At 33.8% G+C, this 69034-nt stretch overlaps 9 protein-coding genes across 11 annotated transcripts in view; 4 read left to right on the top strand and 5 right to left on the bottom strand.

Moving 5' to 3' along the window:
• The window catches only part of LOC114729392 (probable thimet oligopeptidase), a 13609-nt gene extending 675 nt beyond the window's left edge, over nt 1-12934 (bottom strand). The window contains exons 1-21 of one of the 2 annotated variants that reach the window (XM_028916390.1): nt 12793-12934; nt 10831-11015; nt 10557-10678; nt 9818-9981; nt 9458-9548; nt 9105-9284; nt 8376-8456; nt 7676-7756; nt 6677-6769; nt 5599-5679; nt 5368-5530; nt 5092-5212; nt 4921-4993; nt 4321-4428; nt 3659-3756; nt 3505-3550; nt 3005-3101; nt 2333-2406; nt 2137-2241; nt 1972-2058; nt 1484-1818 (exon numbers count right to left, since the gene is read on the bottom strand). In XM_028916390.1, the coding sequence (XP_028772223.1) occupies nt 1708-1818; nt 1972-2058; nt 2137-2241; nt 2333-2406; nt 3005-3101; nt 3505-3550; nt 3659-3756; nt 4321-4428; nt 4921-4993; nt 5092-5212; nt 5368-5530; nt 5599-5679; nt 6677-6769; nt 7676-7756; nt 8376-8456; nt 9105-9284; nt 9458-9548; nt 9818-9981; nt 10557-10678; nt 10831-10987 (2133 nt within the window). In that variant the 5' untranslated portion in view covers nt 10988-11015; nt 12793-12934 and the 3' untranslated portion in view covers nt 1484-1707. Of the gene's footprint in view, nt 1-1483; nt 1819-1971; nt 2059-2136; nt 2242-2332; nt 2407-3004; nt 3102-3504; nt 3551-3658; nt 3757-4320; nt 4429-4920; nt 4994-5091; nt 5213-5367; nt 5531-5598; nt 5680-6676; nt 6770-7675; nt 7757-8375; nt 8457-9104; nt 9285-9457; nt 9549-9817; nt 9982-10556; nt 10679-10830; nt 11040-12792 lie in introns of those variants that run through there. The other variant, XM_028916389.1, reaches the window with a different exon arrangement.
• A 5204-nt stretch (nt 12935-18138) lies between these two features.
• LOC114729396 (signal recognition particle subunit SRP72-like) lies at nt 18139-22805 on the top strand. Its single transcript, XM_028916395.1, has 6 exons — nt 18139-18410; nt 18510-18655; nt 19913-20265; nt 20875-20971; nt 21070-21351; nt 21521-22805. Exons 1-6 carry the CDS (start codon nt 18269-18271, stop codon nt 22514-22516), a joined length of 2016 nt encoding a protein of 671 aa, XP_028772228.1. The 5' UTR covers nt 18139-18268; the 3' UTR covers nt 22517-22805.
• Nucleotides 22806-26317: 3512 nt separating this feature from the next.
• LOC114729390 (trihelix transcription factor GT-1-like) lies at nt 26318-31008 on the top strand. 2 transcript variants are annotated; one of them, XM_028916387.1, is made up of 5 exons: nt 26318-27093; nt 28439-28477; nt 29457-29594; nt 29845-30072; nt 30530-31008. In XM_028916387.1, the coding sequence occupies exons 1-5, from the start codon at nt 26553-26555 to the stop codon at nt 30730-30732; spliced, it is 1149 nt and encodes a 382-aa protein (XP_028772220.1). In that variant the 5' UTR covers nt 26318-26552; the 3' UTR covers nt 30733-31008. The 2 variants fall into 2 exon arrangements, with proteins under 2 accessions (XP_028772220.1, XP_028772221.1); XM_028916388.1 differs by having other exon boundaries at nt 26319-27093; nt 29848-30072.
• Nucleotides 31009-31741: 733 nt separating this feature from the next.
• On the bottom strand, nt 31742-33850 carry LOC114729398 (mitotic spindle checkpoint protein MAD2). Its single transcript, XM_028916397.1, has 7 exons — nt 33761-33850; nt 33650-33665; nt 33400-33530; nt 32706-32826; nt 32370-32473; nt 32119-32240; nt 31742-32030 (listed from the first exon to the last, which is right to left on the bottom strand). Exons 1-7 carry the CDS (start codon nt 33831-33833, stop codon nt 31974-31976), a joined length of 624 nt encoding a protein of 207 aa, XP_028772230.1. The 5' UTR covers nt 33834-33850; the 3' UTR covers nt 31742-31973.
• A 2611-nt stretch (nt 33851-36461) lies between these two features.
• Nucleotides 36462-38021, bottom strand: LOC114729389 (uncharacterized). The gene is made up of 3 exons (XM_028916386.1): nt 37881-38021; nt 37366-37454; nt 36462-36794 (listed from the first exon to the last, which is right to left on the bottom strand). Exons 1-3 carry the CDS (start codon nt 37908-37910, stop codon nt 36647-36649), a joined length of 267 nt encoding a protein of 88 aa, XP_028772219.1. The 5' UTR covers nt 37911-38021; the 3' UTR covers nt 36462-36646.
• A 6048-nt stretch (nt 38022-44069) lies between these two features.
• On the top strand, nt 44070-47982 carry LOC114729388 (lysine histidine transporter 1). The gene is made up of 7 exons (XM_028916385.1): nt 44070-44212; nt 45091-45474; nt 46269-46662; nt 46798-46903; nt 47196-47287; nt 47697-47765; nt 47884-47982. The coding sequence occupies exons 1-7, from the start codon at nt 44160-44162 to the stop codon at nt 47980-47982; spliced, it is 1197 nt and encodes a 398-aa protein (XP_028772218.1). The 5' UTR covers nt 44070-44159.
• An 893-nt stretch (nt 47983-48875) lies between these two features.
• LOC114729397 (3-oxoacyl-[acyl-carrier-protein] reductase 4) lies at nt 48876-52253 on the bottom strand. Its single transcript, XM_028916396.1, has 11 exons — nt 51938-52253; nt 51622-51764; nt 51163-51216; nt 50459-50539; nt 50344-50389; nt 50172-50266; nt 50062-50094; nt 49720-49854; nt 49539-49632; nt 49333-49415; nt 48876-49132 (listed from the first exon to the last, which is right to left on the bottom strand). The coding sequence occupies exons 1-11, from the start codon at nt 52125-52127 to the stop codon at nt 49100-49102; spliced, it is 987 nt and encodes a 328-aa protein (XP_028772229.1). The 5' UTR covers nt 52128-52253; the 3' UTR covers nt 48876-49099.
• A 3092-nt stretch (nt 52254-55345) lies between these two features.
• LOC114729395 (protein Iojap-related, mitochondrial-like) lies at nt 55346-57540 on the bottom strand. Its single transcript, XM_028916394.1, has 4 exons — nt 57185-57540; nt 56627-56714; nt 56046-56137; nt 55346-55679 (listed from the first exon to the last, which is right to left on the bottom strand). The coding sequence occupies exons 1-4, from the start codon at nt 57509-57511 to the stop codon at nt 55608-55610; spliced, it is 579 nt and encodes a 192-aa protein (XP_028772227.1). The 5' UTR covers nt 57512-57540; the 3' UTR covers nt 55346-55607.
• Nucleotides 57541-63654: 6114 nt separating this feature from the next.
• On the top strand, nt 63655-69027 carry LOC114729394 (mucin-12; the record flags this gene model as incomplete). The annotated part of the gene is made up of 6 exons (XM_028916393.1): nt 63655-63917; nt 64180-64681; nt 64791-64899; nt 65154-65277; nt 65795-66538; nt 67342-69027. Coding segments are annotated over exons 2-6 (2859 nt in total), but the record flags the coding sequence as incomplete, so codon positions are not given.
• Nucleotides 69028-69034: the final 7 nt, after the last annotated feature.

Raw genomic sequence — 69034 nt, 5'->3', positions numbered from 1 at the left:
TGTATTTTTATGCATGTTTTGGATTTGGATTTGGCTTTGGCATCCTTTTTGGTTTCAATTTTTGGTTGGTGAAACTGAAGGAAGACAAAAGTAGAATCGAGTAAACACAAAAGAAGATTGTCATTTTTATTCTTCTGGTAAAAAAAATAAAAACTAATTTTGGGAACATTTAAATTCCCAGCAAATATTAACAGTTCAAATTTTATTACTGGGGCCTTGCCGTTTGAAAACATGAGCGTTGTACGGTAAAGCTAATGAAATGTAAAATAAATTTAAATTCTAACTACATTTCCCAAAGGAATGAGCATATTATGCTACTGCTATCCCTACTATAAAGTATTTTCTAGATATTAATTAGCCGGTTAAAAAAATATATTAAGTTTTTTTAAAAAAGTAAGATATTAGTTAAATTTCTAAGATTTCATATAATCAAGACCGGAAGAAGGACATGCATATACATGTACACCATTGTGTAAATTTAGGGAGAGGGGAATTTGACTGGAAAATAATAAATTGGTAAGCAAAAGGAGACTTTTCTTTGAGGTCAAAAATTATTTTTCTTTAAAAAAATGGGGGAAGATTATGCATTTTTTAGCTCGAAAGACTACGGAGAATTAGGCTTTCCTTGACATGGCATAATTTGAAGCAATCATCATTGTCCGCCCAATGGATCGATCGATTTCACAAAAGAGAGAGGAAAAAAAAAACCCACCAACCAACAAGAAAAAGCTACATGTTCGTATCTATATGCAATTAGAAAATTTGTTTTCAAAAAATAAACTATTTATTCATAAGTATAGCTCAATTTAAACTTACACTACAGCATTCACATTTAGTTAAAATAAAATAAGTAAATGTTAAGACAAAAAGGAAGGCTGTACTGAAAAAGAGGGGGGGGGAAAGCATCATAGGCCAACATTAAACAAACAAATAAATGAAACAGGAACAAATACAAATAAATCTGAGGTTCGCAAACCCATGATTCCTCTACAAGCCTAGCGCATATACCTAGGAAAGAGTATCATGTTATATAGAATAATCCAGCTCACATGCAGGAGGGAATGTATAAAGGTAGATGACCAAGAATGAAAAACATTAGCATTTAGCTAATGGTTGTGCACACGTGCTCCTCTGCTGCCAGAGGCACCGCATCTAAAAATATGCCCCAAATCATCTCACCACAACACTTTTTCTCTCCACGACTCTCTCTCTATATATATACACTTTCTCTTTCTCTCTCCCTCTCCCTCTAACCTGTCAGGGGGAATCTAATAAACATAGGATTTAACAGGTCATCCACGCCCAAATCAAGTTTCAAACAATGACAATCCAACGGCACAAACAACTTTAAAAAAAATGAAAAGAAAAGAAGACAAGTACCTAGAGTATTTACACTTTTCGCCTGGGAAGTAATAAATCTCCAAAAAAACTGGAGCTTGAGTGGATGTTTAAAGTGATAAAAGCTAGCTACGGACTTATTTACTTTGATAAATTTTTATTGGGTCAGCTGGTATTTGGGTGCTTCTGGGAAAAAAAGTAAAAAAAAAAAAAAAACTGCATAATTAACCCAAGCATATAAATTTAACTGCACAATTATCATAACATCTTATCTTTATCAACGAAGCTCAATAAATGGACAAATTTATAGGCCAATAAATAAAACCAGGGTGTAAGGTAATGAGCCGACAGACGATACTCTCAAATTCCCTACAAAGTACAGTTGGCTCTGCTATTGATATAAGCCTGAATTGACGGTTCTCTTCCCAGAAAGGCCGATAAAACTTCAATGGGATCCTTTGATCCCCCTGGGGCCAATACCTGCCGATATGGTTTAATCAAATAAGCAAATAAAAACCTTCACCGATACGCGAGAATTTCATTAGGTAACCCATACAAAGCTGTATGACAATTTTAACGCTAGTAACAAATAATCAATATAGCTCTTCGGGAAAATGCCATAACATTATGTACCTTGTTCCTGAATTGCATGCCAACGTGATGGTTTGAATTTGAAACATCATTGCCAAATTTTGAGGCAAATATATCAGCAGCAAAAGCCTGGACATTTCATCATGAAGTTTTAAAATGTTGAGATATGTGACTATGGTCTTTGATGAAGCAGTGAGTTACTCGTACCTGGCTCCAAATACGACTGTAGCAAGCAGCCTCATAGCCTATGACACTGGAAGGAAAACATGAAGCTGGATTGGTTCCTTCTAACATCGGCAAGCCTAACATCACCTGGGAAATGAAAATTGTACACATCTTTCTTCCATTTTTTTTTTCCATTCCACAGTATGAACTCAATGTCGTATACCGTAAATTTATGTACCTTAGGGTGAAGATGCTTGAACAACTCTAGAATGTCTACATTATCAGCAGAATGTATGATTTGATCAAAAAGACCTGTTAGCAAAAAATCATGTGTCAAATTGGAAGTACTATTGACAGATTCTCTCCATCAACAAACAACACCAAGTTCAATTCCTACTCAAAAGAAAAAATAATGGAGAAAATAGTAAGCATCTGACACCTAACAAAAATTGTAAAACCTTGAATAAAAATTACATGGGCCGAACAATGAAAATTTGCCCAGTATAATAACCATGAAAATTACTACGTGCTTTGTATGACATACAGCAGAATACTGTTTCACATTCTTACGACTAGAACATTCAGACTCTAGCATGCAATAGAGGCTCATAGGTATCCAAAATACTCGTCCTTGGAATTTTGAACAGTGTGAATCGAATTTACAAAAAATGAACAAGTCACATCCCAATAGATAAAAGCGATTCAATCACATTTTATTATGAAAAATGCCACAACAGAGACAAGGGAACTAACATTTAAAATCAACGATACATTTCCAATCAATTTTTACTTCTAAGCAGATTTCAAGATATTCAATAAAAACACTAATTATCAATTACACAACTAAATACATAACATAGTGATACCAAATATGAAGTTTAATTCCATGATGTAAAATGATATAACATACAGTAAAGAATCTCTTGCTTTAGTTTGAGTGCAGAAAAAGAATTCCTCCATCTTTTAATTGATTTACATACGTCTTCCTGTAAGGGCTTTGTAATGTCCTGCAGCTCATTAAATCAATGTAACAATTAACAAGCCTAGAGCGCGATCAAAAGAAGTATTTATTAGACCCATTTCAGATGATTAATGATAGTTTTTGTAATGCCCGCAACTCATTAAATCAATGCAACAAGTAATAAGTGCATAGCGTGATCAAAAGTAGTATTTATTAGACCCATTTCAGATGATTAATGGCAGTTCCAAACTGTTTCAGGGTCATGCAATTAAGAATGCAGTGTTGGAGACACGATTTCTGGTGCAGCTGGCCCCAGATAAATCAGACACACTGCACAGTGAGAATGGTACGACTCTAAAATATCAGCAATAATCATCACTCGTTTCAGGTGGAGGGGACCAAAATCATTAAAGACTTAAATCATGCAGTGAACGGACAGCAAAACCCACCTGATAGAATCCACTTATCAATTTCAAAGAAGAGCTTTCATAACACCTGCAGTTTTTCACAAGCATGAAGAATGAACTTGGGTTCAAAAAAAAGACCGGTGAAGTCCTTTTATTTTTAAACCATTGAAGAAATATTGATTGAGTGATTGATTACCAATTTTCTAGCACCTGAGCAGGGATTTCCACAAAGTCAGGATCAACACGCAGCCCAGAAAGTCTAGAAAATGATGCGCGATTGCAGATTTGTTGAACCTAGCAGTTTAATTTGAAAAGATTCCATAAGAAAAATATAATGTGCACAAACAAATATAAATGGAAGTACAATCAATGAATAGTAAAAATTTAATAATGCTCTGATTCTTATTAATTGAAAGCTGAACAGTTTGAGTAAAAATAGGGTTGAAGAGCAGTGGTCAACGATCAACATCCAATGAAAACCAATTTTTCTTGAATATAATACAAGGTCAGGAAAATTAATAATAAAGGCCTAACTAACTGACAGATAGATAAAGGCGTAACAACTAAATAAAAAATGCTTTCTGTAATAGGCAAAAAGAAACAGTTAGATAAGAAAGATATCATTGATAAAGCATTTACTGGAGTAATAAACACCAATCTACCCTTCCCTTTTGTAACTTGAGTTGCCACAACAATAAGGAAATTGTTAAAGTTCCCCAGAGCAGGATGTCTCTCATTCAGCAATTTTTAATTTTCTTCCCTTTTTCCCCAGAAAAATTAATCATAATGACAACAATGATAACCATAATAAATTCAATAACTCAGATTAGGGAACCATTTAAGACGACAGCAACATACCACGTGCCCAAACTCATGGAGAAGACCAACCACTTCAGAAAATCGCAATAATCCAGAATTACTGCCAGCATCCCTTTGACACTGAGAGATCAATAATGCAACTGGAACCTACATACAGGAAAACATGATGGAGGGATATATTTTTATCCATGTAATTGTCAAGATTCAGTGTTTAGGAAAATAAATAATTAAATGCAAACCTAACCTGTACATTCAACAAATTTGCATGAGATGCATGTTAGTGTAGTTACAAGTTAAAAACAAAATAACAGACCATAAATACATCACACGAATCATAATCATCCATGCATGAAATTATTTATGCAGGAAATTTCTCAATTAGAAGTTCTACTTTTCTTTTAGAACAAGACATGTGACTATTGTATTTGTTAATTGACATTATAGCAACAGATCCTTGCTTCAGTTCCTGATTGCAATGTTCAACACAAGTAAATCTGTAAAAGCAGTGATAGAAATATGGCATGTAAATAATCATTACCATGAGACAACGTTTAGAGGGGAGAAAATAGAGAACTCTAACATCGAACCTATTGCTTTGAATCAGAAAGTTAGGAAATCAAATGTTAAGCAAAAATTAACCTGCCGCGCCTGACTGATTGTTGAGGCATTGTTTTGAAGAGCCACCACACAAGTATGGCCATATTTACCTTCCCTGTTATAGTTTAAAAAAAAAAAATTAAATCACTTTTCCAACTTTCTAGCAAACATAATTTACTGAAACTCTGAAATATCAGGTAATAGGGAATAAACCTTGCGTACAAATCAAGGTAGCAATAACCCAATAATTCACCAGAACCTAAATCAAGTACTGAGAAAACACGAACATCAGAATGCCAAACCTCAGCACCAACAATTTCCTCAAACCTTAAACCTGTGTGTTTGGTGAAAAAAAATGAGACATAACAAGAAAGAGAATCAGCATGCATTATAACAAACCCCCAAAAAAAAAAGGTTAATAAATTGAATATCTGGTGGTCAGGGCAACGAAATACAAGAAGGCTAATAGATAGTCAGATATAACAATACCAAATATATCTTGGAGAATTTTGAAGATCCCAGATAGAACTAAACTAATTGGAAAGTATTGTTTGAGCTCGATGAAATCCAGACTATAATTCTGCTCTTCAACTCGTTTTATGTAATACGGTAAATCCTCAATTCCAAATGGAAGCTCTCCTTCTTCTTTCTTCTGAAAACACAACAAATTGTAATCAGAAGGAATAAAAGTACAGAAAATGCTTTAAAAAATGTACAAACCTTCATATTTTTCAACAAATCAAGTTCCTTCATGGCCAAGTCATCTAAACTGGATGATATCTCTTCTAGGAACTCAAACACCTGGATAAAATTTAGAATAGGTCCGCATCAAACAAAAAGCCTCATGCAAGAAGTGAAGGGAAGAAAATATAGGATCACAGGAAGAAGACAATGCCTTCAATTCCTATCACATTTTCCTCAGAGCACGCCCAACACAAACAAGCCTGTACTGAACATGCATTGATGAAAATAGGCTTTTTTATACATTTTTACCCTGTAAAGAAATATGACTTTATCAATGATCATGAATATTTATTATACTTCCTCCGGCCCTCAATATATCTTTTAGGAGTTTCGCTTGGTCATTAATATAAGATGCTTTATAAAATTCGGTGAAGCATTTATGAATTATTTCCAAAAATGCCCACATATCTAATTGATTCATTTAGGGGCATGTTTGACTTTAAGGTTCAAAAATGGAAGTCAATAGTTTTAATTACGGGTAATTTGGGAATATTATAGTAATTTTTGAAGAAATCAAGACTCTTAACCAATTTTAACCACCTTTCTTAATCTGTGTGATTCAGCTAAAATGCCTAATAAATAGGACCAGATGAAGCATTCCAATTCAACATAACTGCATATGCTGTTAGTTGTTCATCTGATGAGCACACCACGCAGTAGGCAGAAATGAAATAGAAGAAAGATAGCAGAAATAAGAGCAAGAAATGTTTTGGACTGACTTAATGTTCAATAGATGCATTTTTGACTTAACGTTTACCACCAAATTTAAAATGTAAACACAGATAAACTGAAGACAAAAGCTAAACCAGACTAGAAAGACAAACGGTTCACATCACGGTCTCCACATATCCATATCACTCTTTCTCCTTTCCTCTTCCACTGACCAGGCATCCCGAAATGAAATGCAATACAAGTTACCATATAGTTACTTGTCATGAGAATCCAATGAAAAATTATTTTGACTTTAATTAGAAAAGCATTTTCCAACAGAAACCCAGTTCATAGACCTCTAATTATAATCACATTACAACATGTCTAGTAGAACCATACAAACCTTTGTAGGTGTCCTCGCCATCCTAATATCAACAACATATTCAGCATAGTTTGAATACCCAAGTAACCGGGCATATTTATGTCGTTGTTCCACCTGAATCATACCAATGGAATATGCATTAACAAGTTTATAACATGTATCATAATGAAAATTCAAGAAACAACACAGCAACAAATACATAATCAAGGATCATATAAACTCAATGCCTAAATATGCTCATGTGAATACGATATGCAATTCAAAATTTAATCAAAACAACTGTTCTACAAAGTTCACAATTCATATTTTTAAATTTTGTCCAAAAAATTCAATTTTCTACGAATCACAAATGAGTTCTTTGAATTAGAGCATATATAGAATTATACAATCACCTGGAGAATTCGTCAAGGAGCATTAGAGAATGTTATTATTTGAAGACTAATTAAGTTGTTTTAAATAAATATTATCCTACCTTGTCTGCCAAAGAGGTGGGAGAGGATTAGGATGTCTCTAACTTCTTATTTTATTGGGATTAGATTGGGTGTTGAATTACTGGATTGTAGTCAACCATAACACAAATCTCTCCCATTCGTATCAACAGATTCTGCCTTGAATGATAAAGGGAGAAAGCACAGAAACATTTTCTTTGGTTTCCTTCAACACCTCTAAATTTCAGTTAGTCACGTACATATATCAATGTTCAATGACCCGCTAAAAAGGCAGTTTCTGGTATTTTAGTACTTCGTAACATTACCCAACTCATAAAGTTGCTCACAAATCATTAACTTGCAACGAAGCTAGCTTTTGGTTTATGGTTTTTTACTTCTATTTCCAAATTCCTATTAGCAGTCTAAGTACAATTTCAATAACAAAAAGTCGCTTATAATTCAATTACCCACTAGAAAAGCCAATTTTGGGTCAAATAACCAATAACTTCAATGTTCATGGCTCACAATTGGCTCATCATTGATATTAGAAATTGAAGTCCTAGTAGTGATTGATTCCATTTACAAAAATTACCAGATTTTCCAAAAGTGAAAGATTGACTTCTCCAGATCTCTTCCCGTATGCTCTAGCTACCATCCGCCTTGTAGTTCCTACCTTCACAAACTCAAGGAAATATTAGAGATCATGTGAGTAGAAGTTCTCAACATAAATGGTGATATACAAGAAAGATGTACCCACCACCATGACAAACAATAGACCTAATAGATGCTATACAGAAAAAATTAATATTTCTGCTTGCGCACATGAAATAAATTCAGAATCTACAGTGACAATATGATTACTCTTAGTCAATCCCTTCATTACTGTGGGCGCATACTGTTTGATAACTCACATTTTTCAACAGAATTAGTTGTAGGTTTCATCTTGGTCTAACCAAGAGTTTAAGAATGATAATCATCTAGTAAAGTATTTATAAAATTACAATCGATTATAAACAACTCTTTTGGCAAAATCAAGCTCGAAATAATATTCAGTACTTCGCATCTACTTCCAGGCAGACTGTCCTTCTTACAACTGTATGAGACACTTGACCTATTCCAAATGGCAAACCACTATGAAAACGAAAATATCGATTTATAATAGATATGGTTCGTGAACCTCAGATGCCTTGTAGTATAAGGGGATACAAAAATCAATATAGTGCCCTGCGATAATATAGCACTCAGTTGACAAAGCAACATGCAATCACTTATCAATACTTCAAATGCGATACCTTGCAAAGTTCAAGTACAGCTGCAACATGATGACTTCTCAAAGAGATCTTCACTTTTCCGTCTTCAGATTTATCTAAAGCCTGTGATGGAATCAGTTTATTCCAAGTTTTAAAACTATAATTCTTCAAGACAGAAATGTTCTTTTTCTCAAGGAAACTCAGAACCAGAGTAGTGAGGAGTGCTCATATTAATAGCTCTTTTTGAGCAGAGTTGAATTTAAAAAAAAAAAAAAATCATATAAAGCTTATCTTCCCGACCAATTAAATCATTTACGTCCAGGAAGCTGAGAGGGATCTGGTTAACTGTGAATTAATAAGGATTTCCCAGATAGTTTACTATAATCACAAAGGTTCAAAATATTTCGTGTCCAGGAAGCTGAGAGGGATCTGTTCAATTGTGAACTAACAAAGATGCCCTGGATGGTTTACTATAATCACAAAGATTCAAAATTTTCTCAGAAATTCAATTTTGCTTGAAATTTTTAGGAGAAAAAATTTCATTGACAATATATTTTTCTTCCATTCAAAGGAGAGAATTTCAATGAAACATCCATTATATGTCTAACTCAATAAAACGTCCATTATATGTAAGCACTCACTTAGTATTTTACTTGTTCTAAGGATCACAATGGAGAAAAAGTTAATTTTGGAGACATACCATCTAAATTTCTAAAGTCACTAAAAGTTTTGTCAGAAATAAAACTAAAGGGAAGAAAAATCATACTAAACCTTGAGAAACTCTGGAGGCGATCCAGCTAACTCTGACTCATTGAAGAGAAGAAAACTGCTATCGTCGCTAAGATTTTGGACATATCTTAAGCTTAATTCATCAATCTGAGCTCTTAAACGCAGTAACTCTTCTCTCTTGGTTGCAGTGAGGTTCAATCCATTTCGCTCAAAGTCTCTCACCTGTCACTGATTAGGCAAGAATCAAGATCTGGATTTTGTCTTTCACATGGATAACATTTTGATATATAAAATTGAGTTTACCAAAACGTAATTAGGTAGGACAAAAATGTTTATTTTCTCAACAAAATCTCCTAAAAATATTATACTATAATTACAAATAGAAATTGTCTTACCAGAGTTTGAACAAAGCATTTGGCTTCAGCACTCATCCACTCCCCCCTTGCTGCAAATGCCTTGACAGCAAGATATACATCTTCACGTTTGCTGATCCGATTTCATGGAACACTAATATATTTAGTTCTATAATCATTCTATTGAAGAGAAAGTTAAATCTTTAATATCTTGTAATGACACATATTGAATAAGTCACGGAAAACCAAAAACTTAAAAAACCGTAAGTTTTCCTTTCTTTTGCTTCTGGTAGAAAAATAAGCATAGTAGGGAAAGCTATTATAGCATTTTGGTTTTTCTTCACTTTGTAGATTACAGTTAAACGTAACCACCACATATTCCCATAAACTAATCAACCAAACCTGCACAAGTTAAGATGAGCATCTATTTTTCTTTCTGCTTCTGCACTAGCTTTGCGTACATCCTCCACAGAAGATACCAGCTTTGGAAAAACACAAGATTGTATCAACGGGAATTGCTGTGCTTCAAGTTCTGCTAGAGGTGATATGACGTTCATGTATGTAGCCTGCGGTTTTTGGCCACTCAATTAAGTCAAGCAAGCCTAAGAAAACAATTTACGGTGACGACTAAAATAAAAAGGGGGGAGTAAAGTTAATATCAACAAACAGAAATGACAACAGTTATGAATTTACCAATGGAAGCAAGATAGAGGGAAAATAATTAGGAACAGACGCATACACATACAAGAAAGTTGAACAGAGGATTATATCCTTAAAAGTTCTCAGCAAGAATATGCCACAAATAAAATGCCGTTAAATACACCAACAGTGCATGAAGAAGCTCCCTCATGAATAGCATCAAAAAAGATTAAGAAATACTACTTCCCGTGTTTAATATAAGAGCTCATTTGGCTTTTATTTTGATCCTAATTATAAGACCCAATCCACTTTATCTCTTATATTTATCTATTTTTTCCCCAAAATAGTTCTAACCAATTTACTTAATAATCAAGGATATTTTAGGAAAAACAATACCTAGTTACTACAAATAACTAACTTAACTAGTTTTCTTAATCTTCTCAAATTAAATTAGTTAACTAATTCTCATGTTAAGCTGAGCTAGTACAACAATTAAGAGTACCTTGTCAAGGGGGACTGAGGCAACAGCATCATGGACCTCTTTTGACTTAGCAATGATTTGGTCAGCCAACTTAAGAATCTCAGATTTTGATAGGTTAATACGCACATTGGAACCCGGAAGATCTACAACGTTACGAAAGCGATTTCAGAAACAAATAGATATTCATTTAAACTATAACTAAACCAAAAATTATATATAAAATTAGATCACTGAAGCAAAACAAGCCAGACGGCTTAAGTTAACTCCAAGATAAGAAAGTAAGAGATAATTGGACCTTTTTTCCTTCGATTTTTCTCCTTATGATGCTTGATGGCGGTGATGGCAAGGTTGACGGCAATTGCAAGTACAGCTGCAGCTCCGGTGAAGGCGAGTAGGCTTCTGTCTCTCTTCTGCCTGACCATTTTCTCACTCTTTTCTTCACTTCCCGTCATTTTCTCTGGTCTTTTCTTGGTCACCAACCTGCCGAGCGCGAGGGAAATTTGTTTAGCTTTTGGCGGAGTGAAATGGCAAAATTGAAATTAACGCGTACGAAGAAATTCCAAAAATAAATGATGTAATGAATAGCAATAAATAACTAATACTACGTCCGATCCTAATTATAAGAGCCAGTTGACTAATTTGAGGAGGTTAAAGAAGTAAGTTGAGTTAGTTATTTGTCCTAAATAGGTGTTGTCTTCTCTAAAATATCTTTGCTAATCAAGTATATTGACTAGAACTATCATTGTTAGAAGGGTTACTTTAGAAAAAAAATATGTAAATATGGGAGACAAAGTGGATTGGGGTCTTATATTTAGGACCAAAATAAAAGTCAAATAAGGTCTTATATTAAGAATCGGAGGTAGTATATTACTTTGTTATGACGTTATTTAAATTTTAATATTTTTTATAAAATTATCAAATTATATATATTGTAAAACTTATATATTTTTAAGTTATTTTAAATCTAAACTTATTTTTTTACCAATCATCCAAATAAGTTTTAACTTTTAAAATTGAGTTCTTTATAAAAGTTAATCTAAACAAAATCACATTACAATTTAAAATAGAAATCACATTATAAAAAATGTTGGCAAAAAAATTAAAATTTAAATTGCAAAAATAAAAAAATTAATTTATTATTAAAAAATTTTAAATAAATAAAAACCTTAATTAATTGTTTTTACTTAAGGGAAAATCATAAAATAAATAATTTTTATTAGTAAAAAGTAATAATTATTTTCTTAAAACTATATAAAATAAATAACATAATAAAATAAACAGAGTGATTATAAATGAAATAAATAAAAATGTAAATATTAAAATATGAGAATGGAGACGAAAGTTATGACAATTGACAAGGTAGCAACAAAGTTAAGAATGAGGACAAAAACTGTGAGGGCAGAAAAGGAAAGAACAAAAGAGCAGGTGAAGGAGATGCAACCTAACGTTGGAAGCTAAACAATTGGCTTCTCCGGTAGTGAGCCTTTTCTTCAAAAGCCAAATGAAAATGAAAGTTGATCCGAATAATGTTTGAATTGGCGATAGAAAAAATAATTTATTTCTAATTTAATTTTTAAAAAAGTAAAATTAGGTAAAATTCAATTGAATAAGTTGAATTATATTTATATTAAAATTTTAAAAAATTAATTTGTAAAAATAATATTAGTAAAAAATTATTTAGATTATGACAAAGTAAAAGTAAGTTTATTTTTAAAATTATCAAAATAGGTATGAGTTTTAATAAATAATAAAATATAATTTAAAAATAATTTAACATAATACAATGAATTTAAATTTAAATTAATTTAATATGAAGAAATGAAATTTAATAAATAAATTAAATTTTAAAATTTTAAAAAAAATATTTTAAATATAAAGTGAAACAAGATGCAACTCGGTAAGAATGGGCACAGGAGGGAAGAAGAAATATTCTGAGGAACTATCAAGAACTGTAGGTGGGGGTGGGACTGCGATTCCAGGTGATCAGAAATTCCGAGAAAGCAAGCACGACGACAAACAGGGCAAGTATCGTTTTGGTCAAAGTTGAGCCAAACATGGATAAATGCAAAGCAAAAGAAATGGTCGCAAGGTAATTTGTCTGCATCTCCTCCTAATTTGAACTCCTCCTTGCGTATCAGACATATGGTTTTCTCTCTCGTAATCGCCTCCCTTATTTCCATATTCCTAACCACATCACCATGATCATCTTCAACCCCTGAGATTTTAGTTATCTTTACACAGATTTGTGGAACCTGACTACGGTTTCGCAGATGATGTTGCGCTCACCCACGATAAATGGAGTCAGCAGCAATGGTGGTGGTGGATGGAGTTGCCAATCAACTTCAGTAGCTGAATGGGAAGCGTAAGGTATGGCATCTTCAGTGGCTGGGCTTGGCATCTTCGGCGACCTCAGTTGCATAACCGTCCTGAATTAAGCTCCTCAGACTTTAAAAGGAAGCTCTAGCTTATTTTCAATAAACCCCATGTGTCATAAGCCTTCCCACATATTGGATTAATTTTCAATCAGGCTTGTGTTAAAATTAAGGCCAGCAAACGCTGACCCGAACAGGCACAAAATGGTGATCCAAACACACTCAAAGACTAATGAGACTATGACGGGTAAAAGTTTAAGGGTGTGTTTGGTTGGAGGGGAGGGGAAATGAGCCCCTCTCCTCATTTGGTTAAAAATTTTGGAGGGGAGGGGAGCTAAAATGTCCCCTTCCCTCCCCTCCCTCCCCCCATTTTGACTCCCCTCCAAATTGGGGGTTTTTGGAGGGAAGCCAAAATTTTGGACCATTATGCTCTTATGGTTTTTTTAATATTCCACTTCTACCCATAAAATATATTATTATAATATTTATTTCAAATAAAAAATATATTATCCTAAGTAAAAAAAATAAAAAATATATACATTATTATAATTAAAAATATATTATAAAAATTATTTAAAAATAAAAATTATTTAAATAAAAAATTATAATATTATAAAATTAATTGTTTTTTATAAATATATTATTTATTAAATATATTTTAAAGCTGGAAAAAAAGATAGCCTAAAGAAAATAAAATTTCATTTTTCTTAGAGCATATAAAATTTGTTAATTTGATTATTTTAAATATATTATTATATTAATTAGAATGAAAAATTACTATACCAATTTTTTAATACACATATTAACATGATAAGAATGAATTTTGATTAAATTATATAATTTAAATTAAGATGTAAATTAATTTATATAATATATCAATAAAAAACATAAACTAATATGTAAGGGTAAAATGGTAAATTGATTATTACTATCCCTCCCCTCCCCTCCTTGAACCAAACAAGGGATCATTAAATACCCTTCCCTCCCCTCCTTTTTAATCAAACCAAACAAGGTGAGGATGAAACCTCCCCTCCCCTTCCCTACCCCTCCCTCCCCTTCCCTCCCCTCAAACCAAACAGGCCCTAAAGGTCCGTGATCCATACTTGTCCTCATTATAACATTATTTAGGCTGGTCTTTTTTTTTTTTTACAAAAACATAATAAAATAAAATAGTGTGATTATAAATGAAATAAATAAATACTAACGGGAATTGGGTCTAGCAGAAAGGGTTAGTTTCCCACAATGTGGTGAATCAAGGTTCAAATCTCTGTTGGAAGAGGTGCCCACATTTAATGTCTGACAGTACCTTGAATAAAATTGCCTCCAATAGAAGAATACCTATGCTTTAGCAAAACAAAAAAAAAAGTAAATGAAATAAATAAAAAAATGCACATATTAAAATATGAGAATCTAAGACGAAAGTTATGACAAGGAAACTATAAAAGTTGAGAATGAGGACAAAAATTATAAGGATAGAAAAGGAAAGAGGAAAAAAAGTAAAGAGAAGGCAATCCAACCTAACGTTGGAAGCTAAGGGTCCGTTTGAATTAACAATTAGAAAAATAGCTTATTGTTAATTTGGTTTATGAAAAAGTAAAGTTGGGCAAAAACTAAATTGGATAAACTGAATTGTATTTGGATTAGAATTCAGAAAAGTTAGTTTGCAAAAATGATATTGATAAAAAGTTGTTTAGATTATGGTTGAATAAAAGTAAGTTTGGTTGTAAAATGATCAAAATGGGTATGAGTTTTAATAAATAATAAAACATGATTAAAGAAGTACAATTTAGTGAGTGAATTAAATTTAATTTAATGTGAAGAATGGGAAAAAATTATGACAGAAAGCAACTGAAAGATAAGCTTCCTCCTATTTAAACACACACATATATAAACATAGCAAAGTGATTTATATTTGAAAATGCGCTCGCAACAAATGGGCCTCCGCAAAAGGAAAAGTTGGTCTAAAATGTTACTTGTTGTTATTATTATTACTCTCACCAACATTTGTTTGTTTATAATCACCCAGATATATATATGTATGTATATATTACAAAAGGGGATGGCGACAATTTGACGTGTGAGTGGCATAAATAGGAGAGATATTTGATATTTTGATGCAAAGATATTTTTAATTTGAAGGAAGGATGGCGGTGCGTGTCACTTTCACATTGGTGAAGTTGTCGTCTTGGGGTGAGTACTAGACCCACATGTGGAAATAAGCTCTTAAGATTTCAAAATAAGCTCCCTCTGCTTTTTTTCTTTCTTTCTTTCTTTTTTTTTTGCTACAAGAGAGAGGGCTAGGCCCAGAAGTTACAAAAGCTAATCAAAAGGGGAATTAAATCTCATAGACTCATCAGCAACGGGAGTGCTTAGCCAAAGAGGGCAAGAGTCCAAGAAGGTCGAGGTGCTTAATCCTCTTTTAACCAATAAATCAACTACTTTGTTTCTTTCCCTCAGAGTATGTTCGATCACTACACGCCATAGTCTAGCCAAGAAATTTTAGACCTGCCAATTTAGAAGGCTGTCCAAAGGGGAGACTTCCTGTCTTTGAATTAGAGGGATAATATTCTGGGCGTCTCTCTCCAGTATCACATTTTTCATACCCAAATCCCAAGCCAATTGCAATCCCTTATAGATCGCCCACAATTCAGCTTCCGCTACTTCACCAATTCCGATAGAGTAGGTGAAGCCTGCAATCCACAGACCATTATGATACCTTAATACTCCTCCATAACCAGCTTTGAGGGTAATCGAAGAAACTGCACCATCAACATTCAGTTTTACCCAGTCTTAGGTGGAGGTTTCCATGTCTAAAGCATAGAAGAAGATAACTTCCCTGGGAATTGAACAAGTCTTTCCCAACTTCGTAGAATGATGATTGAGGGCTCCTTAGGCTGTGTAAATTCTAGATTGAAGAGAGCTTCATTCCTCCATTTTCATATCCTCCAAATTGCTACCCCCCAAATGAGGTCCCAAGACCTATCTACAATAGCTACCAAGTCTCGCTTAAGGTTCATATCAAACCATTCTTGCAAAGTAGCAGCAAAGAAGGAAGTGTGGAATTGGGGGGCTTAGAATCTGTTTCCACAAGTTCCTAATAAAAGGATAGTCTCACAAGATATGTAGTGTGTCTTCTACTACCTGTTCACAATAGTCACATAATGGTGATGTATTAGCCCATTTGTGTCTCCGTGCTTCAGTGGTAAGTCTGTTTTGGAAAGGAATCCACATAAAGACTTGGATCTTCTCAACACCCTTCCAACTCTATGTGGCCTTATAAATTCTCTTGGAAGTCTGAATCCTCATTGTGCTCTAGTAAGTAATAAGCACTTTTGATTAACAAGGATCCATTCGACGCCACACTCCATATTAAACTATCTTTCCTTGCTATTTCCATCAGGGGAAGTTTAGTTATAAGAGTTTGCAAGGTATCTGCAGGTAGAATCGTCACTAATCTCAAAAAATCCCAGGTTCCATGCTCAACCTCTGCCACTTTACTCCTTTCTTCATCTAGGGAGAGAGGCCTGAGGCATATATCTTTGATTGTTCGGTCAGGTAAGAGCCATTTATCAGTGAAAAAGTGTACAGATTTGCCATTCCTTATGTTCCATGTTAAACCCATTTCAATAATATGTTGCTGCCGCGAAATAAATCGCCATAGCGAAGAATCCACTTTCCTAGCTGCCAATAAGTTGGTTTCATTCCTCGCCATACATCTATTGAAAAGAACATCAGCTCATAAACCTTGCTCACCTGATATGAGTTTCCAAGCTAATTTAGCTCTAAAGGCATCATTCAAGCTAGTGAGTCTCTTGAATCCCAATCCTCCTTGTAATTTTGGCCTTAAGACTTACTCCCAGCTTATGGGATGGAAACCTCTCTTTTTACTAGAGCTGCCCCAAATGAACTGTGGACGCTTAATTTCTGAACAAATAGAAGTAGGGATCTTGGCTACCTGCATATGATAAAGTGGAATGGCACCAATCACAAATTTAGCCAGAACAATCCTACCAATCATAGTGAGAGAATTTTCTTTCCAAGTGGCCAAACGGGTTTTGACATTATCTAATATATATTAAAAGGTATCCTTTGGTTTCCTCCTTCTGGTGATAGGAAATCCAAGGTACCTCCCTATTTCGCAAGAGATATTCATGCCAGTAACTGAGCAAATCTGATTTCTTATGTTCCTATCCACTTTAGGAGAGAAGAAGATGGATGATTTGTTCTTATTGATCCTCTCCCCTGATGTAGCACAAAACCGGTCTAAGCATGTCATCATACATTGAGCCTGACTTGCTATAGCTTCCCCCAAAAAGAAGTAGATCATCGGCGAACATAAGATGTGAGATTGCCAGACCATTTCCAGATATCAGAATAGGCTTCCATTCTCCATTATTTATAGAATTACCTATCATATGCGAGAGTCTATCCATGCAGAGCACAAATAAAAAGGGAGAGATAGGGTATCCTTGTCTGAGTGCCCTACTGAGACTAAAGAACTCAGTAAGGGAACCATTCCAGATAATATTATTCGAGATAGAAGAAACACAATTCATAATTAAGTTTATAAGCTTGTCATCCAACCCCACATCCATAAGAACTTGTTTTAGGAAGTCCTATCACAGTCTATCATAAGCTTTTGCAAGATCAATTTTCACTGCCATAAGGCCCTTCTTTCGTTTAGTGTTTTTCATAATATGCATAATCTCCTACCCTAGAATTACAAATAAGCTCCCTCTTCTGACTTATTCCCAACGTACGTTCAATCAGCTTAAAATTTAATAAGCCCAATACAAGATAAGCCCTCCCAAACAACACCAAAAAATTCAATTAGGCTTATCTTGAATTTAAGCCACATTTGCTGACCCACACAAGCACCAAAAAATTTGGCTTCTACAGTCATGAGCTTTTTTCATAGAAGCCAGATGAAGATGAAAGTTGATCCAACATACTTTCATTTTTAAATCACAGCTGGTAACTCGTGTCTCCAAGACACGATTTGGAGACAAAATGGTGATCCAAACACACCCGACTGAGGAGGCTGTGACTTGGGTGAAAGCTAAAAGGTTGGCCACCCAAGCTCATCCTCATTATAACATTATTTGGGCCGGTCTTTTATCTACAAAAAAAAGGGGCCTAGAATGGCTGTACAGGCCCAATCCATTAACAGGTTGAGCCCACATATGGGGCGGGCAATCGGGAAGAAAGGGGACTCTGGGAAATCCGAAAAGGGCAAAGCTCCTGGGTGGAGAGGACGAACGGCGTTAGTTGACAAGCTGACACAAAGGCGCACTGCTAGATCAATCGTCTTTCGTTGTTTGGCGAGCGAGAAAAGATTTGGTCTTGAGTCGGACTGAATCGATGGCTCCGAAGTCGAAGGATAAGCAGAAACCTGCTTCACCGGCGTCACAGCCTCTCCCTCCCATTGAAGATCTCTTCACCACGCTTAACAAACAAATACAGAGTTCTGCCTACAAAAATGCTATTAAAGTTGCAGATCAAAGTTCGTTTTGCACTTAGATTTGTTTTCAATTGCCGACCCTACTTCCCTCTCTTTCTATCTAATTTGCCTTTGTTTGGGATGTCTGAAACTCCTTTCCAGTTCTCTCGATTGCACCTGGCGATGAGGATGCGCTTCGATGCAAAGTTGTGGCGCTGATCAAATCTGATAAACCTGATGGCTTTCAAGAGGCACTCTCCACGATTCAATCTTCTCCGAGGTCACCGGCTGATTTCAATTTCCTGAAAGTATGTAAATTCAACTTCCATTGTGGTGTTTTGGTTATTGAATTGATTTTTCTGTGGGTAGAAACTCGATTATTTATCAATATTTGCTTGTTTTTGGCTAAGCTTGGTTACTACATTGGGCAATTTAATCCATGAGGCCATGTGGGAGTGCGATGAAAATGATTTTTAAGAAGGAAATCAACTGAAATTTCTCAATAATCAATGCTATTCAGACTTTTGAAAGCGGAGTATAGAGATGCTTGAGCTGAATTTAACTCAGATTTGACTTATCAAATTGAAATCTCGGAATCAAATGCACGTGTTTTCCGCAAATTAAGCGGATATTGTGTTGTCCCCTTACTCATGGCTATATATCTCCACCGTTGTGCAGAATTAGCATTGAGATGCGCTCTTTAAACACTCTAATTAGCTGCATCAATAAATGCAAAAAGGAATATGCTTGTTGTTAACATTAACATGAAATCGTTTTCCTCTATTTTGTGTCTCAGATTGAGTAATTTTAACATTGTATAACTACCATAGCTTTGTGAATTTTTATTTGTCTGTATCCAGCGATAGTGCATGCAATTTGTGTTCGAGGATGAGATATGATCAGGAACAATTGGAATTTGGAAAAATTCTTGATGTAGTACAACTACGGGGTTAACGCCAATTATCAATTAATAAACATTTACTGGGAACCTTCAGGGACTTCGTTATTAAACTAATTTTGGGCGCTATCAGGCCAATCCTTTATGATTAGATCATATTCCTACTAGGATATCATCTGAACTATGGATATTCTAGATGAATTCTTTCTTGCCAGTCCATGTTCTTATGCGTTTAAAAATTAAGAGGTTGTACTGTGTGCAAAACAAGAGAAAACTTGTATTTTAAGCTATAACTGTGAGCATTATAAATTTATAATATTCTTTTACCAGTAATGTAAAAGGTTTGAGTGCTTGAATATTTGGAAGAGATGAAGTGTACTTGCTTCTCTTTGGTGGATCAATGAATGTGTTGCCCTTATTCAAGCTTGTCAATTCAGTTGGCGAGACCATTTACTGCTCTGATATGAATGCATGTATGCATGTATTATATACGTATAGATGCATGCAAGCTCCATTTTCTTTTGAAACATCCATATATTTAAACATAAATGTTCTTCTCGATGATTTAGTTTGTGGAAATTCATTAGATGGACGCATCTTGCGTGCACTTGAGTGGAACAATGCTTACCATTGATATTTTTGTTTCCCTTTTGCTGTTTCTAAATAGGCATACTGCTTATACAGACAAAACAAGTTAAATGAAGCTCTGGAGTCTCTGAAAAGACAAGAGAGAAGTGATGAAACCATGCTCTTGGAATCCCAGATTTTGTATCGTCTAGGGAAGATGGATGCTTGTGTGGATAATTACCAGAAGCTTTATAAATCCAAGATTGACAACTTGGAAATAAATTCTGTTGCCGGCCTAGTTATGGCTGGAAGGGCATCTGAAGTTCAAGGAGCATTGGACATACTTCGGGTTAAGCCAACTAGTAGCTTTGAGCTGGCATACAACACTTCGTGTTCTTTAATTGAAATGAATAAGCACACTGATGCAGAACAACTCTTGCTGTCAGCTCGAAGGTAATACCCTTTTTTATCGTAGAAATCATAATAAATACGAAGTTTAAAATATGAGTAGATAACAATGCATAATAACTGCTTTTTTCCTGTTCAGTTGGTTTATAATACGTCTGTGGTAATGTGGTCTAGGATGCATTAAATAAACTTGTCAACACATGGCTGTTTAAGATAACATACGGAGTAAATTTAAGTAAACTTGGTTAACCAAAAAAAAAAAAAAACTTTTTCTTTAAGTTTCCATAAGCTTCTGGTTTTGGTTGTGATTCTTTTTTGGGTATATTTTTTAACTTTTGTGTACACTGGTTTATTATCTCCCTTGTGTAACCAAATGCTTGAAGCTATCTGTTAGTGTCGCTTCAGATTCAACAGCTTATTTCAATAGGCGTGGGAATGAAGCACAAGAGACAAGATGCATTTCATTGTTGATGATTTTTGTTTTTTAGACTTAGATTTCTCTTTTAGGTGAAAAAGCTTTAGATTTCACGCTGTTGTTTGTTTTGCTAGTCAGTTTTTCATCTTCAATACTATGTCTTCTAATACGCAATGAACTTGTTACTCTGAAACTTGGCATCTACATAAGCTAATATTTATGTTATGTTTGTTGTGTAGAATTGGTCAAGAGACACTTATGGAAGATAACGCAGCTGATGATGCTATAGAAATTGAGTTGTCTCCTATAGCTGTACAATTGGCCTATGTCCAGCAGGTAAATCTTCTGAAATCGCAATACTTATTTTTTCATTCAGGAAAACAGCTTTGGTTCTCAAGAGCCAGTAACTTCAATCAAGTGTGATGTATGAACAGCTTCTTGGGCGTAAGCAAGATGCTATGGAAGGTTATACAGACATAATTAAACGAGATCTGGCTGACGAATCATCAATTGCAGTGGCATTGAACAATCTTGTGTCATTGAAAGGTCCGAAAGATGTTTCTGATAGCCTAAAGAAACTTGATCGGCTTAAAGAGAAAGAGGCACCAAGCTTTCAGCTTGCTCATGGACTGGACTTGAAACTGTCTGCCAGGCAAAGGGAAGCCATATATACAAATCGGGTCCTTCTGCTTCTTCATGCCAATAAGTTGGACCAGGTCATTTTTCTTTAAAATTTTCATCTGATTTCTCTGTATTTTCTCGTCACCCTTTTTCTTGCTGATGCGCAAAAATGTGCCACAGTTCTTTTATTTCAAAATTTGGGTGACAAGTTATTTGGCATGTGAGCCTCTTTCTGATAACTGCTGTGTTCTATGGATATTATAGGCCCGAGAAATTGTCTCTGGGCTACCAGACATGTTTCCTGACAGTGTAATGCCCATTTTACTTCAAGCTGCATTGCTGGTGAGAGAGAACAGAGCCGGAAGGGCTGAGGAAATTCTAGCACAGTTTGCTGATAAGTTCCCTGAGAAGTCCAAAATTGCTTACTTGGCAAGGGCTCAGGTGGCTGCTGCTGCTGGCCACCCACACATTGCAGCAGATTCTCTGGCTAGGATATCAGATATCCAACACAAACCAGCTACTGTTGCCACCCTTGTATCTCTTAAAGAGCGTGCTGGTGACATTGATGGTGCAGCTGCAGTGCTCGACTCTGCAATTAAATGGTGGTCTAATGCCATGACAGAGGACAATAAGCTTGACATCATTATGCAAGAAGCTGCTTCATTCAAGATTAGGCATGGCAGGGAAGAAGAGGCCGCTCGTCTGTACGAGGAGCTTGTGAAAAGCCAAGGAAGCATAGAAGCACTAGTTGGGCTGGTAACAACAGTTGCCCGCATGGATGTTAACAAGGCAGAACTTTATGAAAAGCAATTGAAGCCATTACCTGGTTTGAAAGGTATTGATGTAGATAGTTTGGAGAAGACTTCTGGAGCAAAACATGTTGAGGGTTCTATTAACGTTAGTGTGGTTGAAACACACGAGGAAGGAAAGAACAAAACAAAAGCTAAGAAAAAGAGAAAGAGAAAGCCAAGGTACCCTAAAGGGTTTGACCCCGCAAACCCAGGCCCTCCTCCAGATCCAGAAAGGTGGCTTCCCAAGCGAGAGAGGTCAAGCTATAGGCCCAAGAGAAAGGACAAAAGAGCTGCTCAAGTGAGAGGCTCTCAGGGCTCTGTGAGTAGAGATAAGCAGGAATCTGGAGCATCTTCTAACAGCACAAATCCAAAATCAAACCAGGTAGGCAGCTCCAAAGGAGCTGCACATAATGCTGCCTCTGAGCAAACTAAGCCTTCGTCTAAGTCGAGAAAGAAGTCTAGGAATTAACTTGGATCCATGTTGTTACGTTAACAATTTTTGCTTGAGACCATTTGTTTACGCTGCTGCTTTCAATGCCTAAGCTGAGGGAGTCGGGGTCCATATGAAATGTTTGGGTTCAATTTTAAATCAAACCTTCAACTTTTTTTTTTTTTTTTTAAATTTCAGGAGATGAGAAGATGAAGATGTAACTCCCAGACCAAGAAATTATGGGCAAAATTGTCTTGCATGATTTAAATCTATGTAGGATTTGGAATTCATGGCGATCAACACCAAATTAGAAGCATTAGTACCTCTATGTTGCTTTTGCCTGGGGCTGTTCCGAAACTCTAACCACCCCCGCCCCAAAAAAAAAAAACAAAAAACAAAAAACAAAAGCACCCTTTCTTCTTCTTTTTTTCAATGGAAGGGGGAGGGGGTATGATTTGTTGTTTAATTCAAGGGAGGAGAATGGGAAGGAAAGAGTTTTGATGATTTTTTGTTTGATTCATGTGGAGAGAGGAGAGAACACAAGTAGAATGCGCCATCCCCGCCAAAACACCCAAATTTGGGGTGTGGAGGAGAAGAGAGGAGAGGAGTTCCTTTTCCTCCAATTTTCTTACACGAAATAATTTGGATTCTTGGATGAAAGAAGAGGGTGAGAGATGATTCGTGGAAGTCGTAATCAAAATCTTTAAATATTAAAACATTATATACATCCACAAAATTTTTTAGTGAAAATGAATGCTTTTCATTTGAAAATGAAACACGATATAAAGTATACAAGGAAAATAAAGGGAAAAATTAAAAAATCTCTTATCGTTCAACATCTCAAATTATTAAAATCATATTTGAATTAATGTTGTGTAGAGCTTTTAATATATGTTTGGGATAGTTTTTGCCCAAAATAACTTTTGGTCTATGTATAACTTAGCATGTGTTTGGGTTTCCGTTCAAACCACCAAACGTGGTTTGGACAATATGAAATAGGAGTTAGATGATTGTTTTGATATAGGGAGTGTTTGGATAGAAACCAAATTATGGTTTCAAAAGTGTTTTTACTGTTTACAAAATAAATATGTAGAGGAGTTTATATCGTTTTGCTAAAAAATACTTTTCAAAAACACTTTTGAGGGTTGCCAAACACTCTCTCATCCTTGTTTGAATTAGGGTGTATTTGGATGAAACCAAACCGTGGTTTGAAAAAGTGATTCTGGAGAATAGATTCTGGGGAAAATAGATTCTGTGAAGAATAGATTTTGTAAAAAAGTGATTCTGAGAAGTGAGAGCGTTTGGATAGTTGTTATCAGAAGCACTTTTTATATATACAAATTACTAAAAAAAGACATAAGTTAATATGATAATTACAGAAAAAATAGATTTTATGATATATTTTAATTTGAAGGAATAAAATTGTTAATAATATGTTTTTTACCAACATAATTAATAATACATAAGATAATATAATTAATAAATAATTAAAGTGTATATATATTTATAAAATATAAGATTAAATATATTTATAAAAAATATGTTTATAAAAAAATAACAAGATACATATCATATAGGCCCTCACACTCTCCCTTTTTTCTCCAAAAGCAAAAAAATTTTGCTTTTTCCAAAACCATGGTTTTGGAGTCAAAACCATGGTTTTGACCCAAAACCATGGTTTTGGTTTTTGGAAGGGGCGTTTGGGTAGATTATTCCTCAAACCATGGTTTAGGGTGTCACCCAAACACACCCTTAGCTTTTCCTCCAATATTCAAAATGACTTTTGGGGTTATGTATAACTTAGCATGTGTTTGGGTTACTGTTCAAGTCACCAAATGTGGTTTGGACAATATGAAAAGGGGGTTATATGATTGTTTTGATACTTATACTTGTTTGGATTAGCTTTTCCTCTAACAAGCTTTTGGAGCAAAAGCACAGTGCGGTCAAAAGCCAAAAATTTGAATTTTTCAGTTTTCAACGTGAAGAGAGAACATATTGTTGCCAAAAAAAAAACGTGAAGAGAGAAAATAAATGAGGGTGAAAAGAAAAGAAAAAGTATTTAAGTGTTCTATTTTAATCTAATACTTTGATTTTTTTTGGTAATAATTAAATGTTTATAAAAACATTCTAAGAAGAAAAAATTAATTAACAAAATTTAACAACTTTATATAGAAAATATTTAGGTCAAGTTTTTTATATCTATTATGTCAAACTCTTGATGGACATGTGTCTCCATTTTTTTTAGGAAAAATCGCAAAAAAAGACAGTTGAAATAGAAAAATTACAAATGGAACTTGTTACAACATTAGTATGTATTTTGACAACAATAGTATGAGTTTTGACAATAATTTTTATGAAGGGGTCCTTGCGTGTAATTTTTTAATTTCATCGGTCTTTTTTTGCCATTTTCCTTTTGTTTATGTGGGCTTATAATTAAATACCATTAAATGTTAATATTTTAAAAATAGTACACATGGTCATGTATGATTAGAGAAATTGACATAATAGATATAAGAAATGTGATATAAGTATTATCCATTTTATATTTACATATATATATTTTTAATTTACTCAACGCATTTGATTAAATGCTTTTAATAATACAGTAACTCTTTTTATTTTATAATTTTTATTTTAGTTTATTATTTTTCTTAAATTTATCAGATTATATATATATATTATAAAACTTATGTCCTTTTCAATCATTTTATATTTAACTTACTTTATCATTACTCATTCAAGTAAGTTACAATTTATCAAACTGACTTTTTATAAAAGTCAATCAAAACATAAATCATATTACATTAACTGACTTTTACTCTGACTTATTTTTACAAAATCAGATAAAATAAAAATTAGTTTTGTCACCACTAATCCAAACAAACCTTTAAAAGTTGGGGCAATTTTTCCTTTTTGGGCAAACATAACTTAAAAGTTGAAGCGATTTTTTTTTTTTATAACTTTTGGCTTTTTTTCATATTTAAACTTTCTAACAACTTTTTTTTTTAAATATGTCACCCAACAAGTTTATGTCAAAATGAGTTTTTTTTAATCAAAATAAATTCAAACATGAATCATATTTTATACTAATTAACTTTTATCCCTACTTCAATTTACAAAAATCGATTAATATTAATTCCAACAAATCCTATGGTGGTAGATGAGTGAAAACTCAAAAATAGCAATGCTAAAAGTGTCACTTTATTGTAACTCCAGTCGCGGTACTAAGAGAGGTATCTCCACAGCGTAGTGAAGTTGGGTGATTCTTACTTATTGAACCAAAAAAAAAGAATTTGCTTATCATACTCTCGTGCTCGTAGGAGCAGGTCCTAGTGAATCAAGCATTAAGTATCCTATTTTTGGATTGTGGGTGAGTCCAATCCATTTTCTAAAATTTTACTATTAAAAAAAACTCAAAAATCGAAATCAATATTATGACCTAACTGAATGAGAGGGCCTAACTCAGATAAAAACAATATAAATACATGGACAAATCTTTAAAAAAAAAAGCTATAAAATTTTAAAATCTTAAATTAGGAATCACTATAAAAGTATTTTGTAATTTTTTTTCAATATTTTTTGAAATTATTTGGAAATATATCTATAAAATATTACACGCATTTCACATCACAATGAATAATAAGGGTGGCAGGGAAAAATTAGAATAAAAAAGAAGCGTTTCATTTTACATTAAAAAAAAACACAAGCTCGAAGAAAGGCCCTTGACAAACAAGAATTGGTCATCACCTAAACTTTTCTTTTACAAAAGCACGGTTAAAGCTCTCTCTCTCTCTCTCTAAAAAAGAGGCGGCTCCACATAAAGCTATCCATGTTGAAATTGACTGCTTTGTTTTTGAAAGTTGAAACCGACACGCAAATGAAATCAGCTGAAAAATGTTGGACTGGAAGCGGAAGACATGGAGAGACAAGTCCATTTGATTCCATATGCGAAAGCTTCAACCTCACAATCACTAGATTGCGCTATTGCGTTCTCCGCAACTCCTGTTTTTAATCTAGTGGTTTTCGAACTCTCACTCCTTGTTCTCGTCTTCCTCTGAATTTCATTTCCGTCTGAATGTATTTATCGGAGAAACCCCGACCCATCGATTTCTACAAAGAAGAAGCAACCCCAGATATGATGATCGAGGTTGCGTCCAGTGCGGAGCTCCCTCCTCCTCCGCCGCCACTTCAACAACCTCAGCAACATCAAATGATCCTCGGCGACAGTAGTGGCGAGGACCACGAGGTTGAAATTAAGGCGCCAAAGAAGCGCGCTGAGACTTGGGTGCAAGACGAAACGAGAAACCTCATTGCTTTTCGCCGCGAGATGGATGGGCTGTTTAATACCTCCAAATCTAATAAGCACTTGTGGGAACAGATATCGGGGAAGATGAGAGATAAGGGATTTGATCGATCACCGACTATGTGTACGGATAAGTGGAGAAATCTGCTAAAGGAGTTTAAGAAGGCGAAGCATCAAGATAGGGGAGCTGGTTCCGCTAAGATGTCGTATTACAAAGACATTGAAGAGATTTTGAAAGAGAGGAGCAAGAGTGTGTGCTACAAGAACCCTACTCCTTCAAAGGTTGAATCCTATATGCAATTCTCTGATAAAGGTATCAACTGTTCCCGTTTGTTGCAACTTGCTATTCTGATTTGCCTGTGACTGAATCTGTGGGTGTTTTGCACATTTTTTGAGAGATTGTCTGAGCAGCATTGCTCAGCTGTTTATTATCGTATTGTTTCTGTAGTCCAACAAACTTGGTTTTGTCATGAAATTTCCTATCATTGTTTTGTTAGGTTGTACTTCTTTTCTCACAAAGGGAACGGGTCTATAGTCTATACAAAAAAATTATTTATTGTTGTTACAAGTTATAACTGGAGCGAACTGCCTTATTTATAATCGCCAAATCCGCTAGTCATTCTGAACTCTGAAAATTTTGGGCAGAAAAGATGGGCATCTCTGTTATTTGATTTAGAGGATTTATAAGTTTGTGCAACATTTGTAAAAGGTGAGTTGACCCTGAAGAAAAGAACTCACTTTAAAGGCTTGCAATCCAGTGCTCATTGTTATATAAAATACTCCCTCCGTTTCTTATTATAAGAGACATTTGATGTTTATGGCATGTTCTTATATATAAGAGACACTTAAAAGTTGTCTCTACTTTTTTGTGTTTATTTCCTATTTTATCCATATTTATTATCTCCAACTCACACTCTCTCTCCCTTGCACTTCTTTTTCTTTTAATAATTTAGTTATTCGCTCTCATGCTCTCTTTCCTTATTAATGAGGGCATTTTTAAAAAAATTATACTTTTTACATATTAATTATTTTTAACTAATTTTAACTGTTTTTTTGATTAACGTACTTCAGTTATTCATTTCTTATAACAAGGAACGGAGGGAGTATATATGAAGTAGTTAGTTAGTTAGAGCCGTTAGCAGTTATGATTTGTTATGTTTGAGTTTCCTAAAACTTGCCGTTATGGGAGTAGATAGAGATGTGTACTTGTAAATAGAGCTCCCTACATTATTTGTACCTGTTAATTAGTTGAAGTTTAGTGAAGTGTTATTCAATTTCCTCAGAATTCTCTGTCTCTCTGATTCTCTGTTCCTCTTTCCCTCGTCTTTCTCTTCCGTTCTTTCATCTTCTTTCCCAAATTCCATAACACTCATCATGATGGACTACTTGCTGGCACTTGGGGGTGAAAGCAAATGAAGCTTTAGTGCGTGTTTGGTTTCATGTTGAAAACCAACAAAATCATGGTTTTGGTGAAAGCAAGGCAGCTTCCGTCAAAACCATGGTTTTGATGGTTTTTAACGTGGAACCAAGCACTCTTAGTAGTTTATCCGATTATATCATTCCTAAGTCATGCACTGCTAATGTTTGTCACTTGTGATGTGAGTTTACTCCTTCCTGCCTTAAAAAATGTTTGTTTGACTAGTTATATGGCTGTACAGGTATGGAGGATACCAACATTTCTTTCGGGCCTGTTGAAGGTATATCAATGTAAAAGCTCCTCTCCAAATTTTTTTCTTTAATTTCCTGAAATATTTCATATTTGGTCATGGTTGCTGATCAAAATTTGATGAGGGACTTTTGTTTCTAGTTATTAGTTTTGTTTTTTTTGGACCTTGGTTTCTAGTTATTAGTTAATCACACTGGTAAGTGTAGACTGCATTTAGTTCACACGAAATCTTCATTATTTTTCCATCAATTTCTTTTCTTTTCTTTTCTTTCTTTTTTTTGGGTTGGTATTAATGGTGAAATACAGATACATTGACAGAAAAATTTAAACTAACATCACCTATCGCAAATCGTTGCCACCAACCTTTCAAAAGACCAGTGTTTTGTTGCTACTGACAGTTTCAAAATCCTCAAGAAGAGCACAAAATATGCATGTGGAACTGAGGTTATAATAAATTACAATGGTTATAATAATGAAATGCGATGGCCGTTTCTGGTTATAATAAATTACATGGTAACTTATTGGCATAATGTGATGATGATTCCCCCCCCCTTTTGGTTCTTATTTCATAGAGCGATTGGAAGTATTATTTTACCATCTGAGATAACTGGGTCTCACTCAATTTTCGGCAGTTGTAAATGGGTGCAATTTTAAATAGGTTTTTGATACAGTGATGTAATTTAGCAACTTATCTCAAATTATTACAAATTGTCCTCTGTTGGTTTCGCCCTAAATTGCAGTACCTGTTTGTTGCAGCTTTTTGATGTTCAAAGATGGCTTGACACTAATCATCATTATTTAATCCAATTTGCAGCTTTTTGATGTTCAAAGATGACTTAACACTAATCATCATTATTTAATCCAATTTGGAGAAAACATTAAAAGTGCTAACTGATTGAAGTGTTCTTGTTTTTCAAAAAAGCTCGAAGATGATATATGTTTGACTTCATTTACCCATTTCCCATTTGGCACTTCATATGTTTGATGTTACTCAAGTACCTGGCGTTCAGTTTCAGCCACTGGCAGATCAACACTCAATCTTGAGAATCGTTTGGATCATGATGAACATCCTCTTGCAATTACTGCAGCTGATACTGTTGGCACAAGTGGGGTTCCTCCTTGGAGTTGGCGAGAAACTCCTATAAGCAGTAAGCTCTGTATAGATTCCTTGTTTGATGTGTGCTTGATCACAAAGAGTGGAACAGTAAGTAGGAAAGATTAATGTTGTGTGGCTTGAGGCCCTCAATTAATGCACATTAAACTGTTTAAAGTGGCTAGCTTTTGATGAACCAAGTAATTTTATCAGTGGCAACAGCCAAGTTATTATTATTATTATTATTTTAGTAGTATTTTACTTTAGCTTAATACTTCTCTTGCTTCTTAATCTTTCTACTTTAGCAGATGGGGAAGGTCAATCATGTTGTGGGAGGGTCATAACAGTTAAATGGGGCGATTACACAAGAAGAATAGGCATTGATGGTACTTCAGAAGCCATCAAAGAGGCAATAAGAGCTGCTTTTAGGTTGAGAAGCAAACGTTTGTTTTGGTTGGAGGATGAATACCAGATAATAAGGAGTCTTGACCGAGATATGCCTTTAGGAAATTATACTCTTCACCTTGATGAAGGTATTTTAAGCTTATTGCAATCTTCTGGCAATTGTTCTGTTTTGTGTAAATTTGTTCACAAATGCTAGTTGGTTCTGCTTGCTGGTCAGAAAACCAACAAGTGTATTGCTTCCATGCACAGATGGCTGACGGATGAAATGGAGCAAGAATAATTGATGACTTCTTTTATTTGCCTAATATAATAGATGTTAGTCCATCAGTAATTTTGCTCAGTTGAATCATGTAACTTTTAGCCAGCGCCGGGAAGTTAGGTTCAGTTAGCAACAAAACCCATGAATAAGGAGTAAACTCTTTTCAGCACTTGAAAAAAATGGAGGAATAAACTTTGTCTTCTCCTTCTAGATGATTAGCTCATCGGCTTGTGGTCTCATTATTAATCTGAAGGGTTTTTGTGAAAAATTTATGCTCCTACTCAAAGTGTGTGCTTGCTGTGTAACCCTTGAAATTATGGTTGCAGGAATGGCCATTAAAGTATGCCTCTATGATGAGTCTGATCAAATTCATGTTCATACTGAAGAGAAGATCTTTTACACCGAAGAAGATCACCGTGACTTTCTGGCTCGGCGAGGCTGGACATCTCTAAGGGAACTTGATGGATATAGAAACATTGATAACTTCGATGATCTTCAACCTGGTGCCATGTATCGTGGTGTGAGTTGAGGACTGGTGCATGATATAATCAATCTTCAGCTAAAATGCCTAGAGAACTTTGTAGGGGGACTGTATATATATCTCTTTGACATTCATGCAGCACAATCCTGGGGTTATATTTGGCTGTATATTTTTAGGAATATAGATGTGCATAATTTATGTTCTCTAGCTTCAACATGTAAATGAGCATTGCCGGTGCTGTTATCTTTTTTGTTAGAAAAGTTATCATTGCTAGAAAAATATCCAAGTGTTCAATTAAAATTAAAAAGAATCTCAAGTTTAAAACCAGTATTTGTTGGAGTATGTGAGTGCGCGCTTGCTTCTTTTTTTTTGGGGGGGGGGGGGGATGGTTTATCCACTGTATTTTAGCGGGGGCATGAAGCTTTAGCTTAGCCCATCCTCTTCTTGTCGTTTATGGTACAATTAGCCCATCCTCTTCAACATATTGTTAGTGACTATCTTCATCACTGGCCCACCATCATACTACTGGCCCAAAAAAATTCTATTATAGGAAAGTGAATTCCATGGATAAAAATATGTCCTTTTTGGAAAGTATGTGAGCTTTAATTATGATTTGTGAAATACAAGATAAATATATGAAAAGAATTTTGTTTCATTTTAGGTGAAACAAAATAAATACTTGTATTAAGTAGTTTTAAACAAGCACAAGATCATCTTTGTCAATTTTCAACTATTAAGTAAAGTTATCTGATAAGAACACGAATTTTATGCACTTGACCAAACGGGAATCCTAAAGGGGTTGCCTATAAAATCAAAAGCTGGTGGATTTTTATTTCTTTCTTTTTCCGTCAACAAAAGCTGACTCTGAAGTTGCAGAATACTCTTTTTTTAAAAAAAAAAAAAATTTGTGAACCAGAGGTTACAAAATGCATAATTTGTTTATTATCCGCTGTCCCTAGCTGCGATAAACATGAATATTATGACCACGAAGAAAGTTAACGAATCATTAAACTAATTTAACCAAGAATTTACTATTATGATCAATGCAGATCGGTGTTTGCCTGGAGTTATCACTGTGTCACAAAACTGAAATGATAGTCAACTACAATTTTGGCGTTCCTTACACGCTGAACAAGGTGAACAATAAAACAAAAGTGCGGTTTATACTGTCTGAGACTGGGTTAACCATATCACACATTGACAGGCATTAGACACTTCTACAATATGTGAATAGAAGATTCACAGTACAAACACAAGAATAGAACGAAAACAGGAAAATAAGTGTGGCTCTATTGTTCATCCCACTCGTCGTTCTTGTAGGAAACAAGAGTGTCAACTTTATGAATCTACATTGCAGAAACAAGATAAAATTAGTATCTGAACAAGTAACCGAAGGACCTGAAATTCGTTGAACTACATTTAGGTTCCTCACACCTTGGTATCAAAGGAATGCAATTTCACCATTTGAGGATTTGCAATGAGTTTTGGATCACTTTCAACCCAAGTGAATGGAACCGCCACATCTTTGTCAGTGTATGCCAACACATCAAAGACACCTGAAACAAGAGAACCCCATTTGATGTTAGGTTTCATTGTAGTGAAGAGGAAGGAAGGAACCCCCCCCCCCCCGGGGGGGATGCAGGGTAGCAACTTTTCTGTTCATGATGCTTCCTTATGAAGCTTACAAGTTTCATCAAGGCATGGCAAATAGGTAATGCTTGAAGCAATCTGTCGCATAATTGCTTGTATCTCTCTCATGATTTCCTTGTCGCTCTTTTCCCTCGAGACGCTGAAAGTTCAAATAAAAAATAAAAACGTAAATGAAGAGCAGAGTACTTCAGATGCTAGTGTTAATAAGAAGACGAATTAGGAATTGTTGAATTTCTTCTAGCGTAATCTTATACATTTTCCAAGGGTATAACATACACAAAGCTTCATTTTTCAAGTGTCTACATTTATAGTTCCCTAAAAAATAACTAAATAAGAGAACGAAAATTCAGATGGAAATTCGGTTACTTTACCCCTTTTCAACAACCTCAGAGTCGGTCTCAATGCTGAAATTCCACCTTTCAAGGACTTCGCCAGTGGCCTTGCTCATTATAACGAGGACAACTCTCTGTAACTTCCCAGCTTCAAGCCATTCTTCGCAGCATAAGAGATTCAGATTTTTCAATCGTTAGCAATGATCAAAGACATCAAAATTACTCATCCCTCTCAGTTAAGTGAAAATCCACAGCACCTAGAAGGGCAGTGGGTCTATTAACACTATAATTACCAAGTCAAAATAAGTTTACATCTTTTAAATTACGTTACTCTCTGAATTTAGTCAATCACTTCCAAGCATTGTACTGAGAAAAAGTTTCCAGACATCCAAATAGTGCTCTGTTTCAGTTCAGTTGTAATTGGCAGCATTGAGAAGATAATGAAGAGAATAGGTATTTAACCCTATAATTACCAAGTCAAGATAGGTTTATAAGTTCCAAAATTTTGTTACTCCATGAATTACAATCGTTTCCAATCATAAAATTGGAAAAAGGTTAAAGACATCAAAACAGTGCTCTGTCTCGGTTCAGTTGGAATTGGCAGCATCAAAATGATAAGGAAGTGGATATGTTTGAGACCACTTTTGTCAAGTAGAAATAAAACTCAAGTTTCAACTTACGCTAATTAACCACCGTTAGTCACGGTATAAAGAAGAAGGAATTAGGGGCTTACGAGATAGCTGAGCAGTTAGATTGGCAATAAAAGATTTGACACCCTCATCTTGTGTGAGCAACATTGGGAGGCCATATTTCTTGACCTTCACAAAGCTTTCTTCTGGGTAAACTCCCCGATTGTAAAGAATACTGAGAGAAAGTTCCCACTCAAAATAATTATTACCAGTGTAACCAAACAAAATTTGAAATCCGGGGGGGGGGGGGAGGTAGAGAGAGAGAGAGAGGGATTTAAGTTCAGAATTGATCACCTGTTAGCAGCATATCCTGATCAGGAAAAATTAAAAAAAGTCAGATTCGAAAACCCCTAACCATTTCTGGATGAAAGAAATCGTCACGAGAACAAAGGAGAGTTATCATACCGAAGAACTCGCTAACTATTGCAGCGGAACCACGAAGAGTGATGATGTCTTTAGCGACTGTTCTTGCGGCCATCTCCTGGTTCTCCTTTGAATTACCAAAATCTATGTTTGAATCGACAAGAATCTTAGGATACTAGATCGGCTATGTTCTGAAATCGAAGTGAGGGATTCGGCTGAATCGATCAACAGAAGAAAAAGCCCAAAAACTGGTAGGATGCGATTTGCAAAACACTGAAGGCGCACTAAATTAGGGCTTTGAAGATAACCAGCGTAACGGCTAGTTCTGTTTTTGGCTTTGGTTTTTAAAATTGGTGCGTCTTCAACGGTCAAGTTGGTACTTGCCTGCTTGGGAACGAATTTTTCTTTTTCTCTCCTTTTTCCACCTGACAAATTATTATTATTATTTTTTTTTTTCTTTTTTTTGGGTATAATTATTAGGAAAAATCCAGAAAAAGCCCTTGGAATATACCAAATCTCACATTAGGTCTTTAAATTTCGAAAATGACAGAATGGGTCATTGATTCAATCTGTCATTTATGAAATTCAGGCGAATTGACATTTTTTGGGATTTCCCTAATTATTATTTCTTTTTAAACAAAATGGTTTCACCTTTTAATTTATTTTTTTTAAAAAAAAGGTCTAAAGCCCAGTAGCCCCTGCACGAATGCATACAAGGCACTAGGCCCCAAGATTATGAAATATTTTATACTAATTAGGCATGCTTGAGACATTTTTTATGTGCATTATACAAAATGTGATAAATGAATTTCATAATGTATGAATGGGATGACTCTTTTTTTTTTTTTTTTAATAACTCAGTATCCTCAAATCACTTTGAATCCAGTCATTAATATAAGACCTTATTTAATTTTTATTTTGATCCTAAATATAAGACCCCGATCTACTTTGTCTCTCATATTTATGTATTTATTTTTTAAAGTAGTCCTTCTAACAATAGTAATTCTAACCAATACAATTGATTAACAAGGATATTTTAGGAAAGATAACATCTATTTAAGACAAATAGCTAACTCAACTTACTTCTTTAATCTCCTTAAATTAGTCAACTAGCTCTTATAATAAGACTGGAGGTAGTATATGAATGGGATGACTTAATATAAGTTCTATGTACTTTGATTTTGATAATGCATTGTGTATTTGGAACGAGATGCATAGAAGAGTAAAAATGTATTAAAAAAAAACTCTTTTTCTTTATCTTTGTTGGAACAGTAAAGAAAGGACATTTGTTTAAAAAATTTTAAAATGGCCAAAAATGCTACTTTTATGTATATAAATTAAAATTGAATAATGGTTATGATTTATAAATGAATGATGGCCAAAACATTTTTCTTTCCATCTATCGACAACCCAACGTAAGTAAGGATTCCTCGTCCGAATTGTATCTGTAAGCAAACAAGCCAAGACATTGAAGAAAAATACTCATCCGATTCTTAATATAAGACTTTTTAAATTAATTTGATTAGATTAAAAAAAGTTAAGTAAGTTAATTAATTATAAGAAATATGATATATTTTTTCTAAAACACCATAATCATCTTTTTAATATCTTCTCTCCCTTATTTAGTTGATTATAGTTGAGAGATTGTCCATAAGGGTAATTTAGAAAAAATTAGTAAAAATAAAAAATAGGTCTTATATTTAGGAACGAAATTAACTTAACAATTATGTCATATGTTAAAGACCGGAGGAGTAACATAGAACTTGAAAAAAAATGATTTAGTACACACAAATATAAAAACTTATTTGAAATTCAATTTGATTATAAATATAAAACTCAAATCTACTTTGTTTTTAATATTTATCCATTTTGTCTTCAAATAATTATTATAGCAATTACATATTTTAAGCAGTTTCATGAAAAAGTAATTTCAATACATATAATTGATAAGTATATTTTAGATAAGACAATATCTATTTATTACAAATAACTAATTTAACTAATTTTTTAATATTCACAAATTAATTATCTAATACTTATATTAATGAGGTAATATTCATTTTTTTAATCAATGTAGCTTTTTAAAGATAGAAGTTTTTTAATTTGCATTATATATAATTTAAACTCAAGACATATTCAATGTGAACAATGACTTACATAATTTAATTCCTCAGATTTTGTTTAAATTTCTTAATAATTCTGAGATTTTGACATTGTTCAACTTGATCACCACGTCAGACAAAATTCACTACACCAACCAAACTCGTGCACACATAACAGTTGTAAATCCTAAAAACTCAGCTGTAAAAAAACAAAAAAAATTAGTTGATAACATATATATAAATTGTGAGAGGATGAAAAGTGTTCACAACTGAGATTTCAAGATTAATTATAAATTATACGAGTATATGGTTTTCAAGATTTAGAACTTAGCTTTCAAAATTTTACAAAACTCGTGTAATTCATAATTTATATGCAACTAAGATTTTAATTTTTATAATTAAAATATCAGGATTTACATCCGGAATATGTTTTCTAGTTGGTTAAAAGTATATGTTTTTTTGTCTTAGCCTTCCTATGTGATTTTACAAATTTGTAGTTTCAGTTTAATTTTTTCCATCCTTCTATTGCATTCTCCCATTAATTTTTTGAAAAAATAAATTGAAAAGGTAAGTTTTAATCACATATGTTATTTATCCAATTAGTCATAGAAATTCTTTTGAAAAATTAAGAGAGAGAAAAATAAGAAACTTTATTATTTATTGAACGACATGGACAAGCCTCATCCATCAACAAATTACAACTAGTGATATGAAAAATGAGATTGAAGCGTACCTAAACCTCTCTCAACACAAAACCCAAAACGTAAAACCAATTCCCGGGAATCAATTCAAGCCAATGAATATGAAAATAATTGGACAGTGTGAGTTAGTTGGGTTTAGAGAAGAAATCGTTGACAGATGGCATAATCTCAGGGCGCTTGTTGCGCAGAAACCTCCTCAGTCCATGTTCCTTATACTTCTCACCCTCTGCGAAGTTCTCAAGCACTCCTGCTGCTCTATTCTCTTTTAGTACCCTGCCATTAACATTACCAATTCATCCTTCAGTTCACAACAACTTCAAACGAAGGAAGAAACATAAAAAATTGATGAAAGAATTGCTGTAAAGTCATCTAAAAAGTTTCAATAATAATAAAACGACAAGTTTCAGTACAAAAAATAACAACTTCTGATTTGTTATTAAAACTTTTTGTATTTATTTTTTTTTACGAGATCTCGTTGTAATTCTCTCATTATTTTGTAGTTATCTATACTTTTTTTTAATTTTTAATTTGATATCCATGTATGTTTTGATTAAATTATTTAATTTTGCTCTTTTAGTGTTATTAGTCTCTTTACACTATTAGTATTATGAGCCTATGTAACTGTGCTAACAAAGCAAAGTTAAAGATTTAATAAAGAAAAATGCATTGACGCTAACTTAAAAATCAGGAGAAAATATAAGTTGTTCGGAAATAATTTTTCCTTGGTTTTTCAAAGATAGAGCTTCCCGATTCATTATTACATGTTTTTCTCAAATCAATGTGGTCATTTCTTTAAGTGAAAATGGAAACTCACGCGTCTGTTAATTAACATGATATAATGTACCTGACTTCAGGATTGGTAGTGATGTTCCTAACGAGTTGCATACCGCAGATCCCAACAGCCACACTGACTGAAGCAAAGAGAGGGTAAACCTATTCGCAGGACAATAAACAGAACGCATTCAGGAAAAAAAAAAAAAATCAGAACGAAGATTGATAATCTGAATGTGATTTTCTTTTCAATTCTCCCTGACATTGGTTTCTTAAGAACACGAAACACAAAATCGAACCAAGAATCTCCTCGGAGATTTACAGGCTTATAGAGAGAAAAAACGGATCACCATTTCTCCTAATCAATTAACCGACGACGTTTACGATGAAAAAAGAATCTCCGGCTATATTTAACCCGAAACTACAACCCAGGTCAGGCGTTAGAACAACTATTACTAATAGATCGATCGCAAAAAGTAACGAGCTGAAATGGCGTTCGCATTGGAATTGTTTTCTCGGGAATCAAACAATATGAACATCATTGATGAAAACGAATTAGGAAAAAAGGGAAAAGATAAAACGAAGTACCTCGGGCTTCAACCATCTGGAGGCTGCCATTTCTAGTTACAAGAGAATGAAAATTGCAGGAGATGCGAGAAAAGAGAAAAACGCAGAAAGTTTAACAACTTGCCTCCTCCAAGAAACTTGAAAGGAAGCAAGAAGGAGAAGAATAAGCTACGATATGAAAATGATGGCCAGCGGGGGGTTTATATGCGTGAATGGGACGCGAATATGACGGAGTTTCATGCAATTCCCGTGAAAATAGAAAACCATCTCTTCTAAAATGGCTTGTTCTTCTTTTTTTCCCCCTTTTCCATCAATACTACCTTCACCTTTGTTTTGGTTTGACAAGTGTTATCATTATTTTCTGAATTCTTTTTTGGCTTTGTGAGATATAAATACTCCTCCAGTCCTTAATATATGACTCAATTCTTGAGTTGATTTTGATCATAAATATAAGACTCATTTCTCATATTTATCACTTTTCTCTAAATTACCCCTATAGATACTCCCTCAACTATAATTAAGTAGAAGAGGGAGATGGGGTATTAAAAAAGATGATTATGGTATTTTAGAAAAAATGTGGCACTTTTCTTATAACTAACTAACTTATCTAACTTCTTTAATCTAATCAAATTAGTTAAATGAGTCTTATATTAAAGATCGGAAGAGTAACTTATATTCTAAAAAGTTAATATAATTTTTACTTCCTCAAGTTTGCTCTCATTTTAATTTTAGTCCCTTAAATTTTAAATTATAGGTTTTGATCTCTTAAAAATCTTTTTAAATATTGGTCATTATAATCCAATACAAACTGAAATCATTTTACCCCTTGAGAAACCAAAACTTAAATTGCTTTAACTTTTTATTGGATTATAGGGACTAATGTTTTAAAAAAAACTTAAAAAGATCAAAACCTATAGTTTTAAAATTAGTGCGTCATGACTAGTGGGTAGGATAAAGAATATTTTTTTTTAATATTTTTAATACTCCTCCGGTCTTTAATATAGGACCCAATTGTTGAGTTGATTTTGGTCCTCAATATAAGAACCATTTCTCATATTTATCAATTTTCTCTAAATTACCCCTATAGATACTCTCTCAACCATAGTCAAGTAGAAGAGGGAGAGAAGGTATTAAGAAAGATGATTATGGTATTTTAGGAAAAATATGTCATATTTCTTATAATTAACTAACTTACCTAACTTTCTTAATCTAATCAAATTAGTTAAATGGGTCTTATATTAAGGATCGGAGGAGTAGTTTATACAGATTTTAAGTATTTGGCAACCATTTCATTAGTTTGAGGCTTTATTCACGGGGTATGAACGGTTTCAAACATGTTTCCAAACGAGGGAGAAGCAATTAACTAGAACACGAATTGTTTTTGCATATGCTTGGCTGTCGGTTATGGTTCTGCTCTGGGATCTCCGTCATGTCACTTTATAAATAAAATATTTAATATGAGTAAATTAGTTGGTATCGTTAAAATTAACTGGGCTTAACAAAATAAATCGCAGGGCTCAGAAAATTGGTTTTAGCCTGGCCCAATACATATTTCAGGCCTAACACCCACATACAATTTCTACAAAGTATCGCAAATGAAAACTGAGTCTAATAGAAGAAACTAACCTTTTATGACACGGTGAGCTAAAGTTTGAATTCCCATTATAAAAGGTGTTCATATTTAATATCTAATAATAACTCAAATAAGATTGGTTTAATAGGTTTTGACAATACTGGATTTGTAAACAATAACATATTTATGTACAAATTTCTTATTTAGGGTTTAGTAATTTCAAAAAAAATTTGTGAGATTTTTTGTTTTTTTCGTTTAAATGTTATCTTAGCCCACTCAAGAGCTCATGTTCAAGTGGTTAAAAGGCCCTTTCTGCTACAACTAATGCCTGTTATTTTGTCCAACCCAGTTATCAAAGCAGGGCTTAACATGGTTGCCATCATCATAATCCAATATGACAACAATAGAGTCGGGAAAACGGGCCGAGCCCATCGGGCTGGCTCGTTTAAGCCCTGAAATTATGAGGGCCGGGTTTGATATTTTTCCTTTCAAATGGAAAGTAAGCCCTGGAAGGCCGAGGGTTTAAAAGGACCAGCCCTAGAGGGTTGCGGGCCAGCCCGTTTAAGCCCTTTTATAATTTTTTTTGTTTTGTAAATTTTTTATATAATTCTAATGTTATTAATTTTTTACATTGTTAATAATATTTCAAATATTTAGTTATTATTATCTTTTTAAAATTAAATTTATTTTTAGATAATAATTTATCCAATTAAATTTTTAAAAAAATGGGTTAATTTGGACTTTAATAATGATTTGATTTATATTATATGCGTTGATATGTTTAAACTATGTATATTTGATAATAGAGTAGTTTTATACTTATATAACATGTGATTCTATAATTTGAATTAGAAATTCATGAGTTTCAACAACAATATTTCTCATATTAAAGAAAATAATATCTAGATTGAAAAATTTAAAAGTAAAATTCCTATAAAGAAGAAAAACTTGATATTTTTGTTACGAAATAAAAGCATACTTATGAAGAAGAATAATTAATTATAGTGATGATGAAGTTTCAAGAGATTAATAATAGTGTTTATTTATTATACAATTGTACTATAAATAAAACTTTTGAATGTTGTTATCTTGTTAATAAATGCTTTAGATGTTCTTGGATGTTGATAGATATTTATATACGAGGATATTTTATATTTGTGACTTAATTTTATTCATATTTATGTCTTTTATTAATAATTTCATTGATTTATTTTTATTTTTTTAATAAAAAGATGATAAATATAAAAAATAACATTTTTTTCTTAAACGGGCTAAAAGCCCGCGGGCCAACCTTGAGCCTTGTAACTTAAGGGCTGGACCTAGCAAATCAGAATATTTTTGAAATTTCAGCCCTGCAGGGCCGGCACTTTTAAGCCCGCTAGCCCTGAAGGGCCGGCCCTGATTCCCAGCTCTGGATAACCATCTTAGTTTCCAGCCAGACATCAGCAATACTTTTCCAAGCATGTGAGCTTCATTTTGAAGGCATAATAATTGGTCCATTTGGACCAGTCTCAAATAAGATATGGGTGAGCCATGAACATCAAATCAAGTTTGGCAAGTAGCATCCTAATATCAAAGCGAATAAAACTTTTATGGCAGCGACTTATAGGCCATAGGATTCATCCCAAGAGGATTATACCATCAAGTTTGCCAAACTTACAGTGAATAAATTCAAATACGGAAGATGCATTAGTTAATGCATTGTCCATTAATTTCCAATTCTACTCATGATATATTTAATTAGTCCTCCATAATTAATGACCCTATGCAAAAGCAATTTCTGCTTCAATGAAAAAAAAAAACACTTATTAATAAAGCTAAACAAAGCACATGCATCAATACCCTGTCAGTTTCCATATTTACCTGTAAAAATACCATTTGAAATTATTTAGTGTCACAAATTAAACTTCATTTACGTATTTTATCCAATTAGAAAAATTATAAATCAGCACCTTGTGGCTCATATATATGGATTTTCATTCCCTCAATAAAGGGTTATTAAATATTAAATCTTATATAAAATAGTGCTGAGAAAGAGTTAGAGACTATGTTTTATATATACTCATCGTTCAGAGAAAAGATAAGATAACAAAATGGGAGTAAGATAACAAAAGCTTTATATTTCACAAAAACTGCACATTTAAACTTTAAATTTAGTCTTTTAATCCTAAAATTATTTACAAAAAATAATGATATTGAGATCTTAAATGTTGATAAGACATTTTTAAATGTTAAACATATCGAGTTTAATTTTCAAAACAATTATAATTATTACAAAAAAATAATCATTTTATACTAATAATTTTTGGATTAAAAAACTATAAATATATTTTTTAAAGTTAATAAATATAAAGTTAAACGATTGAAAGTATAATTTAGTTTTTTAAAATGAGAAATTTGTTATTTTAAAATGTGAAATATTTTATCTTAAACTGAATTTGTTAAAAATGCGGCATCAATTAAAGAGACAACATGGTTCAACTAGCACGTGGTTCAAGGGAAGGCTGCCCCATGACCCAAGTTGATTTGCTTGCGACTTTAGACATAGGGACCAAGATGAAAAAACTATAACGAATTAAATAATAGGTTACATTTTTTTTACCCTTAAAAAATAAGTGATTATTTGCATATTGTTTTGAGATTTTTTGAAGAGTCAATTATTTTGCACGTGATTATTATAATAAAAAATAATTTACTTTCTAATGATTTTCGTATGTTATTCAAAGCATCCTTGGAAAGCAATAAAAAAATATGACTTTTTAGTCTCTGATTATTTTTAAAAACTAAAATAATTTTTTTAATGATTTTCAGTTGTATCTTTTTAAAACGGTAAACAAACTGAAACAATGGCCCTCGCTTCAAATTAAGTTTAAAAATATATTGTTGAGATAGAATACAAGATTAATAGCATTTTTAGTCCTGAAATATGACATTATTTTGATTTTGTTCTTTAAAATTCTAAACTAATGATTTTGTTTCCTAAAATTTAACTTTATTTTGGTCCAATTTAAATTTTTTGGTCATTGAAATAAGGATGACAACCAAAGTAAGATTAAATATCAAAGACCAAAATCACTTGTTTCAAATTTTAGAAATCAAAATTAGAACGAAACCACATTTCAAGAACTAAAATTATTGGTTCCAAATTTTAGAGACAAAAAGTAAAATGTGATTGATTAAATTTTAAGAACTAAAGATAATATTACCATGTTGATTTGTTATTTACAATGATTACTAAGATTTGTTGGGGAAAATAGCTATAGAAATTCATATTTTTAATATAACAATATTGTAATATCAATTAAAACGATGAGATGAGTTGTAATCTTCTAGAATTTAAGATGATTAAATAGGGTAACTTGTTATGTAAATTGTAATACACACACAAACATAATTGAATTATCCTCTTTTTTTTTTTTTATAGAGACAAGTTAGTTAAATATAGGTGAGAAACTTTGGCCAGTATTTAGTGAAATTGGGTTGCCTCTCATTACAATATTGCTCTCCATTTTATATCTAATGAAATTTAAAAAAACATAATTTTACAATAAAACATATTTAGAGTTGTTAATTGGTGGATAAGTTGTAAATTCACTGGCTTAATTACAATACAAGCATTTTTCAGCATAATGATTGAATCGCAGTTAATATTATTCGGAGAATACTTAGGACAAGTTTTTAATATTTATTATGTCAAGTTTTCTGATTACACATAATTATGTATTTATTTTAAGCTATTATCATCACATTATAAACTCAAAAAAATAGGATGTATGATTGGAGAATGTTACATAAACTTGATGCAAGCATTTTCAATATCATTTTTAATTGAACATTTATTTAAGTTTTGAATCTAAAGTTGGGTAAGCATTAGCAAGAGTTAATCAAAACCCATGGGCAACTGTTAAAAAAGAAAGAAAGCTGATGTTAGCATAATACGGGCGGTTCGTTTAACATTAAAAAATAAATTATTATTACTAGATTTTTCAGAGATTTAAAAAGTAAATATTATTTTGTATTTAATTATAATCATATTGTTTCATATTGTTTCATAATTTTCAAAATTTATTCTATTTTCGTATTTTCCTCAATATTCTCTCTCATGCATGATATCCTAACATTTAAAAGTCTCTTCAAAATAATTAAAAATATGATTTTTTATATTCTAATTATTTTTAAAACCTCAAACAATTATTAAAAGATATTATTAACCTGCTATTTCCAGAAATTGACGACGACAACAACAACAATACAATATTAATATTACATCCGAAGAATTTGTTAGTTAAATACATGGAAAGTGTATTCTATATTTAGCGGAATCAGGATTCTTTGAGATAACTAACTCTAAACAGACTCAACAGCATTACAAGATAAGCTCAAGCTAAAAGTATTAATCTCCAATGGTCTGTTAGTTTCAGAGATCTGTCTTCAGCGACCGGCCGGCCACACACAAACTCATAACGTTTGGCTCTGCCCACCGATATATCCACAGACACATATAAATTAAACTGGGGTCATACGACAACAGGTAATTATTAGGGAATCCATAAGTAGCTAGTTAATTAGAAGTTAATCGTACGCACGCAATGACTCAAGTTGAGAAACCGCCGGCCAAGGCTGATGATGCGGCGGCGGCACGGCAGAAACAGCTGGAGGACTGGCTTCCGATCACCGGATCCAGAAAAGCCAAATGGTGGTATTCGGCTTTTCACAATCTCACTGCCATGGTTGGTGCTGGTGTTCTTAGCCTTCCTTTCGCCATGTCACGTATGGGATGGTACGTACCTTCTTTTCTATATATGTCTCTAAATTAAAATCTCATCTTGGTTCATGATCATAAGTTAGATTTATTCTTTTTCCCCCCCTTGATTCTATTCTCACTGAACTTTGTAATCGTCGCTGAAGATTCATGTCCACCAAATATTGACTTTTGGTTTTTAACTAAAGGGTCGGATCACTTGGAATGAGTTTTGCAGTCATTCGTATTGTTCGGTTTTGAAACTTCCAAACATGCATGCCCTTTTTATTTGGTCATGACGAGAATGCACCATTCAACTAATATCTTCGATCCTTGATATAAAAACTAATTGACTAATTTGAGTATATTAAAAAAATTAGTTAAGTTAGTTATTTGTAATAAACAAGTATTATCTTTTCTTAAATATCCTTGTTAATCAAGTGTATTTTAATGTGCCCGTATCAAATTACCTCTTAAGAAGGTAATTTTAATGTGGCAGATTTCTCCTCTTTTGCAACCAGTTTTGCTACAACACCTGCTGCTTAAGCTATTTGTCCACCCTTTCCGAGTGTGATTACTATGTTATGTATGGCCGTGCCTAAGGGCATATTGGTTGAAATAGATTCTTCTTTTTGATCAATCAAAACCCCTTCCCAAACTGTATAAGCTTTTTCTAAAACATTGACTAGAACTATTATTATTATAAGAATTATCTTGAAAAAAATAAAAGATAAACATGAGAAATAAAATGGATTAAGGTCTTATATTTAAGATCAAAATAAAAGTTAAACGAAGATTGGAGGTAGCATATATGCAAGTAAATTCACTAATCGCTTAAATAGTTTCAAATTCCTCGAGGTATCACGTTTAGTATCAGACAGGGATTACAAACATATGATTGATGATGTTGTGCGCAGGGGACCGGGGGTGATAGTGCTGGTACTATCATGGACAATCACGTTGTTCACGCTGTGGCAGATGGTGGAGATGCACGAGATGGTGCCGGGGAAGCGATTCGACCGGTACCACGAGCTAGGGCAGCATGCTTTTGGGGAGAAGCTGGGCCTCTACATAGTGGTGCCGCAGCAGCTGGTGGTGCAGGTGGGAACTTGCATTGCGTATACTGTCACGGGAGGCCACTCTTTGAAGAAAGCCCACGACTCCATTTGCTCTGACTGCTCCACCTTCAAGAGCTCCTGGTGGATTGTCATTTTCGCCTCCATCAACTTCGTCCTCTGTCACTTCCCCAACTTCAATTCCATGTCCGCTGTCTCCTTCGCTGCTGCGGTCATGTCTCTCACGTAAGTACAATATTTTTTGGGAAAATTGCAAAAAAAGACCTTAGAATTGCAAAAACGCAGATAGGGACCCTTGACAACTTCAGGGCATATTATTCTTGTCAAAACCCAAAGTGAAGTTGTCAAGGGTCCCTATCTGCGTTTTTACAATTCCAAGGTCTTTTTTTGCAATTTCCCCATATTTTTTCTTAATTTTAAAAAAATTAGTTGAGTTAGTTAATTATAAATGATACTCATCTGGTCCTATTTACAGGACGAGAGAAGATATTTTTTTGTTCAATTTATAGGGCACTGGAAAAAAAAAATTGTATGGATATACAATTTTACCCCTCATTTATTATTGTGTTAACTTTGTTTATATGAGGTATAATGTATACTAAATAGTGATAACGCTGAAAAGTTATTAAATTTTAAATAAGAGTTAATAAAGTTTAAAGTTTTTCTTAGTTTATATGAAACATGTTGAAAGTACCTTATAAATAAGACCAAATGAATATTACTCTGGTCTCAAGTACATATACTACCTACGATCCTAATTATAAAACCTCGTTTATAAACTATAAATGAACTCTTATAAATAGAATCACTTTGTAGCTAACTATGAAATGATTGTTGTATTTAAAATTGGTAGAGAGTAACTTTTTAGTCATTTGCACTAAACACTATCCCAAAACAAACTAAATTTGAGCAAATCTCTTAATTAATTCTTAGAGTTCATCAATTCTTTGAAGGGTGGTGAAACAATGGGATTATGAATGAGAGGAAATTGGTTTCTAATAAGTGCTACGCAAGAACAGGTACTCGATCATCGCTTGGACAGCTTCATTGGCAAGAGGGGTTCAACCAGACATCAGCTACGCGATGAAGGCACGTAGCACGGCGGACGCCACCTTCAATTTCTTCACGTCGTTGGGGGACGTGGCGTTTGCGTACGCCGGCCACAGCGTGGCTCTGGAGATCCAAGCCACCATACCTTCCACGCCGGAGAAGCCTTCCAAGGGTCCCATGTGGAGGGGAGTCATCTGGGCCTACGTCGGAGTCGCCTTCTGCTATTTCCCTGTTGCCATTGTGGGATATTACGTCTTTGGAAATTCCGTCGCCGACAATGTCCTCGTCGGTTTGGAGCATCCTAGGTGGCTCATTGCGGCTGCTAACATCTTCGTTGTAATTCATGTTATTGGAGGCTATCAGGTCACTTTCAGACTTCTCTTTCTTTTGGTTTTTTTTTTTTTTTAAATACATCGGAAGTAAAAGAGGCAAGACTAGGAGCAAAGCTAAGTACAGCACTTGACAGAATCTCCCCTGTAATGGGTGCATAACAAACAGGTGTATGCAATGTCGGTGTTCGATATGTTGGAAACCTACTTGGTGGTGAAATTGAAGTTTCCTCCTTCCATTCTCCTTCGCTTCATTACTCGCACTATATATGTCGGTATGTACAGCACTTGTATTTATTCTTTCTGTCGCAACTTACTTTGTTGTTCCTTTTTTTTTACCCTAACTAATTTATAAATATTATTAAAATTAATTTGGTTTTTAATTATTTCTTTTAATCATATGCATTAGATACTAGTACCAAGTCATTAATGACAAATTTTCTTAATATATGTAATTTTCGTCAATTTCACAAAACAGCTTTAATAAGCATTTGTTTTATGGGATAATGCTATCTAATCAAAGTTCTTAATTATACTTACATCCTTTATCGTTTATTATTTTCACAGTGTTAACAATGATCATTGCCATAGCGATCCCCTTCTTTAGTTCCCTTCTTGGATTCCTCGGAGGATTTGCTTTTGCTCCAACATCATACTTTGTAAGTACCACCAAATCTTTCTCATTTCAAATTCTTATCTACCTACTACCTTACATGTTAAGGGGGAAAAGTTAAAATAGAATCGATCACACGTATGAGATTAGCTCTAATACATCTTTTACATATGCTAGAATTTCCCTTAGGAACAAGGGAGGACATTTCTACTACTAATTGCTCAGCTAAATAGTCTCATAGTTTGACTGATATTTTTGTATCTTTGATCATTCTGTACTTTTTTTTTGGGTCCAAAAGGCAGACATTGATAAGGGGTTCTTTTTATTGGTGTATGTATTTGGTCTTTGCTTTGATCAGCTACTGGAATTCAGTATTTCAATCAAAAAAGGATTTCTCTTAAGAAGAAGCCAACGTATTTTGGCATCTGCTAAGTCTTGTTCTCTGTTATTTGCAGCTTCCCTGTATCATATGGCTTAAGATCTACAAACCCAAGCGGTTTTCCTTATCATGGATAGTTAATTGGGTGCGTTTTAAGTTGACATTACTTTGAAATTCAGTCTTCAAGTGATAATTTTTCTGAGACTTCCCTTCATTTTTTTTCCTTTCTGATTCAACGTATTATAATGCTTGCATATGAACAGACCTGCATCATTCTTGGTATTCTACTGATGACGCTATCTCCAATCGGTGCTTTGAGGAATATCATCCTTTCAGCAAAGGACTACAAGTTCTTCTCATGAAACCACACAAAAAAAACAGAGTATTGGGATCTCAAATGCATATTTTTACTCCAAGTTTGATTTACCCATAAGGAAAATAAGTTCCTTCGAGAACATCTGACAAAACTGGAAAAGACTGTATTTAAGGAGGAGATTTCAGTATTGAAGATTGACTTGGGGTTACAAATATGTACATGCTCTTTGTCGAGGACCCTATGCAGATCTAATTGTGATTCTTGTGGTATGTTAGAGAAGTAGAATGACAAAACTTTAGAATTTAGTAGTGTTCAGTGGGATTCTTGTTTCTGACTTAGTGGAGCGCGATTTTATTTTGACTTGAATTATTGTCTATATATTTAATTTTTAATGGTTTTAATAATTTATTTACTCCTCCGGTCCTTAATATAAGACCCATTTAACTAATTTGATTAGATTAAGGAAATTAGTTAAGTTAGTTAATTTTAAGAAAAATGACACATTTTTCCTAAAACACCATAATCATCTTTCTTAATACCCCTCTCCCTCTTCTACTTGATTATGGTTGAGAGAGTATCCATAGGGGTAATTTAGAGAAAATTGATAAATATGAGAAATGGGTCTTATATTTAGGACTAAAACCAACTTAATAATTGGGTCCTATATTAAGGACCGGAGGAGTATTAGCAAATGACTCTTATAATTAATTAAATTTATAAACTTAACTATATTATATCAGGCAAATGCCTATGCAATAATGATTATATTATATTATAAATATAGTCATTTTGATCAAAATAAGTGTATCTGTAATTTATTTTTTGTTGTGTGGAATATAATAATAAGACTCTAATAAAATTCTTGAAAGACAATGCTTATTTCTTAAAGTAGCCTAATTGAAGTATCTCGACTTCACATCGAAACTTCTCTTTCTATCTTATACCCCTACAAAGTATCACTTATGTCACACATGTATTGTTATATTCGGAATCCCTTCTTATATAATTCATTTTTAATAAAAACATATTATTCAAAATTAATCACATAACTGAACTCAATCGGTTCGATAATATGATGAAAAAACTGTCCTAGAATGAAATACTGCGCAAGTGCCATACTGCAGAAGTCAAGATTCTGTGGCCAGTAGCACGAAATCGCTGATTCACATCACCATCCCTCCATCTATGGTTAATACCTGACAAAAAGCAAGTTTGGTCCAAATACGTTCTCAAAAAATGAATAAAAGGAGGGATGCAGGTAAATCATAGAATCTAAATTGACAGGGCAAGTTATAAACTATACTAAGCTCATGAGATATCCTAGCACACCATAAATTGGATAGTTTACGTGGGCAAATTCTGTTTATAAAACCATAAAGGCAGTATACAAATTTACCTGTCCAGTGATGTAACTGGCAGCAGGATCAAGAGCCAAGAATTCCACCAGTCCAGCGACTTCTTCTGGTTGGCCATATCTTCCTGGATCCAAGTGGAATGAGCAAGTTATCAAGATTTTCTTAAATTACTTATCAATTAAAAATTCCATTTAGAGATTCTTATTCTCCAGAGGCTGAAGTGTTTTTTTGGTCACTTATGACTCACCCAAGGGAATTGCCTCCAGAAACTTCTTCTCAATGTCAGGTCCTAGCTTGGCAGTCAAGTCAGATGCAATGAATCCAGGGGCAACTGCATTAACCTGGAAGGAAATGCCGGGTTATAAATCATCAGCTGGGAACCTGAAACTTGATGTTAGGCATAAAAGGTGACATATTTAGAGAATTACATTGATGTTTCTGCCAGCATATTCCCTTGCAACAGTTTTTGTCAGACCAATGACCCCTGCTTTTGCAGCACTATAATTAGTTTGACCAACATTCCCAATGAGACCAACAACTGATGCAATATTAATTATCCTTCCCTGCAGTAACGGCAGCAGACTGAGATACACAGGTTGAAAGCTTTAGTGACTACTTGATGCTATATTGCAAGTCATGGAATTAGAAAGCAATGGACTGAATCGACAGAGAGAGCAATCAGAATGAAGGCCAAAAGGTTCTGTCCAATAACACCCATACCCACACAAAAAAGTGAACATAATAATAATAATAATGACGTGTGATGTCACCTTTTTCTTCTTCATCATAATTTTGGCTGCTGCCTGCAAAACAAAAACCAGTTTAACTCAACAGAAGATCACGTTAATTAACATGAAAATCAAGGTGGGAAAATACTTACTTGTGTGCAAAGAAAAACAGCGGTGAGATTCAGATCAATGACCTCCTGCCATTGAGATGTCTTCATTCTCATTAACAAACCATCTCTAGTGATTCCTGAAATTAGGTTACCTTATTTCAGTATAACATTCACAACTGAAAGCTACTAGCACTGGATGTTTAATCCAAGTTACCTGCATTATTTACTAACACATCAACAGTTCCCCAAGCATCAACTGCCTGCAAATTTGAAAGTCATAAAGCTTCCTTGGTAGATAAATCTAAACTTGTTCATAAATATTTGCTCACAGTTTTAATCATAGACTCCACGTCACCTTCCTTAGAAACATCTCCCCCAAAGGCGAGAGCCTGTCCACCGAGAGCCTCAATCTGCAAGGAATTATCAAATATTCTTATAGAATATAGTCAATCAGTAGTTTCTGGAGCACTGGCTCAAACAACACAGATGATATGAGCTGATATCATGAGTACAATATGCCAAAAATGATATCGAGCATGAGTTCGTATAACTTTGCAGGATGGAAAGAACAAGAATGAAAATGATATTAGACTACCAATTTATATATGTAAAATAGTTTTCAGGAACTTCTTTTCAAAAATAATTATTTTTCTTCATCAACGTGACCTACACGAACTGTTTAAAGCACAGATTAGATAGCTTAACAGTAAAGGATCCTAAAACTGCAACCGAAAACAAAGATTCACGAAACGATAATGGGGGCAGAAAAAGGTAATGATCAGTATCATATATAAACATTAAGTTGAACAAATCATACACTCGCCTCCTTCGCACGGAAAAAATTACACAATCCTTTCTTCTGGGGAAGAGCAAAAGAAGAACATCAAACGGTTCTGGCTTTATAAATAATGACAACATCTAACAAGTGGCAATAGTTTGCTGACCAATTATGCTTGGCTAAATCCAGCATGATTATGGTGCAGAAAGGTCCCAATACAAATATTATCAGAAATTCATAAGAGCAGTTCTCTACCTCCTTGGAAACCTCCTCTGCTTCCTTGGATGACCTTGCATAATTAACCAGAACCTGTAATAGAAAAGCCAAGAACTTTATGGGCAGAATTAAAGCTTATATCATAACATTAACAAACTTGGAAGTGAAAGTCTCTCATTTTTCTTTAGCTAGCTAAAAATATGACAATCCAGCAAAATTAGCAAACTATCAATAAAATTTAAGTTCTTTCTTCCTCCCTAAACCTCTTAATTACCAAGAGACGATCAAGATCCACTGGTTTACCAAAGTTAATTTGACAGCAAAAAGTATCCATTCCAAATTTACCATGCCACTTTAGAGTACGTAAAAAACAATTATTTGTCTCCAAACTGAAGAAATGTTTTTTCTCGACTATTACAAATCTGTGACAGTTACCGCTTAAAAAAAAATGAGGAAAATGCTTTTTTTCCCCCTTTGAAGAGAAAAAGTGCCGCTAACCTTGCAACCTGCTTTACCCAAAGTCAATGCAATTGCTCGGCCAATGCCTCTGGATGCTCCAGTCACAATGACAACAGGAGCCTCCACATTCTGGGCTGTACGAGTTCCAGCTTCCTCGAGAGTAGCAGCATGGACTCTTATACCTGCGCTTGCCAAAGAAGGAAAAAACTCAAACGTAACATCAAGCAAAGATAAAACAATCTTGTTCCGACATAAATTTCCAATGTTACGATACAAGAACGAGAGGCTACCAGACAACAGACCAATTAAAAGACTAAAATACAAGGAAGAAACGAGAAAAGAGGGAGATCCATACCAGACGAACTCGGTGAAGAGTTCGATCTGCAGTGAAGAGCCAAAAGAGGACGGAGGTGACCCATTTTGGCTACATGGATTGGAGAGCATTGGCGCAGCTGACCGGCTTTGGTGTTAGTGATGCCACCAAACTTGTCTGAGACACCGGCGGCTTTGAAAGCCACAGCATTTGAAGCGGCAAAAGAAGCCATGGTATTACCCAAAAGCTCAGAGCAGTGAAAATGGTAACAAGAACGAGAGGCTACGAAATCCAAATGAATCGGAGAAACTGATCGATCCTTTTGTTACGACAAGGAGCTTCGATAGTAACGAAGAGTAATGGGCGATGCAAACAATGAGACTGCAGTCATCATCGCGCGGGTAAGTTAAAGCACCATGCAAATGTTGTGTCAGATTTCTGTTCTAACTCCACGTATCGTAATTCCACTATTCATCAAGGTACTATCTCCATTACGTTCTTTAGTATATCTTAGTGGGGTATTTGCTTCAGCCAACAAACACTTTTTAAAAGTTTTTTTTCACGCAATTCATGTACTTATTTCCTTAATATATCTTAAGGGTATTTCATATGCTATAAAATCATTTTTAAAATTATGATTTTGTTTTTAACCAAACACTCTCTTAATATAAGAGTTCAAATTTAATCTGGTTTTCAATGTAATATCCCAATTCACTTTATTTCGTATGTATCTATTTTTTCCAAAGTAATTATTGTAGTAATTTCATCAAATAATAAATCTAACTAATATACCTGATTAGTAAGATTAATAACTAACTTAACCAAGTTTTTTAATCTATTTAAATTAATTAACTAACTTTTATATTAAAAATCGGACTAAGTACATTTCAGCAGTTAAATAACTACTTTTTATATATTATTGGAAAATGCTCTTATTACTGAATAGAAAAATCATTCTTGAGGTACTTATAATTTCTTTTAATTTTTAATTTGGTACTTATGAGTTTTTTCCATATTAAATTGTTTTATTTTATTTTATTAGCACAATTAATTTTTGCACATGGTCTAATAATACCAGAGCAAAGTTATAGAGATTTATAATATTAAATAGTAAAATTAAAATATTTCATAAGAAGAAAAAAAACATATAGATAAGAAATTAAAAATTGAAGAAAATTATAAGTACCTCAAGAATAGTTTTCCCAATTTTTTGCTTTGAAAGATAAGATGAATTGAGCTCTTGCGATAAATTTTCTAATTAAGTCCTACATTCAAGATCATAGAAGGTAAATAAAATTTATTTATTTATTCACACGTTTGGGATCACATAAGCAACACAAAAGGTAAAATGACATCCAAGAATATGGCAAGAAAGAAAATTATATAATCATCTCATAATTTTTGAATAAAAGGATGGCGGCATATTAAACTTGTAAGTTTTCTACTATTACTGGTAAATCATGTGAAGTAGGGTAGCTAATTTTCATTATAAAAAAAAAAAAAAAGACAACTCTTTTTTACATCATTTACAAGTGTCTTTTAATTAGCCGCAGGTTAGATATAAGGGACATTGTTGGCATTACATTCCTTTGTTATTCAATAAAGACCTAAGTTCTGCATTGTATTCTTCAAAATTTTCAAAACGCCAAACAAAGACGTTGCTCCCTTACTAATGTTAATCAAGAGCACCTTTAATAATGTTGGATTTAAAGGCTTATTTGAAATAACTTATAAACAATCTTTCAATTATAATTTATAAAACGCAAAACAAATAAGTTGAAAAAATTTTGTCTCAGTTTATACAAAACATATTTATAAATAATTCTAAACATAAATACCAGGAGACTCTTATTTTACATGCCACATCAACCCTCTTCACCTCTGTTGGCCTGCTGGGCACGTCCCGTCCCTAAGAGGTCATTAAAGTAAACTAATTCCTCCAAACGACTGACAAAAGCATTTTACTTAATGATGACAAATTTTGTTCCAGACTAACAAAACATTTTACTTAAAAGATGAAAAATGTTTTAAAGTCTCAATTAGTAGAGATAACATGACATATTATATTTTTCATTCGTATTTTATATGGACTAGTTAATGGCATTTTTCACACATTACACAAAATCTAAAAAACAAATCGTAATGCTTATTATTTGCAAATAATACAGTTTACCACACACACACACACACACATATCTTGCCTAAGAAGTAAAAGGTTTTGATATTCGCTTCAAAAAGGTTTTGATATTGATTGGTGCAACACTGGGACGTTAATTTTAGAGCACAATAAAATGCATTTTATTGTTTGAAAAAATAAAATTAAAAAATATTACGTCTTGTATAACAGTGTTTTGTGTATCTATATGTATCACTGTGTGTCTGTGTTACAATCCAATCTGCCAATGTTTTCAAGAAAGAAATCCTGTCTGTCAAATGAATTGAAGTTAGCTAGCAATACCCCACAATACAATCGCACAAGGGAATTGGACTTTTCAATAAGTACACATGATGATTAAAATTTAAACACATAATACTTGGAAAGAAAAGAGAGACAGGAGGCCCATGGAGCCATAGATAACAAAAAAAAAAAAAACTTAAATGCCTCAAAAGTATCTATGAATGAGCACTTAGCAGCTAAACTTTCTTTTGGCTCTTATATGCCTTGAAAAATTATTTTCGTGGTAAAAATATTCCAGTTATTATCTACTGTTAAGTTTGACTGATAAATCATGCAGTGTGATTGGTATTTTAAGCGATTAAACTTAACAGCGAATAACGGTTCAAAACAAAAATACTATAAAATAAAACTTCCAAGACATATAATAGCCAGAAAAACTTCTAAGTAATAGGTGCTCTTTCATGTATACTTTTAGATCCCGTTTGGTACGAATTATTAAAAATGAGGGATAGGGACTAGGATTACAATTAAAAAAAATTATTAAAAAAAATCTTTAGCATGAGTAATTACTTGTTACATAAGATTAGGTAAACCCATGAAAGTAGGATTAGAGAATACCACTTCCCCTCATGGTATTCCTCAATTCCACATACATGACTTTCTCTAATCCCATATAACAAACAATCTCTTATACAAAATACTATTTTCTCAATTTTAGTCTCAATCCCTATCCCACATTTTTAATACTTCGTAACAAACAGTACCTTAGGCTATTTAAGCACCTTACCCAATAACAAATTATCACTAAATATACAGCAGTAATACAATAATACCAAGTTCCGTTTTATTCTTGATTTGAAAGATCAAAGATCTATTAAGCAAGAGTAGACTGTTTACCGTAATCAAGTGTGCTCTGTTTAACCTTGATTGAAGATAAAATATCTCCAAATTAAACACGAGAAAGACACAACGAGCATAAATATGCATATCAAAAGTTTATTGCCCTCCATCACCCCAAAATATTAAAAAAAAAAAAAAAAAAAAAGAGTGAGAGAAAAAAGCTTATTGCCCTCACTTTTGGTTAACTTTTTGGATCTTATTATAACAATAGAACTGATTAGCATTCTAATACAAGCTATTTGGGATTCTAAACCAACGAAGCTGGGATTCAGCACGAGGACAAAAACAGATAACAAGGAGACCATGCGTCAAAACCTGATCTCTTCCTACTGTTTACAATTGATGCGCCTGCACTTTCGTTGTTCACAAACAACAATTACAAGCTCCTTCACGACTCCTGCAGAGATACACTAATTAAGCACTCCTTTGTGCTCGTTTCTTAGAATTGTTTTTCCTGCGGATCTTAACCAAAGCGTTTCCCAAATCCTGAAAACAGAAATACAGACCTCAGACACCGGAATGGAGTTCACTTTGACATCCCATGAAAATCCAGACCAATATGCACCTTTGAACAAGTTCATAAAAGGTGTTACTGAGCATGAGCGATTATCCAATTAATGATGCTAAACTGAATTGAACATTTTTTGTCAGAAGTATTAGAATTATGTTAATTTTAGATGTAATTTAAAAAATCAAGAAGCCTATTTAGATCAAATTTCGATACTACCGAGAATAAATTAGCAAAGCTTCAATTTAGTTACCCTGGATTAATGAATCCAGTATACTTAGAACAGAACAATGTTACATAATAGCCCCCCGGGGGGGGGGGACAAAAAGCCAAGAAACACGTACAGGTTCTTTGTCCAATGTCTCTGAGTTCCAAAGAGACTCCAAATTGTAATAAGCTCTGGCCTTTTCATCAAGAGCATGAACTATAACTCTACCTGAATCAATAAGGGAAAATCAAGGCATGTTTAGATCTAGCAAGTTATATAGGACCCACTAACGTATTTCAAATTGCTTCTGCGATAAAATTGAAGGACCAGTATAACAACTGATAATCCCAATTGTCAGATATCATTAAAATGAATATTTGCGAACTCACATGGAGGAAATAGGAATGTTTGGGGGAAGAAAAATCAACTTAGCTAGTAAGTGACCCTTTTTTAGGAGGGGAGGGGGTTCTCTAGCTCCAATTAAAAAAAAAAAAAAAATCCTTATCACGGACAGAGCATAATAAAAAAAATCGTCCTCAACTTCAGTTACACAATGTTATTGAATGATACGATGCCTATAACAGGTTATTATCCCTACTGTCATCCCTGACAATTTGCTGCCTTAGTTTTAAACTTTGTGGTTGTCCCAAATTAATCAGCAAACCCATTACAGAAGTTTAAAAAGAAAAAAAAAAGAGACAAAGCATCATCAGATACCAGAGTCAATTACGATCCACTTTCCTCCCTCTTGACCTTCCACACTAGGTAGCACCATTCGTTCAGCTCCTCTCTGCTTCTGCTTAGACTGGTTACACATAAGCACAGAACATGAAAGGATGGTGAGCATTATTCTCTGAACGGATAAATACAGAACACAGAAAATAACCATACCCAATGGCCAATATCTCAATTCAACCGAGCATAATATTTTCTTGTCAGTTAATTTTTGTCCTTCACCTAGTTCACTCAAATTCTCAGACGTTTTTTTTTTTTTTTTTTTTTGTGTGGCTATGGCAGGGATAACGGTCATAGAAAGACTACACCTCAGGAGACATGTAAATCAGCAACCTTAATGGAACTAAATAAATTCGTATGCTCAATTATTTATGCAGTCTAATTACTCTGAACCAGAGTTTTGAAGTTGGACCTGATTCCTTCTATCTTTGTGCAACCGCAGTGGTTTCAACCAACTAGCCGTCCCTCTGTCCATTTCCGATAAATTTAATACACAAGCGACAAGCATGGCATTGCAAAAAACTGAACCAATGGACCTGCCTGGTAAATTAGAGCTTGAGCAATGTTCTTGACGTGCCAGGTCGACCTGCCAGTGGCAATCACCATATAATCTGCCCAATCACAGTGCTTGGGAACCGGCATGACCTTGACGTCGTCGGCTCTGACATCGCCCAGAACCTTCTCGATCTCCTGCAGATCCAAAAGGCCCTTATTAGGGCCATCACCGACGGACGAAGAGGAAGCATATTTGAAGTCTGAAAACGAAAACCCTGGCCTCCATGATGGTCGAGCCTCCGATAACGACGAAGAAAATGACGACGCCGTCGAAGAAGAGAGGAATGCACGAGCTCGTTGAACCGCCCACATAATCAAGTGCGCACCCGCTAAACCCAGCTTCCCTGGTGCTGCTTGAAGCCGGGGGGGAACTGGGGATATTCGACGACGTCGTTTATGGTTTGTCCCCTCCTTCCATATAAAATGTTAAATAAGTCATTTAAATTTAAATACATTTAAAAGTTTAAGCTAACTATAATAAAAATTATTAAATTATATTTAAATATAAAAAATTCAAAAACAATTTAGAAATATTTTTCTCTTTTTTAAATAAAAGGTTAGATGAATTAAATCTTAAACTTTACATTTCAAATTGTTTAATTAATGCTAGGAGAATTTGAACATTTTGCTCTTTCTAAGACATGGACCAATTCAACTGACGTCTCTTTGGTACTGTCTTAAATTTTCCAGGAAAAAAAGAAAAAGACAAATTAGACAACAGGATAAAAGGATTAAAGTGCTAATTAAATTACATCTTCAATCAAAACAGGCGTTAAATTACATCAGAAAAGTAAGCTATATCTACTAAATTTTTATACCACCTTCAATCCTAATTATAAGAGCTAGTTGACTAATTTGAGGAGATTAAGGAAATAAGTTGAGTTAATTATTTGTCCTAAATAGGTGTTATCTTTCCTAAAATATCATTGTTAATCAAGTGTATTGGCTAGAACTACCATTGTTAGAAGGACTACTTTGAAAAAAAAATGTATAAATACGAGAGACAAAGTGGATTGGGATATTATATTTAGGATCAAAATAAAAGTCAAACAAAATCTTATATTAAGGACCAGAGGTAGTAGTATACTACGGATTTTCCAAATATCATATATCAGAGTCTCAAAAATTATTTTTATTATTGTAAATTTAAATTAGATAAAAAATCATGTATTTTGGTCTCATTTAAAAATAAAGAAAACCTTTCTAAAAGTAAAAATACATTTTAATTTATTTTTAGTAATAATCTCAATACTTGTCTTTTGCGTTTTTTTTTTTGGTAATTTGGTTTGTGTATAACGTATATATATCATTTAACTCGTGTATATTTACATAGAATTACGTAAAAAAAATATTGATTCATATCATCACTATCACTATAATATAAAATATTAAATTTACAACAGATTATACTTTTAATAAACAATGAATGATGCCATCTCAAATTCGTTTAAATATATGGAGGCTCCCAAACAAATATGAGTAAAATGTTAAATAATAAATATCAGGAAAATGGATATAACGATAGAGTGACACCCCCCCCTCTCGTTTAAATTAAACCCTGTTCATGTTGTTTTGCCCCAACTAAAAATCTCGCTTCCATGCATGCAAGCACGAGAAACGCGCACACGCATATAGAAGAACCAGGGAAAATTATAACGAAGGATGTGTAGAAAATTATACTACTTCCGGTCCTTAATATAAGACTCCGTTTGACTTTTTGTTTGGTCCTAATTCTAAGACTCCAATCCATTTTGTCTCTCATGTTTATACAGTTTTTTCCAAGATAGTCTTTATAATAATGATAGTTCTAGCCAATATACTTAATTAGCAAGAATATTTTAGGAATGACAACACTTATTTATTACAAATAACTAACTTAACTTACTTCCTTAATCTTCTCAAATAATTCAACTGGGTCTTATAATTAGGACCGGAGGTAGTATTTATCAATTATTTAAAAAGATTAATACAAACTTTTATCTCATTTTGGTTTTAGTTTTTCAAGTTTCAAATTATAAGTTTTGGTCTCTCAAATTTTTTTTATTCAAAACATTACTTTTTATAACCTAATAAAAACTTGGACAATTTTACTATTTGAGGAACCAAAACATATGGTTTGAAATTTCTGAGACTAAAATCAAAACGAGAACAAACTTGATGGATTAAAAATTATATTTACACGATTTAAAAAGACCTAACATTAAGATATAAATCTTAAAATACTAAATTGCCCTCAAACACAGCCCTGCCGTGATTCACCCTCGTGGATGGTAATCTTCTGGATTTCTGGCTGCCATCACGGCGGACTCCGGCAGGCCCTTGATTAGGCCTTTTCTTGTTTGTTTGAACTCAATTTCTCAGGCAGAGGTCATGCAATGGGCATTTGGTAATTGTAAATTTATATTTTAGATTTTTGTCCTTATAAATAAATAATTACAATTTTTATGGTCTTTTTCAATAAATATCATTTTTCCTAAATGCTTTCCTTTAATTTTCCCTAAGAGCTATATAGATATCATATCTATATTTATATTTTCCTTTATACATAAATACGTAATTCTAAAATATATATTCTATTTATGCACTTGTTACAAACTATTCTTTTTCATGCTTACATTATTAAGAATGCACTCCTTCGTATCTTTACTACAAGACGCCTTGTAAAAGAGATCGATTGTAATAAAATATAAGGTGCTTGAGATATTAATTAAGTTTTTCTTATATTTAAAGTCATTAACAATAAAATATACCCCCTGGTCTTAAATATAAAACCTATTTTATAGTGTTTTTACACTTCAAAATAGATCTTATATTTAGAATTGTTAGTGACTTGAAATATAAGTAATAATAGAAGAAAAACTTAATTAATATCTCAAGTAATTACACTCCAAAATAGGTCTCGTATTTAGAACCGGAGGGAGTAATATGTACAATTTTGAAAAAAAAATTTCACTTAAATATGGATATTGTTAGGAGTTTATTTCATTTTCAGATAAAGCCAGTTTGAAATGCCTTACAAATAGTTTTTCAATCGTAATTTATAAAACCAAAAATAAATATATAATAAAAGATTTAACTTGACTTACGTAAAATGTATTTATAATCTTAATTCCAAAGGAGCTAAAAGTTAACCACACAATCATCCATCTTTAATTCTGGTGAGATAGTTAAAAGGGTCTTATAAATTGGAGAAAGTGACAAATTATTCTCTCATATCATATCATTGAGACTTGATTTTTTTTTTTTTTGCCCTTAAGAGCTTAACAAACTTAAATGAAGAATGATGAATACACAATCATCCTTCCTTAATTCTGGTGAGATAGTTAAAAGGGTCTTATAAGTTGGAGGAAGTGACAAATTATTCTCTCATATCATATCATTGAGACTTGAATTTTTTTTTTTTTTATCGTTAAGAGCTTAACTAACTTTTATCCATTTATTGAAGAACGATGAAAAGAAATATATTATCATGATCATTAATATAAGAGTTAGTTAACTAATTTGAGTAAATTAAAAAAATTTGTTAAGTTAGTTATTCATAAAAAATTAATTGTTATCTTTCTCAAAATATCATTGCTAATCATATATATTAGTTAGAATAACTATTTGATATAACATTTAATAACTATTATAAGGACTATTTTGAAAATAAATAAATAAATATGATATATAAAATGGATTGATATTTTATAGTTAGGATTAAATTAAATATCAAATTAGACTAATTGCTAATTAAATTTAAATTGATCATGTGAGAGAGATTTGCGGTCAGAGAGCGAGAGATGAGATTAAGAGACGAGGTTTTTCTTTTTTCCCCCCTCAATTATTTGGTTTGCCAAGTGAAAAGACAGAAGAGATATTAAATTAAAAGCGGAAGATATGCAAATCCATCCCATTTCTATTTCCCTATTCAAACTCAAAACACTTAAACATTTGGGGGAATACGGCCCCAAAGCATCTTTCTTACTTAATTATTAATTTAATAATTTGAAGAATCCAAACTATCAGCCGCATCATTCTATTATATACTCAGATGTTTTTTTTTTTTGGGAGGTACAATTGTTAATTATTGTAGACCTACTATAACTTTTATTTATTTGTCCACTTGAAATTTAAAAAAAAAAAAAGGGGCATGACCGTTGGTTCTATTGCTTTAAAAAAGTTCTATTTAACCACCTTTAATTAATTTTAAAATCCATAGAATCCAACATAAACATAATGCCATGCCATCACATAAGAACTAATTATAAAAAAAAAACTACAAGGAAAAAATAAATTAAAAATAATGATGCAACTAAGTTCATTAATTAAATGAGGTTAGAACCAAATAAATGAGCTGTGTGGGGATATATAAATAAATGATCAAAATGAAATGATTAGCGTGAGGGCTTTTGAAGTATCCTTTTGTCTCACCCTCCAATTAAAGTGACATAATAATAATAATAATAACAATAATAATAATTAATCTATGGATTAACTAATAGTGCAACCCAAACACACACAGCTAGCAATTAGCTAATCATAGCGTAGTTGTTATGTTGACCTTATCTTTCTATGTCCCACATAACCCCTTTCTTTTTCTTTCCTTTATTCTCAAGTTTCTTTCTCATTTTCTCGGCTTTATTGTTTGGCATTTATATTTTTTTTAAAACAATATTTGGCACCTATATATATATATATATATATATTATATAATATAAAACTTGTTCACTATTACAACTCGTTTTTTTGTTGTTTCTAGAAAAAGACTTTTTGAGGCTCCAAATATGACTAATTAGGACGCATTACTTGTTTAACATGTTAAGCTCACCAAAACGATGCCTTTGAATGTGATTGTTCAATGCACTTTGTTTTAGACAGTCTGGCTAATCTTCCTCACTTTGTGCATTTCGTTATATTATTCCCAGTAACAGAGATATTTTTATCCTAAAATATTTTTATTATTCCAATGAAAATTATACAGTTCACAAAATTGTGTCCCTTTTTTGTGTAACGTCATGAATTTTGATAGTAATCAGCATTACATAGTCTGAAAACTTTTGAGTTTTATTTCATTTATTTTGTCAATTCATATAATTAGAAATAAATAATTTTGAATAAAAGCCTAAAAAACCAAAAGCAGCACAAAAGAGACAATTCATCATTCATTATTTTGAATTTTGAAATTTAATAAAAATTGAATGCATGTATTATAATAAGGGAAAAATTTAGTAACTTAGAATATTATTTTGGTGTGATCAAGTCACCAGGATGAAGTTTGGGACCCCTGCTATAATGCATTAAAAAAATCATGTTTGTGCTGCAATTTTAAATAAAATCACTTATGTACAACATTTGAGAAATTCATGAAAAGATTTATACTTTATACTAATGCATTGTGAAAATATTGGCAATAAATAGATATTTAATTAGCATTTAATGGTGACTTTAATTACTTATCCTTGACACTCAACTAATCTTGAAGAATTAAATCAAACATAATAATAAGGAGGATCTATATTGAATTATATATATATATTCATATATTTGTATGGACAGAAATTTAGTATGGTATTTTTGTACGTAAAAGTAATAATTGGTGGCTATCAATTTCCAAGCCATTGCTTGTACAACGACCAACCTTTGCTTTAAAAGTTGGAACACAATTGGGCATTAAATGATCCCACACATGTTTTGAACCATACCAATTATAAAGTGATGTCCAAAAAAATTACCAATTATAATTGTAAAGTGAAACCATATAGTATTATGGTTTTACTTTTGAATTTTGAATGTTTCAGCAAATAAATGATTATAGATCCATTAAAAAAAAGGACAAGTATATGATTAGAAGGGACATGTTAGTTAGTGATAAACAAAAAAAATAAATGACATGCTGGATATAAATTTAACAAATAATAAACTAATTAAAAACTTTTCAATAAGAAGAGAATTTTTTAGTAATGTATTTTTTCCGCCTGAAAATGTTGTATCTAATCAAACAGGTAAAAAAGAAGCTAACCTTTCCAAATATATGAAATAACGTATTCCACAATGAAAAATGAAAGTTTGCCAGAAGAAAAAAAATTGATATGCTTTATTATTTCTTACATTAAAATTAAGGGGAAATTGCAAAAAAAGACCTTGGAATTGTAAAAACGCAGATAGGGACCCTTGACAACTTCACTTTGGGTTTTGACAAGAATAATATGCCCTGAAGTTGTCAAAACCCAAAGTGAAGTTGTCAAGGGTCCTATCTGTGTTTTTGCAATTCCAAGGTCTTTTTTTGCAATTTTCCCTAAAATTAATCTATAAGCTTTATGTTTTAGATAACCTAATATAAAAATAAATGAATAATACGGGATAAGCAGAAATTAAAAAATTATTATTATTTAAAAGAATGCTTCTTGTTGCGGAAAGGAGCATATCAGACGACAGCAACAAGAGGTTTTGGATATTCTTAATTTTCACTTCTGAATTGTTTTTTAGCAAAAAGAATTATAGAAGAGAGAATGCGAGAAAATTTTGGGTTTGTTGCAACCGTCCGATTCCTGTAAAGCTTCGATCTGTACTTTGGTCGCCACTTTCAGGTCATGAATGCTATAGATCCGACTGTCTGAAACAGAATTCGTCGCATTGTAATTGGCATTTGAGCTCTGTTTTATCTTCGAACTTGGGATCCTAAGCGCACTCTTCGAGCTTCCATTCCGTGTTTGAAGCAATTTGAATTGGGAAATTGGTAAGTCATGTCCTGTCTGCTGCTTTGCAGTGGTGGGTTTCACTTTGTACTTCGAACTTCAATGCTTACTTAATGGGCAGTGAAGTTGAATTTTTGTTTGACTTAGACCCTCTTTTCAGTGAGAATAGTGCAAATTGTGATCTGCAAATGGCAAATGTTCTAGGGTTTCCGACTCTTAGACATTTGCAGAATGAATTTATCAATTTGGTTTCGGATATTTGTTACATTTGGCTTTTAAGACTTTGTTTTATGAATGGTACAGTTGCTCCTGCCGTTTTGCATGTTTACTTGCATTCTTGCGATATATGCGCTCCAGTTGACTCGATCACACTGAGTGTCAGGTCAATGCGTGTTTGGATTGAGTTAAACTGAAGGTCGAGAGGACAGCAACTGGCGTACAAGTTTGAGTGCGGTTGCTGCCAAAACTGATTGTTGGGGCTTGAATTTCTAATCAGCTCGAGCTATATGTCAATTCTGGGTTGCACTATAGACTTCTGTAGGTCATCGATTTTGGGCTTTATGGAGAGCTCCAGGTGACATTTCTCTAGTACAATCTTGGGTAGCGGAAATGCCTCCTTCCCCAGCATTGAGATTCTCTCCTGGAAGAGAGCCAAAAACAGTCAGCCACAAGCGTGGGCGCAGTCTTGAAGGTGGATTACTCTACAGGGAGAAAGATGATGATCTTGCTTTGTTCAATGAAATGCAGTCCAGAGAATCAGAGAATTTTTTGCTTCAGTCATCAGATACCGTTGAAGACCCATTCTGTAATCTTCTTAAGGGCACCCTAAAACAAAACTTATATGTGGTTTTGGTACATTTTTCTTGAGTAATAATCATGCATTTCTCCTTTTTGCCTTAACCTCTAATTTACAGCTGTGAAGTTGAGACATTTTTCTGATATTAAGCTTGGAATCTCCGTTCCTGGTCGAGGAGAAAGCAGCGGACTGCTTAATGCAGACGGTGACAAGAATGACTATGACTGGTGTGTTGTGCTTTTCTCCCTTTTTTGATTCTTTTTTTTGGGGGGGGGGGGTTGTTAAATGATGTTCGATGATACAGTCCTTTACATGATTCAAAGCCAAGCATTTGGGTTCGTCATTATTCCACTTCAACACCTGTATTTTTTGTAGGTCCATAGTTCAACTATTAAAGCGAGGCTTGAGACTTTGATGTGCATAAAGTGATTTCTGGTGTGCAATGCTTAGTTTTCTAATACTTTGTTTATTGTTTTTCAAGGTTACTGACGCCCCCAGACACACCACTTTTTCCTTCATTAGATGAGGATGAGCCACCACCAATCAATGTTCCGAGCCGGGGAAGGCCTCAGAGTAAACCCACTTCCATATCGAGATCTTCTACGGTGAGCTTTTGAATCTTATTACATTATGCATAATTGTATACTCTTTTCATTTCAAGTAAATGCTCTTGAAGCATAGAAGGTGATGTAAAATAGGGAGGGGGGGGGGGAGAGAGAAGAGAAAGGAGGTAGAAATTGAGAGAAATTGAGGGATAAAGAAGAACTTGAAGGAGAGAGTGAGCACAATTTTCATCTTTATTCAATTCATCAAAAGAGGCCTGACAACTAAGAAACCTTAGAGTTATTCGTAAAGCTCTAGGTATGATTACTTAAAATAATAAAATCTAAAGCTAAAATAATCCTTAAAAGATGATAGTGATAAAATAAGGTAATTCCTATTAAATCCTGATTAATCCTTATTCAAGGTAAATCTGAAATATATCTTGATAAAATACCCCAATCTTTATAAAACATTGAGTCCTAGTTATTGCATAGCAATAATAAGACAATCTTATGTGTCACTAATTAAGTATTCAGTCAGGAAAAATCTTATCTCATATCGGATGTTTACCCCGTTCAGATGGAAAGAAGTCGCAGAAGTAGCAGGGGGAGTGCAAGTCCAAATCGCCTTAGTCCATCTCCTCGTACTGGAAATAGCACATCCCAGTCACGGACTGGGCCATCATCAGTGTCCAATTCCAGCCCAACTCAAAACTTGCGGCATGCTACTCCGTCAAGAAGACCATCTACTCCTCCAAATAAGCCTTCAACACCTGCACCGAGGTCCTCTACTCCTACTCCTAGGAGAATGAGCACTGGCTCCAATGGGCCTGTATCAGGGATCAGGGGAACTTCCCCAGTCAAGACAAGTCGTGGAAACTCTGCTTCACCAAAGATAAGGGCATGGCAAACTAATATCCCTGGTTTCTCCTCTGAAGCTCCCCCAAATCTTCGAACTTCTCTGGCTGACAGACCAGCATCATATGTGAGGGGTTCATCACCTGCATCCAGGAATGGAAAGGATCCTACCACTAGATACAGTAGGCAGTCAATGTCTCCAACTGCTTCTAGAAGCAGTAGCTCATTTCATAGTCATGACAGAGACCGATTTAGCTCACGCAGCAAAGGTTCTATTGCATCATCTGGTGATGATGATACTGACTCTATACAGTCCATCCAAGTGGGTAGTTTAGACCGGCTAAGTTCAAGAAGGAGTAGCTCAGTTATAAATAACAGAACTCCTGCCATTTCCAAGAAGACTGCCAAAACGGTGTCTCCAAATTCTGCTCCAAAAAGATCATTTGACCCTGCCCTTCGCCAAATGGTATTCTAATATTTGATTTAATTAAAATAATATACTTTCAGCTCTTTATGGAATACTGCCAAATTTGTTGACAATCGATTTTGAAAGTGTTCAATTCTTAATTTGTCATACCATTACAAGATCAATTAGTTTGGACAGTCATCCTTGTTCCTAGGTCTCTTACCCACTTATACATGCATTCACACATGTGAGCACACACGCACACTGCAGTTTCTCTTCATGAATCCTTTGCCACAAAAATGCTGTCTATTTCTACTGAAGCAATTAATGATAAAGTGTACTCATTCAATTTGTGATTCTCTCTGCACGCCAATAAAGGAACTTCGCAAAAGTTTGTTTTATTTATAAAATAATTTCAGACACAATCCCGAATTTATCTAAGATTTTCCATTTCAATGATGATATTGGATGCCTGCTTGTACATTGTATATGATAAGTCAACTATTCTTAGTAATTGATTTCAAATTAATTAACGATGAAGGTTGGATTTATTGTTGCACTGAAGTGAGATGCCTAAAGTGAATTTATTTCAAATTAATAAAGTGAGATGCCTGATCAAGCATGAGTTATTAGCGTGTTCTCTTGGTTGGCATATTTGATACTTATAGTGCCAGAGGTGCTTATAAAATGTTTGGTAAGAGATTAATTAGAAAATATTTGGTGTTAATCTATTGGATTCAGATCTAGACATTTGCAATATCTCCCGGTCTCCCTTTATCATGATTTATTTTATTAAATGTATGTTAATTTTTTATAGTAATCAAAGTTCTAACTCATCGCAGACGCCATTCAATGTTGTGCAGGATCGAAAAAGTCCTCAGAACATGTTCAGGCCACTTTTGTCAAGTGTGCCAAGTACTACCTTTTATGTTGGAAAAGCAAATTCTGCTCGCAATAATTCTCTGGTATCCAGGAATTCCTCAATCACAACAAGCAGCAACGCCAGCTCTGATCAAGGTACAAGTATTGCACTTGATACTGAAGGGAGTGATCACAACCAGGATGATGTGGCTAGTGAAGCTGAGAAAATACCATATCCTGATATACATGAAGAAGTCTTTGCCTTTGATAAGGATGATGTGATGAATGCTGATACTGGGCATGAGATCGCCAATGAATCAGTTGATGCACATCTTAATGAAAGTAAAGGCTCTAAGATTGATTGCGGTCCCACTATAGCTGAAGAGTCCTTATACCATGGTATTGCTGCTGCCACCATTGAAAGTTCAGAAACTACCAATGCCAAAACTGATATTATGGAAACTGATGGTTTTGAAAATACAGCAATCTGTTCTCAATGTGGTTGTCGATATGAGGCCTCTGATCAAACAGAGAAGGATGTTAGACTTTGTCCAGAATGCAGTGGGAAGTATACAATGCTGAGAGTCATCCCCCAGGAGACAGTTTTGGCTGTCGCCGAAGACTCTTCAATGTTTTCTACTAATGGGTCCACTGAAGAAAAACCAGGAGCTGAAACTGACCAATTAATGGTTTCATGTGAATTGCCTCAAGATACCAATGTGGATGGTGAGAGAGGTGCTGAACGAAGCCAAACGTCATACAGTGAGGTAATCCAGGATCAGTCACAACAAATTCCTCCTCCAAGCTCAGCAGCAGAGGGAAGTGGCGAGATGCCCGCCAACCAGTTAGACATGGACCAATCAGGAGCTGATGGCAGAAATCCTTATAGTAATGTTGGGGACCAGCAGTTGTATCACCACAATGATCGCCGAAATTCAAAAATGGACCTCTTGGGAGGAGCTGGCATATCTGTATTGCTGAAGAGGTCAAGCAGCAGCAAAGGACCGGTAGTTCAAGGCAGGACTTTTACTGCCACGACCATATCTTATGATGATATATCTCTTGCAAGAGGGAGTGTAAACAGCTTCAGAAGTTCTACTGGGCATGGAAGTTATTCTGCCTCATCATCAGTTGATTTCAGCCCAGCCAAAAAAATGGACTCCGGCATGCAGCGACAGTTAAGTAGCAGGAAGTTGGATGTAGATGGTGGGCATGATATAAGGATCAAGCATGAAAGAAGTGGGTCATCTTTTTCTGGGACCTCAAGCCATTCTCATCGTGGAGTAGGTCTTGCAACACAAGAGACAGAATATGACACTACAGAGGAGATGCCTGTAATTTCAGAGGTGAAAGTTGCAGAATATTTAGTGACTGATGTAATTGATGCTTCTCCTACGGGTTCAACTGTCGAGGAAAATAATGTCGGGTATCATGATGGTGCTGCTGGTGCTTGTAATTCAGAATTATTGGGCCAGGCTGTTGGTGTTCAGCCTGATAGTAGTTCATTAGCATCATTTAGAAATCATGGGGATTGCTCTGATGAAAATGTTGAGGATCATTCAAATGATGGTAGGATTCTCTCAATTGTAGAAGCAGCCGTTATGGTTCCAGTTCTATCCATTGATGAGGAATCTGATGTGCAATGTGCTAATCTTGATGGATCAGATGCGTTGCCTGCTACCAACATTTTGACAT

This window comes from Neltuma alba, unplaced genomic scaffold (genome assembly GCF_004799145.2).
Source record: "Neltuma alba isolate B1F8T4 unplaced genomic scaffold, ASM479914v2 tig00012630_pilon, whole genome shotgun sequence".
In the NCBI taxonomy this organism is placed as follows: Eukaryota; Viridiplantae; Streptophyta; class Magnoliopsida; order Fabales; family Fabaceae; genus Neltuma; species Neltuma alba.
The sequence above is the reverse complement of the archived record's forward strand: the minus strand, read 5'-3'. Positions and strand labels throughout refer to the sequence as shown.

What these genes read in the sequence shown, in the direction of transcription:
- LOC114729396 (XM_028916395.1), top strand. Translation starts at nt 18,269, where the DNA reads ATGGCTCCGAAGTCGAAGGATAAGCAGAAACCTGCTTCACCGGCGTCA. An exon ending in TATTAAAGTTGCAGATCAAA is followed by an intron (nt 18,411 to 18,509) that starts GTTCGTTTTGCA and finishes ACTCCTTTCCAG; the next exon opens with TTCTCTCGATTGCACCTGGC. An exon ending in CTCTTGCTGTCAGCTCGAAG is followed by an intron (nt 20,266 to 20,874) that starts GTAATACCCTTT and finishes TTTGTTGTGTAG; the next exon opens with AATTGGTCAAGAGACACTTA.
- LOC114729395 (XM_028916394.1), bottom strand. Translation starts at nt 57,511, where the DNA reads ATGTGGGCGGTTCAACGAGCTCGTGCATTCCTCTCTTCTTCGACGGCG. An exon ending in CTCAAGCTCTAATTTACCAG is followed by an intron (nt 56,715 to 57,184) that starts GCAGGTCCATTG and finishes ATGTGTAACCAG; the next exon opens with TCTAAGCAGAAGCAGAGAGG. An exon ending in GTGGATCGTAATTGACTCTG is followed by an intron (nt 56,138 to 56,626) that starts GTATCTGATGAT and finishes TTATTGATTCAG; the next exon opens with GTAGAGTTATAGTTCATGCT.
- LOC114729389 (XM_028916386.1), bottom strand. Translation starts at nt 37,910, where the DNA reads ATGGCAGCCTCCAGATGGTTGAAGCCCGAG. An exon ending in CCAGATGGTTGAAGCCCGAG is followed by an intron (nt 37,455 to 37,880) that starts GTACTTCGTTTT and finishes TCCTGCGAATAG; the next exon opens with GTTTACCCTCTCTTTGCTTC. An exon ending in ACTACCAATCCTGAAGTCAG is followed by an intron (nt 36,795 to 37,365) that starts GTACATTATATC and finishes TGTTAATGGCAG; the next exon opens with GGTACTAAAAGAGAATAGAG.
- LOC114729390 (XM_028916387.1), top strand. Translation starts at nt 26,553, where the DNA reads ATGTATTTATCGGAGAAACCCCGACCCATCGATTTCTACAAAGAAGAA. An exon ending in TATGCAATTCTCTGATAAAG is followed by an intron (nt 27,094 to 28,438) that starts GTATCAACTGTT and finishes ATGGCTGTACAG; the next exon opens with GTATGGAGGATACCAACATT. An exon ending in TTCTTTCGGGCCTGTTGAAG is followed by an intron (nt 28,478 to 29,456) that starts GTATATCAATGT and finishes CCTGGCGTTCAG; the next exon opens with TTTCAGCCACTGGCAGATCA.
- LOC114729388 (XM_028916385.1), top strand. Translation starts at nt 44,160, where the DNA reads ATGGTTGGTGCTGGTGTTCTTAGCCTTCCTTTCGCCATGTCACGTATG. An exon ending in GCCATGTCACGTATGGGATG is followed by an intron (nt 44,213 to 45,090) that starts GTACGTACCTTC and finishes TGTTGTGCGCAG; the next exon opens with GGGACCGGGGGTGATAGTGC. An exon ending in TATCATGGATAGTTAATTGG is followed by an intron (nt 47,766 to 47,883) that starts GTGCGTTTTAAG and finishes GCATATGAACAG; the next exon opens with ACCTGCATCATTCTTGGTAT.
- LOC114729397 (XM_028916396.1), bottom strand. Translation starts at nt 52,127, where the DNA reads ATGGCTTCTTTTGCCGCTTCAAATGCTGTGGCTTTCAAAGCCGCCGGT. An exon ending in CTCTTCACCGAGTTCGTCTG is followed by an intron (nt 51,765 to 51,937) that starts GTATGGATCTCC and finishes TGGCAAGCGCAG; the next exon opens with GTATAAGAGTCCATGCTGCT. An exon ending in CTGTTTTTCTTTGCACACAA is followed by an intron (nt 50,095 to 50,171) that starts GTAAGTATTTTC and finishes TTTGTTTTGCAG; the next exon opens with GCAGCAGCCAAAATTATGAT.
- LOC114729398 (XM_028916397.1), bottom strand. Translation starts at nt 33,833, where the DNA reads ATGGCCGCAAGAACAGTCGCTAAAGACATCATCACTCTTCGTGGTTCC. An exon ending in TCTGAGGTTGTTGAAAAGGG is followed by an intron (nt 32,474 to 32,705) that starts GTAAAGTAACCG and finishes TTGAACTTTCAG; the next exon opens with CGTCTCGAGGGAAAAGAGCG. An exon ending in GCCATGCCTTGATGAAACTT is followed by an intron (nt 32,241 to 32,369) that starts GTAAGCTTCATA and finishes CTCTTGTTTCAG; the next exon opens with GTGTCTTTGATGTGTTGGCA.